Source organism: Symsagittifera roscoffensis, chromosome 8, assembly GCF_963678635.1.
Source record: "Symsagittifera roscoffensis chromosome 8, txSymRosc1.1, whole genome shotgun sequence".
NCBI lineage: Eukaryota > Metazoa > Xenacoelomorpha > Acoela > Convolutidae > Symsagittifera > Symsagittifera roscoffensis.
Genome location: NC_087069.1, coordinates 50,653,377 through 50,725,465, shown reverse-complemented (window position 1 = coordinate 50,725,465; position 72,089 = coordinate 50,653,377). Strand labels below are relative to the sequence as shown.

Genomic DNA, 72,089 nt, shown 5'->3' with positions numbered 1-72,089 from the left:
TTGCAGACGGTGTACCAGTATCCCCGTAGGCTAACTTAAGTGAGTTCCAAGCTCGCTTCTTCACAAAACTTATGACTGGTTTTAAGTTCCTGTCCTCACGGGTTGCTGTTGCTATGAATCCAATCCCCATTACCTTCTAGAGACTGCTCCGGTAAAATTGTCTGTCTAATAGCTCTAAGGTTGTTGTGGCCTGACGCATTGTTTAACTAAACTTGACACAATCAATTCATGGCTTGCCTCTAGTTGTTGAGTTTTACTGGTCAGTGTCCGCTTTGGTTCATTTAAAGATAATTCGTTAGATTTCCCTGGGAAATTTCCCTTGCTCTTGGTTGAATATTATGACTTCATCTTGAACCCAAACCTCGCCTACAATTGCTGATTGAATACATGCCTGGAGCTGCTCTTCCGCGTTGTTGTATGAATCCCATGGGTTCTTGCTTAAATCTCGGTGAGCTTGGTGGACGAATATATTGGTCTTCATGGTCCTATCATGTTCTATCCCTTTTGCTTTTCATATCCCATTCGTAGGCCCTTTGTTGCGACCTTGTTTCTGTTAGCAGTTCTTCGAAGATTTTCGCATTAGTTATATGGGCCGTGAACATGTCGCAAGCCCATTCTTCTTCTCTGTCACCGCAGTCGCCCGGCGCCGCTAACTCTGTTAAATCCGCTTGGAAAAAATTCATTTTTCCGGGGTTATCTGCTGATGATGTTGTATCTTTCGAAAGCGATTATCCGCGTTGTGACAAAAAATGTCTTTCAATGTCTGGATAAACTCTTTGTATGTATCTCAAGTCCTGGTCGTTTTTGTTGAAGCTGCATTTGGCCTTCCACCCCTAAACACAAGAAGATATAACTTCTCACCTTTGCATCTGCTTCTTCCCATAGGAAATTGTTGCAAAGTTGTCCTCTTTCTCAAACTATTTCTTGTTTGATTTTCGCAGTTGACCTTTTCTCCAGGTTTCTCATGTCTAGTTTCCGTTTTTCCGCCTCGATTTTACCGGTTATTTCCAGTTCATTAATTGATTCCGTTAGTTCTTTGATTGGAGTTTTTGCACAAAGTCGAGTTCAAACTTCTATACCGTCTTTAGCCAGGACGACCATATCCATCGTGGCTGTCCATTTTGTCCATTCCATAGACGGTTCCGCCATTACCTTCTGCCAGAATGGTGGGATGCTCAGCCCTTTTTTGTATCCTTCTGAATGCGCCAAGTCATACCGTGTTGGATGATTTATACTGAATCCGTACGGATTGGCGACTTAGGTGATAACTCAATAAAAATTAGAAGGTGATTGAAACATAATCTTTTTTCTTAATTTTGCACATGTTGGGCTCTTAGCAATATGGACTGACCGCAGTTTTCAAGGTCAGTTGACCTGTGGTATAAAGTATTTAAGCTTATTTTGTGGCTTCGTGCAAGCTGCAAAAACTAGTTAACGAATTTCCACAAAATGGAACTCTTGTGCAGCGACGCTTCTAGTATATGGACTTGAAACTCGGACAACCATAAATTGTTTTGGGTGTTCAACTATAAAATTTTTCGAAGAGACTTCCGAAAGCTGCTCCACGTTTAGTTTGTAAAATGAAAGCAAAAAATAGTTATGAGTACAACGTACAATGCATTTTGGACGACTCATGGAAAAGATAAACACCAAAAAGTTTGTAACATTGCAGGATGTTATCAATAACTCTTGGAACAAGCCTTTATCAAATCTCGCTAGGTGATCTAGTTGAGGTGATCGTCCATAAAAGTTATTCACAGCTTTTGCGGCTCAGAAATTTTTTTTCGTGGTTAACGACATTGTTCGTGGAAGAGCGTGACTACCACAACAATGTCCATACTTAGTACTTTTTCCTAATTTTTTCAAATCAAAACAAAATGTTTTGGTGCAAGTTGCGATTTCAAATATTAGGAAAAAATGCTAAGTATGGTCATTGTTGAGGTACAAAAAAAACACATGAAAGATACACCAAATTTTGCTAGTCACGCTTTTCCACAAGCAGTCGTAGTTAACTAGAGCCGCAAATGCTGTTTAGAGCCGCAAAAAAATTTTTTGAACGATCACCTCAGCTACCTTAAAAATTTGGAAAATGACTTAAAGCTGAGTCAAAGTTTTGTTGAGCTTCCTGAAATCTGATATTTTAACGTTACAAAATTGGTTTTTATTACTCCAGAGTTTGTCGTTAAAACAAATTCTAATTAAAGAAGTCCTATAACACTACAAAACTTCTTACCGCTCCAAAAATTCTGGAAACGCTTCGCGTTTTAAATGTCTCAAATGGGATCTTTTTACCGACACGTTAGTTACATTGCGATCGGTTAGCAGGCTTTTGCCCTCCGTGTTTGACCCAGTATGTCTTGTTGCTACTAAAAGGGCTGGACCGAAAATTGAATCAAATTTGCAGTCAGTCTAGTACGTCTACGAACTCGATGCCACTTGACGAACAAACTTGGTTCCCTATTGCGCATGGCATTTGAACTGCCAGGCATTTGTCGATTTTATTATTTATCCTAATAACCCACAGCAGTCATTTTCTACGTTCCCTCTTCCATATACAACGCATCCCTCGAAAATTCTAGCGGAGGAACAATATGAAATTCCAGCCCTGTACACGCCTCCAACGAATCAAGACCGTTGAAAGCGGGTTTGATTACAAACAAGGTAGGCCGACCGCGTCTCCTGGCAGTAAGCGAACCTCTAGTCAAGATCTATCGACAATCCATTGCAGTAGTCTGAAAGATTGGGTTAGCTCAAGAGAGCAACCGATTCAAAGTCCCTGAGAGATGATGTCATAATTTTTGTCTCATGCAAGGCGCAAAAAGCAGTTGCCGAACTTCCATACAATGGAACGCGTGTACAGGGATGTTTCTAGAATATGGAGAGGAAACTCCACAAACTACTATGGGTGTTCATCCATAAAATCTTTTGCAGACATCACCGAAAGCAGTTACACGTTTAGGTTGTCATATGAAAGCAAACAACAATTATGATTACATTTACAATGTATTTTGGATGACTCCTGGAAAAGATTAAAAATCAAAATTTTGATATATAGTAGGATGTAATCGATAACTCTTTGAACAAGCATGCATTGAATCTCGCCACCCCCTTACACCAACGCAATTTGTTGCGATTTCAAAAATTTTATGAAAAAGTACCAATAGACATTGCTTACGTACAACGCAAAAAAATCCACATGGAAGGTTCTCCAAATTGTGTTAATTACGCTCTATGAAGAACAGTCTTCCTTAACCAGGAAAAATTTTCCTGAGCCGCTAAGGCCGTGAAGTGTTTTTTTAGACGATCACCTCAGCTACATTTAAAATCCGGAAACGAATTAAATCTGAGTCGAAGTTTTTTTGAGCTTCTTGAAATTGGATGTTTTAACCTTACGACATTGGTTGGTATTACTCCAGATTTGTTCAACTAAATCTAATATAATCAGTGCTTCTAACACTTCAAACCTTGTTACCGCTCCAATTATTCTTGAAACCGCTTCGCAGTTTAACAGTTTCAAACGGAATCTTTTTACCGATACGTTAGTTACGTTGCGGTCGGTTTTTAATTTTTTAACTTCAGTATTTGACCCAACAATTCTTGTTGCTTCTTATCTGTTCGTTCACGTTTGTTTTATAGGGACATCTGACGACTGAGTAGTCCGCATTGAGCTTGTCCACCAGAAAAAACGGACCGCAAATTCAGTGAAGTTTTCAGGCAATCTAGTATCTCTGCGAGCTTGATGCCAATTGATCAACAAACTCCGTTCCCTATTAACCACGGCATTTCAGTTGCCAGGCGCTTGTAAACACTATCATTGGTCCTCAACATTCATGTTCCACCTCCCCCCTTTATATAGAACACATCAAAAGACCGTTGAAAGCGGGTTTGAACACAAACAAACTAGGCCGACCAAACCTGCTGGCAGTAAGCCAACCACTAATCATGATATATCGGCAAGGCGTTGCACTGGCCTGATTTTGTAGTTAGTTCATGAGCGCAATCGATTCAAAGTCCCTCAGAGATGATGTCAATTTGATATATATCACAACTTTAGAAAAAGCTGGTGCCGAAGTTGCAAACGATGGAACTCTTACATTGACGCTTTTAGAACAATGAAGAAAAAAAATGTATGGATGCTTCTCCAAACTGTGCTAATCATGCTCTCGAAAAACCAGTCGCAGTTAACCAGGAAACATATTCATGCGCCGCTAAGGCCGTGAAATTTTTTAATGAATGGATGGTTTTCTCAGCTATGTTACAAGCCTGGAAATCAGTTTAAAGCTAATTCGAAGGTTAATGAATTGGATTGTTGTTGTAGATTTTGTCACTGAAACTAAATCTAACTCGCGCGCACAATTTCACCGAAATACGGCAAAGAAACGTCTACCCCCTTACACAAATCTCATCTATCCCATTCTAATCTAAGTCCTTTGGTTTAAAAAAATTTTTTGAGCTGATCAAGATGGAACATACAAAACGCGTCTCCATTTACCGCTCTTTAGTTAATTATTGCCCCTACACTAAAAAAAAGTCTGAGGTAATTTTGTTGAATTCTTTTTTGAATTCTGTGAAAAGTCTGAGGTAATTTTTGATTAGGTAGTTATTCTGTAGCATGAACTATAAACTTTTTGAGGCTATGTAATAATGTTGAGGGTCTGATCAATTTGCTACTGATTGTCGTAGAGGATAAATTTTTCATTTTTTCCACATTTTCTGTGAAGTGTTCTCAAGAATGGCTGTGAATCAGTTTCCTTCCTAGTAAAAAAAAACAAAGTAGTTTGCTATAAAGTTGTTTCTTGGCATTTTGCATGTAAGAAAAGAGAACGACCCGGTTTCATCTTCTTACACACAAATGGAATCTTCGACATTTTAGCTCCTGCAGTAATTAAGGCTCTCTTTCCTTTTCCCTCACCTGCAAAAACTTACAAGTAAAAATTTTGTTCACAAAATTTTAGTTTTTCTTGAGAAAATGCCGTTCGATTGATATGAAAACTGACATACGAACTGATTGGTATATGATAAACATTATTATGATTAACTTTGTAAAAGCACTTGTTACACCATAAAATCATGAACCTGTGAAGTGGGGGAACGGAAAAATAGCCGTAATTTATATCCCCTTCAGTATATTATATCCCAGATAATGAATTATAACCTCTCCACAAAACAAACAAACCTGCATAGCTAAATAGCTTGCACATCGTTTTTTAACTTATACATAGCTAATTACTCTATGCTGCCCTAAGTTCAGTACTAACAAAATATGGATGCACCTTTCTATGTTGCGACTTAGTGTATCTTTTTTAGATACTAGTCAAAAATACTCATGGAAGGCTGAACAATTGTTTGATTGAAACTAGGTTTTCAATTCAGCTACTCTCAAGTGAACCGCAAGTTTGAAAAAAAAACTCTGTTTTGTAAAACTTTCATTGTAAAAAATCACATGTCAACGGTTGATTAACCCCCCTTTCTAAACATATTCCAAAAATGAGCTCGTGTTCCTGATGCTAAATTTTTGGTTGTTTTCTGAAACTTGATTTTATAGAGTCTTTATGTAGTCTTTTTTTTCGGTTTGAGAATGTTTGACCTTCATAAAAATTTTCAAGAAGAAGAGTTTAAGGAATTTTTTAAAATAATTTGAACAATCAGAAAGCAGCAAAGCTCTCAATAGAAATCTCTGATAGTAATTTTTGTATTTATCCAGAGAATTAGATCTTTTTTACTAGATAACTTAGCGATAGGAGGATAGTGGATTAGGGAATGTTTGAATTAAATGCGTTTTCGATCAGAATGCAGCAAAGTTACAGTTTTAAAAAGAAAGCTCCAGAGAATGATTACACTAGTTTTTCAGAGGTGTGGAGGCTCTTTCCTTTTTCCCCCAGCTGCGGTTTTTAAAAAGTAATTTTTGTTCGCATCTTCTGATTGATAAAAAATTTGGCATGCGGACTGATGAGGCCATGACTAACACCCAGGATCCAAAAGTATCCAAAAAAATCTCAAGCCATTTAAAATCAATTATAAGGGTTTAAAACTATTTTTTTTCGGGCGCTACTTTCATTTTTTCAAAATTTTTTTGAAAAGTTATGTTAGATATTTTCTTATATCACTAAATTTCAATTTTTTGTTATGGTTTTTATTCATCAATTCATTTTTTTTGACAATCTCGCAATCTAGTTAAAAAAACGGACTATAATCGATTCTAAATGATTTTTTGGGTTTTTTTATTTTTTAAACAAATAGCTTATAAGGGAATTAAAATATATTAACTTAGCTAAACTTGTCACGACAATCGATTATGTAGACAAATTTTTTCAGAAAAAATTCATTATAATAGATTTATCCATAAAACTTCAGTGCGGGCCTTATTAATATTCTGGTAAACTGTGTTTAGAAGGTCGAAAATGTGATAAAATGTCGGAAACAAAAAAGATTTGTAAAAGTTTTGAAAAACTGGGAAAGAGCCTAAACTTGTTGAACACTAGCTACTAAAGCATACGAATACTCAAAAATCAAAAAAGTTCAAAAAATCGTAAAAAGGTTTAAAAAATCATTAGGCATGGGAGTCACAAAAGTACGCGATGGTACTAGCTATCCAAAGTGGCCACAAGAGAAGAAGGTCAAGGAAGTTAAAGATGATCAGTGTCCCAAAATTATTGACAAGAAAATGTTTCTTTGCTTGTATCCTCCTGACAATAGCGGAGCTGGTGACTCAGGTAAAATTGAACTAATTGTCTGGCTATACGGCTCTTTTTTCTTTTCAATAGATTAACACCTTCATTTCATTTTATCTCATGCTTGGAATAAAGCGTAACAAGTGTAATTGGTGATGTATTTTTGGAGGTTTGAGGTTTTTCTTACAAACTCCACTCTTTGACGCACCTCTTTTTGAGATTTGATCTCCTGGCCGTCTAAAGGGTGTCACGAAAAAACCTTTTATTATATAATTAAACGTAAGTTCTGCAGGCAAATTTTTTGAGCTTGTGCGTTTTTCAACTAATGATGTTTCTTTTGCTGTTGTGAAGTTTTGCTTTTAACAAAAACCTGAGAAACCAAATGAAGAAAATTGTTTATAATTCATTATTACGCGAGCCATCTTAACAAAATACCTTCTTTCTGGCTCAAAAACTCTAGGAGAACTTAAGAAATTATTTTTGTTTTACTCTAAAATCATCCCTTAAGTTTTATTTCTTAATTTTTAAAAGCTAGCGTAATAATTTTTCTAGCGTAACAGTTTACTTGCTTGTTTTTATGATGAGAAGATTTTTCCCGGAGGGGCCGGTTTCTCTAAAACAGAAAGAGATTTTCTGAGAGGATAGATTTGCAAAAAAAAGTTGGCGAAAAATATTTCAAATCAGTAAGGTTAAAGAGGGAAAAAATCAATTTGGCTTTTTTCAAGTTCCCCTCCCCTTAATTTCTTCTGAAAGTCAAATTTTATTTGATATAAAAATATTAGATCTATTTGAAATACTTTTTCACGATACAAACTGTATTAAAACGTTTCAGAGGGTACAGGTGAACAAATTTTACTACATTCTTACATGCAACATGTCGTTGAGAAATTCTTGAACAGTTTTGTTGCTTAACTTTTCGGCTCTTTTCCAGTTTCCCTCCTTTCAAAATACCGAGTTTTATGTATGTTTTACGTGTTACTATGGCTAAATGCGTGATGTTACGCTGTAAAGTATGAAGAACAAATCTGTTCACAGTTGTCGGTTCATTCATCACGCCAAATTTCATTGCAATATGACAACGTTAAATAAGTTTTTCAAAATTGAATTTGAGAGGGGGGAACTGGAAAAGAGCCAATTTTTTGAGGGGGGAGAAGGGGGGACTGGAAAAGAGCCACTAAAATTTACTTCAATTAAAATCACAGGTATTTTGTTTCTGAATAAGAGCGCTTTGGGCAAAACTTTTAAGCAACCTTGAGCAAATGGAAGAAATCACTTGACAAAATTTCAATTGCATTTCGTTTTTTTGTTATTATTATTTCAATTTTCAATGCTATTTTCTATGCTAATTCAAAAATATGTCAAAAAACTGTAAAATTGTAAACCATTTTCAAGAAGAATGAAAAACTTAATTTTCAGGCTCTTTTCCACTTTCCCGCAACATTTGATTTCAAGTTAAAACTGTTTTCACGTTGTCATAATGTAATGAAGTTTTGCGTGGTGAACAAAATAGCTATTATGAACACATTTGATCTTCATAGCTTACGTCGGTTCTTTTCCAGCCCCCCTTCCGCCCTTAAAACTCAATTTTGATAAGCTGAATTAAAGTTGTCATAATGCAATGCAATTTGGCGTGGTGAACAAATCGACAACTGTGACCAGATTTGTTCTTCATACTTTACAGCGTAACATCACGCATTTAGCCGTAATAACACGTAATAAAAAACATAAAACATGTATTTTGAAAGGGGGAAATGAAAAGAGCCCCTACTTTGTAAGATCAACCACATTTAAATGTGAAGTAAGCAAGAAATTTGGAAGTTTGAAATGCAAGGACAACTGTGGTAGAGAGTCGCTGCTTTTGTCAAGGCGTCAAAATCGACAACCGCAGAATCTCGTAAATTTCAGAATTAGATTTTTTCACTATCGAAGCCGGGCTCTTTCTCCTTTTTCCCCCACCTCACATAATTATCAATTTCTTAGTGTAACGAGTGGTTTTACATTTAGAGTATGAAAACCAAATATGTTTGTAGTGGCCCAATTAGTCAGAGTGCAAAATTTTGTAACAACCCCACAATGTGAACAGAAACATTACTCTAAAAATTTTGCGGCTCTTTTCCAGTATCCCAACCCCCTCGAAAAATTACGAAATAAAACTGCTCAAGAATTGTTCACATGACATTTTGCATGTGAAAAATGCTGTACAAATTTGTTCACCTGAAAAAATAGTTTAAGATAGACTTTCATATATTGAATTTCACAAAATATGAAAGGAGGGACTGGACAAGAGCCAATTTTGCAGATGGGTGGAGGCAAATGAAAAAGAGCCCGAAACACTTATTATTTAAGTCTAGGTTAATTTTAGTTTTTAAGACTTTTTCGAAATTTGTTGGGCAGAATATATGCGAAAGGATTAATTTTTCATATAGACGTTTTTCAACCGCTTATAGGTGGTCCAATATTTCGAACTAAAACGCAGGCAGTGAACGGAAAAATCGAAGAGGACAAAGCAGAGTGCCTTGTGGCGGTTGATACATCAACATATCATGCAGTTCGATTAGAGTCGAATCAAATTAGAGAATGGATTGACATCACGAAAGAAGAATACGAGCACCTCAATTATGACATTACAAAAGTAAACAGAATTGACGATCCTTTCAGACGATTTGTTGTTTTCAAAGAAAACTAATTTAATTCTTGAAAAACAGTTTTTGAAGATTATTCATACAGGCAAAATGGTTATAATGGTGTCAGCTGATAAATCAATCAGCATAGTGGTAGCTCTCAAATTTTTCTTTGGCCCATGTGAACAATCTCTTCCCTGAACATACAAAGAAAACAATTTTCGGCTCTTTTCCACCCCCCCCCCCCCCCCCCCCCACATTTCAAAATTTCCTTTTTTTTTATAGTTGTGTTACGTTTTATTGTGGCTGATTGCGTGGTTTTAAGATGTAAACTTGGACAAACAAACTTGTTCAGAATAGTTTAGTTGTTCACCATGTGCAAAATTGCTTTACAATATCAAAACATGAAAATAGTTTTTGCGAAACCGAAATTCAAAAGTGAGGGGAATTGGAAAAGAGCCCAATTTTACCCGGAAACTGATTGGCAAGCTCAAACAGCAAAGAGTGAAGAGCTCTAGTCTGATGGGCTGAAAAATCTATCACCAAGTGATCATTTTCCTCCTGTATTTGATTTAAGGGGAGATTGCTCCATTGGTCCAAGTCTTTGTCCCCCCGTGCTCCCACACACAAGCATAGATAACTTCCCGGCTCTTTTCCAGTTCCCCCCCCCCCTTTCAAGTTACCGAGTTTTATGTTTGTTTTACGTGTTATTACGGCTAAATGCGTGATGTTACGCTGTTAAGTATGAAGAACAAATCTGTTCAGAATTGTTGATTTGTTCACCACGCCAAATTTCATTTCATTATGACAACGTTAAATAAGCTTTTCAAAATTGAATTTGAAAGGTGGGGGGGAAACTGGGGCTCTTTTTCCTTCCCCCCCCCCACCTCACACGAGCTTCAATATATTAGTGTAACGAGTGGTTTTACGAGGTTGAGTATGAAGACCAAATATTTTTGTCGTGGCCTTATTAGTCTGTATGTAAATTTTCAGAACAATCGAACAATGTGGTCAACAAATTTACATGAAAAAATTTGCACATGGGGGGGGGGGAAAGGAAAAAGAGCCGAAACTGGAAAAGAGCCAACTTCCCAAATGTTGCTATCTGAGAACTTTTCTAATAAATATCTTACAGCTTCATGAAAATTAGTCTCTAAGATTGCTAAGAGAAAGCACTTTTTTCCCGGGTTGACCTCCATACACCGAAAATGCCTATCATACAATTCCATACATCAAGTGTATGGAAAAAAGCTTGTCATACAATTTTCGTACAAATTCCAAAAAATGGTGGAAAAAAAAGATATAAAATAAATTCTGCGGCTGTTCCATTCTAATACAACAGTCTGGTGATAAAAAACCGAGGTTTTTTTGAAAAAAGCTTATCATATAATTTCTTATCACACATATTTTTCCGAGTAAATCTGAAGTTTTTTTCTACTTTTTCTTAATCGCAAACCGAATTTTGGGCTCTTTTCCAGTATCGTTTCTTTGATTTTTCGGAAATTTATTTATGAAATTTTTTTTTCAATGACTTTTCATTTTATAAATTGCATTAAAACGTGTCAGCCTGAACAGGTGAACAAGATTTCACAATTTTTTACATGCAAAACGCCGTGTGAACATGTTTTTGAGCAGCTTTATTGTGAAACTTAACGAGGATGGTGGGAAAGTGGAAAACAGTCGAATTTTGTACTGACTCAAACTTTTTTCAAATTTTTTTTGCATGCAAAATTTAATTTTTTGTGTGCATAACGTGGTCCTGAATATACTAATATTGGAATTTTTTTTCCTTTTCATATAATAACTTTTTTCAAAAACGCCGGAAGCTCCTATTTTTTTTTCTATGGCACGTATATGTATACATCGATCAAGGTCGGATAATTTAAAAAATTAAATTAATATAATACTCACTGTTAAAAAACTTTGCCAAAATTTAAAAAATTGTTACTTTCCTTATATCATTAGTGAAAAAGAGCTCCAAGACAATTAAGGTAGTTTTCTATGCATTATAATTGGAAAACCAGTCCAACCATTGGTACTTTGAGTAAACCAAAGTGTTTTACTTACGAACACAGCCCAAACTGTTGCAGAAATTATATTTAAAAGAATCAATTTTTTCGTTTATGATATACTTATCATATAATTTATCATATAATTTTTATATATGGAAAAATGCTTATCATAGTGATTTCATACATTTTTCTGTACATATGGAATTCTATGAATTTGTATGATAAGAAATTTTTCATACATGGAAATTGTATGATAAGACTTTTGGTGAACCTGGGTTATAAGAAAGACAAAAGATATTGACTTTTTTTCTGAAAGTTTGCAAGATATGAGCTTTTCCTACAATAAATGCTTCAAATTATTTTTCGTTACTTTGAAAAACATTTACTCATATTAAGTTTTACGGATCTCTGCTGCAGTAGATTACAATTACGGAACGTGAAAAGGTAACTCAACGGTATGTAAAAAAAATTGGATTAAATACTCTTGAGGATCACATGTCAATAAAACATGCCAGCGCAAACAGTGAACAAACTTTCCCGGCTTGTCTAAAAATGCTTATAAAACAATTTTTATTAGGGAAAAATGTTTTTCATACACCTTATTACAATTCCATACGTACAGAAAATTGTATGAAAACTTGAAGATAATCCTTTTTCTCATGTGAAAACTGTGTGATATTTGTTTTGCCATTAAACGAGAAACTGTTTTTTTTTGTTTGAAAACACAACACCAAGGTTTTCCCTCTATTAACTAGATTCGTAACTTTCATTTAAAAGTTAAGTCCAGTATAATCATTGCGGTAAAGATAACTTTCAGCAAAATAATCACTTCCATTGAAATCTTTAAAATATAAAGATTTCAAAAAAGTGCGCAGAAATCAGTGATCAACTCGGAAAATCAGCCTAAATTTTTTAATTGTTACAAAAGCTCAAAAAAAATTATTTTGTCTCACAGATACTCTTCTTACATTCTTTGAAACCATTTTCAAACTTTGAAACCGTGTTCAATAATGAAAAATGAAAAGTTTTGATTAGTTGATTAGTTCTGTTTTCTCGAAGTTTAAACGCAAAGTTGACCCGGAAATTAGCATATTTTCTACGTATTGTATCTTTTTGCAGTGATTCTCTAGCTGTTGGTCAATATCATTGAAATGAATAAGGAATTGGAATGGTCTAAATACAATGCCTTGGGTTACTCTTTGTTTGATTTCGATTATACCCTAGAAACAATCGTTTACAAAATCTTTGAAATGTGTCAAGAAGCTTTGAAATACTTTTAAAGCTTGTGCTTCGAAGTTAATGATTCTAGTTTGTTTCTCAGTAGTACGTAATGTAAAACTGAATCAAATCCGTTTGACAGATCAAGGAAAGCAGTTGATGTGTATAGATTTTTTGTAATAAATAACATTTTTAAACAAAAACATAAGCTAAAGAAGAGCGCTGAAGGAATCCGATTTGATTCACTGAAAAAAGATTAGTTTCGCATCGAAAAAACCATCCGTTTTTTAATAAATATCTTGATTGATACTTTTAAGAGAATTGGAGCTAAAAAAATAGTAGTGTATAATTTTCTTGGTTACCATTTTTAAGCACGGTAGTTCATGGGCGGCTTTCAGTAATGATTGAAACTGTTCATGACAAGTGCATTTATTTATAATAGAAGTTAGAAATGGAACTAAATTTCAGCTTTTTTAGGGACCATGCTGTTTTTTTACAGCCCCGAAGAGTTACTACAGTTGATTGACTTGATTTCATCGTGAACTTCTTCTTGGGTAATTAAGCGAAACTTTTTTATATTATATGGTGTCTACCAGAAATTGAGCTAGCCGAAAATGGTGTGTTTCACCATGGCAGTTTAACAAAGAAGAACAATTGTAATTGAAAATGATTGCCGCAAGTTTTGTCTAACATCAAATCGCCAAAAAATTTCAAGAAAACCAACAAGCGAATAAAGAAAACATCGGTGTGTCTAGTGTTTGGTCAATTAGCAAGGTTCGGAAGCCCTCGCTTTTTTCGAGGAGCACATAAGCATAACAAATCATAATCAAACACACTTTGGACAAGTCTAGCGTCAGGAGTAGCTATACAAACTCATGGGAATCTGATAGAACTCTGATGATTAATACGATAATTTTGTGTGTTTTAGCTAGATTTTGGCCTTTTGCAGCCTTCGGCATACGATACTGACTTGTTTCTGAAGTTGATTTTCCGTTGAGAAATTGACCTATAAATGAAAGCAAATGATAGCTTTTTAAATGTCTCGAAACTGAGCCATGTGATTTAAGCTTATTGATGAAGTAATCTGAGAGCAAAATTAAAACATGACAGAGTAAGAAATTGAATCAAAAATTATGTGAAAGTGAATGAATGCTGCAATGTTCTTTCTTAAACACGCATTTGATGAGGCGGTCATTGTGTACGTTTATTCAAGTAATATGTTTATTTTCACACTGTTTACTTCCGACGGGTGTTTATTTTTGACGGGACATTCGGGATAACTGATTCATTTCCCTAGCTCAAACGTCTGAAAAAACATAGGAAATAAAATTTTTCAAGAGCAGACAGACCTTTTTGATAGGTTTATTGCAAAACTTAGGCTATTTTTTTTCAACGAAACAATTCGTTCGTTTCAAAAAATTTTCAAATTGAGAACTGTAAAACAGTATAAAGGTGATATTACAGCAGAACTCCCAATTTAAATCTGTTTTTTGCGCTCAGTTACGTCCTAAAAACAGGCATGTTTTTTCTGAATACAAGCTTCCATACTAGGTTTTCATAATGATCATAAAAAAACTGATTCGCAGACTGTGAACTATATTGAAAAAAAAATTAATTTTATTACAAACACGTTTTTCGGAGAATGTTTGTTTGATCATGGAAGTGATTTTGAAACAAGAAAAGCGTTTTCCCTAAAGTTTGTAATGTTCTTTTGGAATACTTTTGTAACCAGTTAACGAAAGCGTGTTGAACAATTTTAAAATTTAAAAGTTCTATGGTAAGCCCTTTTTCTATCCATTTAATGGTCGCTTTTGCAGTTTTCAAGCCCTCTCGTAAAGATACAAAAAGAAACTATTATTGTAGAAATGTTCACATTGTAGAATTGTTCGAACGGCATTTTGCACGGAGTAAAAAAAAAAAATTTAAAAAAGTTGTTCACTTTTCTATGCCGACACTTTTTACTGCAATTTAAAACGTGAAACAATCATTTCAGAAACAATCAAATTGGGGAACTGGAAAAGAGCAATTAAGTGTAATGATTTGTTTAAAATGCAACCTAATCGTACTAATGGGTGACAGGCATTAGATGGGATCTTTTCCATTGCATTCCTTCCATTATCCCGGGTTGACCCAAACTTCTTATCATACAATTTCCATATATGAGAAACTTCTTGTCATACTATTTCATACAATTCCATACGTACAGAAAATTGTATGAAAACTCTATGATAAGCATTTTTCCATATATGAAAATTGTATGATAGGTGTTTTCCCATAAACCAAAAATTTTGATTTTTTCTTTCTAAATTTAGTTTCTGAAAAATTTTCGGTTGTAGTTGCAACCGAACACAAGTGACAAAGACCTTGGTTACTCAAAACACCAAAGGTTGGACGGTCTTGCATTTACAATGCATAGGTAACGACCTGAGTTTCGCTGTCTTTCACAATTGATATAACAAAAGTAACAAACTTTTATTTTTTGGCAAAATTTTTTAATGATGATTATATTAAATTTTTGAATTTTCAAAATATCAGACATTGATCAAGGCGTACATTAACACGCCATACATAAGAAAGAGGAATTTTCAGCGTTTTTGACAGAAAAAATTAAGTGAAAAGAAAATAAAAGCCAAATTTATCGTATCCAGGACTACGTTATGCACACAAAATATTAAATTTTGCATGCAAAAATTTTTTTTTCGAAAAATGTTTGTTTGCGTACGAAAATCGATTTGCGGTTGAAAAAAAAACAAAAAAATTTTTGGGCTAAATTTTCAAAATTACTTTCAACATTTCAAATTTTTTGTGTCGCCACCAAAAAAATGCCAGTCATACAATTTCCATATATGGGAATTGTATGATAAGCATTTTTTTTCAAAAAACGAAAACCTCAGTTTTTTATCACCAGATTGTTTTATTAGAATCAAACAGCCACAGAAATGAGTTTATACCAGTTTTCAACCATTTTTAAAAATTGTATGAAAATTGTATGACAAGCATTTTCTCACACACTTGATGTATGGAATTGTATGATAAGCATTTTCGGTGTATGGAGGTCAACCCGGGATAGTAGCGCAAAAACATAGCTCCTCCAATTTGTCTTTTTTCAATTGACTTTAAATCTATTAATTTTTTTGCTTTTATTCGCACATGATTTCATACAAAAGTGCATTCATGGTTCTTTCAGTACTGAACTAAGCACTGCAGACATTTAGAGATCATTTTAGGTATATGAAGATGCACAAGCAGTTTCTGTGTGAATGCCTAATTGCTTTGTCTGAGTTAAATAATGGAGGCGCTATAATTTACTAGAAGGGCCATTGTCGGAAAAACGCCTTTTTTATGAATGGAGTTTGGCCCGAGTTTATTATCTTTTGTTACATGCAAAATGTCGTGTGTACCATCTTCATATCAAATATGTTAACATTTCATAAGGTTGAAACTGAGTCAGCGCAACTTTTGGAAACAATTCGCAGAACTTCAAAAACTTTTCTGTTAATAATTTCGCTCCGAGCTGATCAGCCTCTTACGATCAAAACTTGGACATTACATACACTCACAATTTTGATAATTTATACAATAAAAAAACCAGCTTAACAAATAAAATGACATCAGCACCAAAAAAAAGCTTAAAACAAGCGACCGAAGAAAATGAATTGAAGTTCGAAAGAATTCAATTGATGCTAATTTGTCTCTTTTATTGGTGTTGTGGTTTTCTTTTGAGTGTAGGAAATTTGAAACCAGCTTTTGAAAAGATCACAATCTGAAACTAATATTAGTTCACTCTATACACATTTGAGGTTAATAGAGATAGGCTTTATATCCATTGGCTCAAGGGTCAGTGCTTTTCCACCTTTCGGATGCTGCCGAAAAGCGGTTCACTTAGACATGGAGCTTCGGATTGTTACAGCTTAAAGGCCAATACCAAAATACCCATTCTAGATAGGAGATTCAATGTTCTCAAGAGCAGGTTTCAGGCTACTTTAAGCACGCGAACACCTTTTGAAACAACACTGAAACTCTATGATTAAGGCTTGTTAAACAAAGCGTGCTTGATCAATTATAGACTCGTCTCATATCATCTCAACAACATAATCAGATTCAAGCAGTCAGAGTTAAACAAAATCAGGAGCTCACAAAATAACAAATACACTGGGTTTAATTTCAGCAGAGTATTCGATCTGAAATTGATGTGATTAAGTATAATTACTAATTTTATTCAGATTTGGTAAGTTTTTGGACTTTCTCAACCTAGCTGCACAATCAAGTTGCTCAAGCTTCCCCAATCTACCTGCACACTGGTCAACCAAAATGAAACTTACAAACTGTGTACCTGAACTACTCTTCCAGATTTTTGTCAAGAAAATGACAAATCTTCTTTATTATATTCATTAGGCAAATTGCGAAAAATCAAACTCGGCTGTTCTAATTCTTATTTATAGATTTTTGGCCTTGGCATCAAAATTGAGTTCAAATCAAATTTTTGATATGTACAAACGTATTATATCATTGCTTCATTGAGCTTCAAGAAAACCAAGAAATCGATAATACAGCGGTGTTTATTATACGTTTGCAGAAATCTTTTTTATCTACATTAGTTAAAACTTTATGAAAATTCATCTCCTCGAAAAGTTTCATAGCGAGCCTAAAAATTTCTCTTGATCACCAGTCAGAACTTTTTCTTATTTTTTAAATTTTTATTATATCTCTCCTAAGCGTTTTAATGCTTATTAAAGTCCGGTAGAATTTCATCCATTTTTTGAAAGTTCATGCGAATATTTTGTATTGCATATAAAAAGAAAATTAGTTTAACTGTTTGCTCAGGGACACTTTGAGTGTTCGGGTTTTTAGCCTAGCGCAGCACCGCTCGGTGTTGAAATCTCTAAGTTACTCAAAAAAATCAAGAACTAATTGGATGTCAAGGCTACCTTTGTAGCTCATAATGATAGTCTCCCAACTTTCTTTTGATCGAGGCATGCATCCACCCAATCTGTTCTCGCAATCACACAGGGTGATTTTTCGGCTTTATTTTTGTCACTCATGTGTGGCAGTAAAAGGTATGCAAAATTAGGTTTCCAATTCTGGTTTCTTCTTTCGCCAGAAAGGTTACTCGTGAGAACAGTGAGAATAATGATTGTTGACTCTTGAGTCGAGATTTTTCACCTAATTTGAAGCAAGATTTGAGCGGTTTGAGCGGTTTTTTTAGACGATTCCGCGCAAAATCTTGCTTCTTCCGCTCGAAAACCGTTTAAATTTTAAGACCTTATGGGCTTTTTTTAGATAAACCGCTCAAAAACCGCTCAAACCGTTCATTATGAAGCTAGATTTTGAGCGCAATAGTAAAAAAGACCGTTCAAACCACTCAAATCTTGCATCAAATTAGGTGAAAAGTCTCGACTCAGGAGTCAACATCAATCATTATTCTCACTCTTCGTAAGATGTGGTCACACCAATTTGATGTGTGAACAGAGTCTTTTTCGAAATGTTTGGTCCAAGTTCAGCCTGAAGCGGTCGGTTTTTCAACTTTGCCAAAGTAAAACAACCAAGAAAACAGTGTAGACCGAAAGCAAAGAAAGACTCAAATGCGGCTCCAGATGCGTTTCTGAGTCACGGCTATGGAGGCCTCTTAGAATGCATTTTCAATTCGATCCAGTCTCCTCGACAGTCATTAGCATGGATACTTTTGTGAGGGCTGTAGATTCCCTCAAAACAATTTCATCATTAAATGACAGTGCAAAAATTGATCTCAGCTGAAGATGGTCAATTTTTGTTCCTGGCCGACCAAGTGTATCGACACTAACTATTTAACAACGCAGATCAAGCACAAGTTACTCTTCTCCATGATTTTGCTTTGCTTGAACTTGAATTCATTTATGTGATAATTGAAATTTTGTGAAAAGAAATATAATTTCGTTTACATTTCAATGGCACCAAGGACATACAAAAAGCTGTTCAGCTTGTCCAGGCATGCCCTGAAAAACTTTTACAAAACCTTCACAATGATGAAACTATCAGACCAGGCTACTGTATTTTGGGCAAAAATCTTCGCCCATTCGCGCTCTGAAAGCCCTGTTCTTTCTATTTAATCACTGGGCCATCCAGAAAGCTAATCAAGCCTACGTACAGCACTGAGTGCCCGTTATTGGTGACTTTTCGTAACTGAACTGGAATCGATCTTTCTTATTCGGTTCAAACTGAAAGATCACTTCCCGAACTTTCTTAAAATTAGCTGGTGAAACATGACCTTTAGTCTTTGGTTCGAGCAACTTTGTGCGGGTGATTTACCATATATGTTTGACCTGAAATACTACTGGAACTATCACTCAAATCTCATTAATTCACTCCTTATTAATCAACCGTTTGTCGCTGTAATAACCTTGATATGTTATGGGCGGAGATGCCCAATCACGAGTGAGAAGTCAGGAGTCAAGATTGACTGTTGTTCAAACGAGTAAGAAAAACTGAGATTTGCAGTGGAGCTATGACAGTGAAAAAAAAAACAACTCGAATAATACAACTGATCAGATAGAGAACTGCGAGAATAGAAGCAGGCCAACACTACTTGGAGATAGACGATTGATCAGATAGAGAAGTGCAATGATAGAATCAGGGCAACACAATTAGTAGAGATAGACAAATCTGACGAAAAAAGCAGGACAGGGCAACACAACTTCCAGAGATAGACAACTCTGACGATATGGGCAGGGAAACACAACAAGAAGAGAAGACAAACAAAAGCTAGACGAAGGGGGCTTTGAGTGAGCACAGCAGTGGAAGAAGCACTACACGAAGATTGATACTAAAAGAAAACTGAAACAAATGATAAATTACGTGTTTTATTTGTAAACGTTGCTGATTTAAATTTTAGATTTTGCGGAAGGATAAATCGTTCGTAGGCTAAAGCTCGAATCTGACACAAAATCAATCCAAAGAAAACATTGCTTTAATAAAGAAAAGAAACTGATACCCCACGATATAAAGACGAACATCTATTTCTATATTGCTTATGTATATATATGTATATATATAAATATATATATATTTATATATATATATATATATATATATATATATATATATATATATTACCAGTATGAAATTTGCGGAGGGGCTTAGCTTTGCTAATTTGCCGATGTGTTATTTGGTACGTTAGATTCCGAATCAGCTTTAGGTAACCAAAAGGTTTGCATAGTTTTATAAGCGGGCGATATTGATCTTCATAAAACATGATTTTGATGTAAGAGGAATCGGATACATTGAATTTCCCCCAGGGCAATACTTAGCTTTTTGAACTTTGATTGGAGCCTAGTCTTTGTTTAAGCCTTAAGTGAGAAATAAAAACTTAGATGAGGAAAGAACTGTCGAAAACCGATAGGATAATATTTTTGGAAAAAGAAGAGGATTTTTTCTTTTTTGAAGAGCAATTCGAGGCACGAATTTTTTAATGAAATTAAACAAGATTTTGGATGAGACATTTAATCATAGAAAATTTATTCCAAGCTTAAGACCGAATGCGAGCAGTGATCAAAAACAAGCTGCAATAGATAAAGGAAAAAAATTGAGAAAAAGGATATTCATACCTGGTACGAACTTTTGAAGGCTTTAGATAAAAAATCGTTTTTTTAAGACCTTACAAAGGCAATGGTAGCAAAGCTTGGGGTATTTTACGTAAAGCTTCAAGAGTTATGAAAGACCCAGGCTGCAAAAACTTATCTCCGAACTCACAACTATGAAAAAGAATAGCAATGTAACAGTGATAAAATATTTGACTAGGGCACAGGAGATTCAGTATAACTTAGATTAAAAGAATAAAAGAGTGAGTGAAAAAATGTTAAAGTCAATTACTTTCAAAGGGCTTCCAAAACAATTTGAAACTTTTTCTACTATAGCCAAGTTTAGTAGAGATGAGAAAAACTTAGATGAGTTGAAAAACGAATTAGCGAAATTTGATAGCGAAAGACAAGTCATTGAAAAGGAGCATACTTTTAATAGCGAGTATAGAGATTGTTTCAACTGTCATAAAATAGGGCAAGTGTAGAAACACTGCAAAGAAAACATAGGCAGCAGACGAGGTAGTGAAGAAAAAGCACGAAAAATTCAGTGATATGAGTGCAAGGCGTTTGGACATATTGCAAACTATTGTCCAGCGAAGAATATGTTCATTTGTAAACGATAACAACACAACGTAGCAGCTGAAACAGAGGCTTATTTTAATTATCTGAGTGGAGTGTCTCCAGGCGAGGACTCAGTCGTAGACTCTGGAGCGACCAGTAATATAATTAAAGATCGAGAAATGTTTGTTAGTTTAGATGAGAACTTCATTGGATCGGTTAGAAATGCAAAATTCTCTGAGGCAAAACTCTTAGGGAAAGGTGAACTTAGATTCAGAGCAAAAAATGAAAAAGGCGAGGTTACGATTATTGAGCTGAAGGATTTTTTGTACGTTCCTGAAAAATCAAGAAATTTGCCAATTTTATCAAAAATGAAAAAAGCAGGAGCAGAAGTTGTTTTTGGTATGAGGGTCGTTTGCTTGTCAGGGAAATGGTTCAGTTTACCCATTACGAGAGAAAAATGGTCTTTTTAATGGGACATTTTTTTGTCGCTAAAGACGAGTGTTATGTAGCTAGAACATTGAAGGGTGGGTCATTATAACTACAAAGACTTAAGTCATTTAGAGCAACATGTTGAAGGCATGAAAATAAGTGATGTTAAAATTGAGAGTTGTGAAAATTGTGAGTTGAAAATAGCAAAAATGAAGCCAGCTCCGAAAGATTGATACACCAGGGCAACCCGGACACTAGCTATTGTTCGCACAGACATTTTAGGTCCTATCGACCCGATAGCAGAGGATGGACATAAATATGCTATAGGTTTTCTGGACAGTTTTTCTTGATAGCAAAAAATTTGTTTCAGGAAGACAAAAGAAATGTTGGAGGGTTCACAGCAGACATAGGAGTCCCTCAGACTTTAGTTTTAGATGGCGCAGGAGAGTACATTGGTCAAGATTTTGGGCGAGTTTGTAGGAAACAGAAAAAAAGACTGGAAACATCGGCTCCTTATAACCCTCAAGAAAACGGAAAGATAGAAAAGATGTGGGGACCAATTGGCCCAATGGCTCGCTGCATGATTTTTGATGCGAATTTATTGAAAAAATTTTGGCCTTATGCTCTTAAAATCGCTACCAATCTCAAAAACGTTTCTTTTTATTCTGATTTAGGCAAAACAACCTACGAGTGTAAGTATGGAGAAATACTCAACTTTATTTTGTGAAAACTTTTGGATATGTAGCGTATAATTTTGTGAAAAACAGATATGCAAAAAACTAGACAAAAATTCTAAATTGAGAATTTTCTTGTGGACATAAAGGAAAAGAAAGAAGCATATCTGATAGGAGTTGAGGATGTAGGAAAACTCAAAATGCAAAAGCCTAGAAACGTTAGTTTTGACAAATCTAAGTTCTATTTTGAGAAAAAAATAGAAAGTGACCAAGGAGAAAAATTGGGTGATCTAGTATTTTTGGAGAAGTTTTCAAAAACAGACCAAAAGATGCTGAAGAAGCTTTAGCAGAACCTAACTAGCATGAAACAATGAAAAAAGCATCGATCTATTAGAGAAAAACCAAGTTCGGGAGCTAGTTAGAAATAGAGGAGAAAAGCCTATAGGTAACAGGTGGCATTTTGTTTTGAAGTGCGGATCTAATGGTGGAATTTTTTAGGTTTAAGGCTAGGTTTAAGGCTAGGTTTATTGCTAAAGGCTTTAGCCAAGTTGAGCGAGGCAATTTTCACAGCACGTATTCGCCTACAACCAAGATGACGATCATAAGAAAATTCCTGAGCTTAGCAGTTCAAAATAGGTATGAGTTGAGACAGTCAGACATTAAAACGGCATACTTGAATGCCAAACTAAATGAAGATATTTTTATGAAGCAACCTGAAGTGTTCGAGAAGTTTGATGAAGAAGCAAAACTTGTAGTTCGTCTTCTGAAAAAAGTCTTTATGGACTAAAGCAGTCCGGTAGAAACTGGCATAGGACTCTAAAAGGCTATCTTGAGGTTATAGGCTTTGAAAAATCAGTTTTTGATGAGTGCTTGTTTATTAGGAGGATTAAGAGAGAGATAGAAGGTTTAATTTGCTTGTGGGTTGATGATATAGTGTTTTATGGAGCGGACAAAAATTTCTGTAGCTGGTTTGAAAACAAAATCTGTAAAAAAAATGAAGTAAGCGCGATTAGTGATCTTTAATAGTTTTTAAGAATGAAACTGATTACTCAGGAAATGAATTCAAGATAATTCAGCAGAAATGTGTTGAAAAATTGTTATCAAGATTTAAGATGACCGAAGCAAAACCGATAACAACCCCTCTTGTTGAAAACAAAAAACTGGCACAAGAAGATTGTCCTTTAGAAGGTAGCATAGAACAAAAAAATATATGAAAAAAGGTGACTATCGAGGACTTGTTGGTTGTCTAAATTACTTAGCTTTATCAAGTAAACCCGACATTTACTTTGGAGGAAACCCTTTTAGTTCTTTTATGAAAAACACAGGTGAAAAGCATTGGAAAACCGGAAAAAATTGTCTAAGATATCTGCTAGGAACAACAAAAATTTCACCTTTAGTATAAAGGAGGGATAAGGCGTTGAATCGTGTTAGCTATTCGGATGCGGACTGGGCTCGAAATGCAGACAAAATGAAAAGTACCTCAGGATATTGTTTTAAGCTCAGTGACATTTCAAGTGTAATAAGTTGGTCTAGCAGACTTCAGCGTTGTGTATCAACTTCAACAGCCAAAGCAGAACACAATGCTGTGGTCGAAACAGTAAAGAAAGGAATTCTTTTACAGGGCATACTTAGCGACTTAGGCATAAAGTGTAATAGGCCTTTGGAAGTTTTCGTAAACAACCAAGCTTGTATTGCCCTTAGTAAACATTCAATGAATCACGGAAAGACGAAACATTTTGCCATAAAACTACACTTCCTTCGAGAGTTAGTTGAACAGAAGAAGGCGACAGTAACCTTTTTTACCAACAGCAAACATGCCTGCAGACGCTTTGAAGAAAAATTTGAGAAAAAGCTAAACATCATTTTTCCGAGATATTCTACTAGGAACCACCTAATTTGAAAGGCAGGGTATTGGTGGCTTTTCGTAACTGAACTGGAATTGATCTATCTTATTTGGTTCAAACTGAAAGATCACTTCCCGAATTTTGTTAAAATTAGCTGGTGAAACATGACCTTTAGTCTTTGGTTCGAGCAACTTTGTGCGGGTGATTTACCATATTTATTTGATCTGAATTACTAGTGGAACTATTACTCAAATCTTATTAATTCACTCCTTTATAATCAGCCGGTTGTCGCTGTAAAAACCTTGATAACAGTAGGTTGTTATCACCGGTCTGGGAAAGCAAACGATTAATTACACAGATAATGAGTTCTCCGAGCTACATCCTAAGTCCAAAACGATGAGTTTGCATTGTCAATTACACATCGTTGAGCTATGGTATGGCTGCAGAAATATTCTGTAAATCTGCTCGAGATTAAGGGATGTTTTATCTTCGCCTTGCGCCAATAGATCCACATATTTGCGCAGTCTCTGGAATACTGAGAGGTCGTCGTTAGTCATAGTGGTCAAAGTCAAACAGACATCGATGCTAAACGTTTTAACCGCCCTACTGAAAAAAAATGCTGGTCACAGGTCGAGTATCTCTCTATAAATAGCAAAAAAAAATGCTCAGAGATAGTTGATGGATATGCTTAACTCATCCAGAGTTCTTCCAGTCTAGAGCACTTTTTCTTTCAGAGGTGAACAAGTTCTCAAAATATGTTTTTCACTAAAAGGACTCAAGCGTCCAAGCGTTCCTAGAGTTGTGTTTGCCTTCAGATTTTCCTTGTCGTGATCTTCCGAGAAAAATTCATGACTAAAATCGTTTGCTTTAGGCCCAAACTTGTCCACTGTAATTTGAATCTCGTCGGCTTTTTTCAACAGTTCCTGCAAGAACTTCCAGATCTTGACGATCTTCAGGGGTGCCTATTTTTTGGCTGAGTTCCCTCTATATCCTTCTTTGAAGTAAAAAAGGGCCATTGATCCTTGTCACTGGCATGTCAGCAGAACGTCGCCTCTAGAAACTCCCTTGCTTCGAATGCATTTAAAAGTTCGTTTTCCTCTTTTTGGTCTAGAACCTTCATGTTTGGTCCGGACTCTTCACGGGTAAAGTTCAAAATGGTGATCTCAATTTTTCAGAACCACAAACCCATCGATAAACTTCTCACCTTTCGATGATTATCTTCAGCTTCAGATATGAACTTGTAATGTAAACTGAAAGAAAGTTTTTAAAAAGTGAGAAAAATTCTAAACCAATAAATTGAAGGCTCGATAAGTATTTTCTCAAACCAATCAAATCTTGTTTTATCCGATGTAGTATGTACAAAGCCGAAAACAACTTTGTAGAGACTGACAATGAAATTCAAAAAAAAACTATTATCCATGAAACTCCCTTGCTGGATTCTTATCAAGCACGTTATGACATTTAATCAGAAAGACGACCACAGAAAAGAAATTGAAGATAGTGTTTTATCAGGCTTCTCGGTCTTTTTATTCGCCCAGAGACAATCAGTTTCGTCTATTGAATTTTTGCGCTTCATTGGAGATCCTCTAACTCAGTCAGTAGTATGGTTTTTTGGAAAAAAATCAAAGAAAAAAAGCTAGGAATTTTTTTTCGCAAGATAAACTTTTTCAGAAACAATTTTTTTCAGAAACTAATTTTTTAAACAATCAAAATAAGAATTTTTAAAAACTTTTTACAACATATTTTTATTTACAAATTGTATTTACAATTATACAGTTGTTAGCAATAAAATTCAGAAACAGTTTTTGTATTTATCTCTCCAATTCTAAATCTACCATCTGTACAGGTTCAACGTGGTTGCCTCTACTTATGCCCCTAACTATCATCTCCAACATACTCTCAATCTTCTGACATCGCTCGTTCACTTCTGAGATCTGATTGGTCAGTGTTTGTTCAGTCGACTCCAGTCTCGTCTCCAAGTGATCAATTTGATCTGAAATATCAATAAGTTATGACGCTATATTCTATTCAGAGTTTTCTTGGGCAAAATTTTAAAAATTAATTTCATGAAATCTCAAAGTTTGAGCTGTTATTACAATAAAACGCCAAAAAATTCCAAGCGTATTTTTTGCAATGATCTTGTCAATGATTTTCGTTCCAGTGCACATATTAGTTAGTATCAGGCTACAGTCTCATAGTTTCTAATTCAGTATTATAATTCAAAAGAAAGGAGCAATTTTTTCCTCTAAAATAACCAAAAAAAAATTGCATGTAGTTCTTAAGCAAGGGCACAGCAGCGGTTCGTCGTGATAAGCTGTACAGATCGTAAGTTGTTCCTTCCCCTCGTGGAAAATTGATCTTATTTAATATGGTTTATACTTACCCTTAAGGTCTGCGTTTTTGTCTCGGATATTTGTGAGCTCTCGCTCGAAAGCGAACTTGCTGTCGTCCAATTCTTCTTTCGGCTTAGAAGAATGTTCTTTGACGGCTTCTTGAATTGATTTCTGTATTTCCTGCAGCTCACCTGAATAATTATGGAAACATCAAAAAACTATCATACAACATATTGTTTCATAATTTGACATTGAATTGACGCGAAATTGGCAAAAACTTTTCTTTGATTAAAAGTCACGCTTTTTTCCGAAAACTTGGCAACCAGTATTACGAAGGTCAAAACCAAGTTGTTTTGTGGAAAATGTTTTGATGAACCAATTTTTTTTACATTGCTAAATCTAAAGTTTTGAGGAGTAAAAACATAATTATGTTTGAAAAACATCTGAAAAACATGTTTAGGTCTGCCGATGTTGAGTTCTGAGATTTGAACTGATTGACAATGGTGCAAAAAAACTCAGAGAGACTTTTTGAGAAAAACCGCGGAAAAATGTCGTGAAACGAGAAATTGGAAGTTTGTATTTGATTTGATCTTGCCTTTGATAGTGTTGGTCGCTTTGTCGATGATTATTGACCTGTTCTCTATCTTTCTCACCCTCTCTTCTATGTTTTCCTGCTGTCTCTTCTCAGTCAGAGAAGCAAACTCTTTCGCGCTGAAAGTTCAAGAATCAATTAAAAGAATTCAGAGAAACCAATGAAAAGTTCGAAAAATATATATATATACCTAATCCAATAATCGTTCAAAAAAATATTCAAAAAAACAACATTATATAAGACTCCAAAATTCTGTCCTTCATTTTTTCTAAAAATCTTCATTAAGTTAGATCAAATTATTTTCTCAAGACACAAAAATGTAGTCGCTTTATTCGGGGCTTCGCCTTCCAACGAGGATTTTTAGTTCACTGTGAAATTCGCTCAATAAATTCGCTTTATTCGGGCTTCGCCTTCCAACGAGGATTTTTAGTTCACTCTGAAAGTTTGCTTAATTGTTTCTCCCAAACGATTCTAATTTGTATTTATAAACTTTTTATAAATAACTTTGTAACTAGATATCGTTTGGAAACCATTTATTATATTATTATTTGTCTGTGGTTTTTGTACCGTATATCTTCCCATTTCTCCAGCTTCTTCGGGTCTCTTGGCTTCTCTGTCAGTCTCTTCATCTTGGGTTTTGACATGTTCTTCACACTCACAATCACAGTGTACACGTGTGACACTATGATGAACGGCGGGGGCAGCCAGGGACTGAAGAAAACAGAAACAATTCATTCAAATTGATGACCTTAAATAGGTCACAATTGAACAGTCTCAATAGAATTGTTCTATTGGCAGAACTTTGCGAAATTAGAATAAAATTAGAAGAAAATGGGCGAAATTAGAGGAAAATAGCAATACTGACTGGGACTGTAGAAAAAAAATGGAGTTTTCATTCAAAAAGCTGAATTCAAATGGGTCCAAATCAGTCTCAGTTGAATTCTGCGATAAGCAAAGTTTATCAGAGCTAGAAGAAATGTCTTAGATAGCAAAAAAAGTTCAGAGAGCAGCCATAAAAGTAGAAGGTTGATGTATGGAGCATAAACTAGCAGTTTCTGATTAATTTATCAGAAAAAAAATAGAAAACTCCAAAATAAATCACAAAATTTGTATGAGTTCAACATAACTTGAAAATGATAAGTTGCGACAAGTTGAAAATGCATTTTCCCATAAAAAAATCAAATGAATTCTGATATGAAATTTTTTTATGTTGTGCAACAACAAAAACACCAAAAATTTTTTCTATTATTTCAGATTTTTTCTGCAATACTTTCAAGTGATAGCTCATAGACTCCATTCCAACTAACTGAAGGGGAAAAAAGTTATTGAAAAACATCTGATTATGACTCACCGGTTGTAGTGCTCCTTGATGACCTCAAACACCTGGAACTTCCAGTACACATTGCTCTCTTTGTTCACATCTTCGTATCTAAGTTTTGTTTTAGATATCAATACCTTTCCAATTTTTCAATCCAAATCACTGTATTTTGCTCAAAATTAATTTTTTTTCTGTACGTAGCATTTTAAGGTTTAACTAAGGTTGAGTATAATACGTTTGTCAAAGCCTGGTTAATTCTCATATAATTTGACGTTTAATTTTTGTAAGTATCGGACATGGTAAAGAAACAAACGTGAAAAATTTACGCAGGATAAGTCATGAAAAAGAGCGATAATTAAGTGATTAGTTTTTCTAGAAAGTAAATTTAACTTCAAAACTTAAACCTCAACAACGCAAACATTTTTTAATGAGTATGTATCACAAATTTGTTGTGTGCATTAAAATTACCAGATTTTACCTTTTCTGCTTTTTTCCCGACCTATCCTCCTCAATTTATTGTTTTCAAAAAAAAAATTAAAAAAAGTTCATCCAAAAATCAAAATTGCAGAAAAACCTATCACCGGTTTTAAATTTGATTAGTTGGTCAAATCATTGCTCAAGTTTTTGTTTTTAATCAGAAAAGACAGCAGTTTTGAAAAGCGCTAACTATATGGTTTTTCTTGCAATTAAGACTAACTGAAAAATCTTAGTTAGCTGTTCTGTTTTGAGGAATTTTTTAAGACTGTGTGCGTTGCACTTTTGCCAATTTTTAAGCCTACGCAGCCTCTGATATTCTACAGGAAAAACAATTATCGAATCAAGATATGAGAAAACTTTGTGGTGTTTACAGAATTTTTTTCCGAGACTGTTGCTAGGTTACCTGTTGTTGAAAATAGCAATCAGAAGGTTGAGAAGCAACACATTAGTGAATAACATGTAGAGTGCCTTCAACACTATGGCGAATACCGTTTTCCTCTCATCTGGACAATCTTCCATCGGCCACAAGGCTTCAGATCCTGGAAACCAGAAAAAAAATCATTTTTCTCGATAAAGTTTGCGTTATATTAAACTGTTTCGCTTAGGTTCAATGTTTATTAATTTTCCATGGTTCAAAACTTGGAGAAAAAGTATGCTATTCAGCGAAAAACTGCGTTGGTTTTTTTTCTATATTCTGAAACGAGATAATAACAAATGCTATTTAAAGAAGAGGAGGTAATATTCAAATGAAGAAGAGGACCTTCGAGTTTACCAAATTGATTGTTTTTCTTACCTTCAGTGCAGTTCTCGAAATGTGTAGCGCCTATCTCTTCGAAGTTGGGCTCGCCCAGCATCTCAAAGTATGATCGGAAAAAGACCCCCCAAGGTATACTGAATGCAGGTTGAGTGATACCAGGGTAGATCAGTGATTGAACTGCAACTCCATAGGCCACGACGTAAACTGGAATATATTGCAGCGATTGTTATTGACTAAATTGTTTTGGACCAACCTCCAACTCAATATCCTATATTTTGTTCAAATTATAACCATCAGTTGTTTTTTTTTGAGGATTTCACATGTTTCGTATTTTTTCCTCTGTTTTCGAAGTTTCGTAATTTGGACAACCAAAAAGTAATTATTAGGTTGTACTTGTTCATTTTTTTCACGCAAATACAACGTTATCAGAGAAGTGATATCATATTAAAGCTTTCAGCGTTGACTTCATAACCTTCGATATCAATTCCTGTATTCAAAACTGCTCGTAACAGGAGAAAAGACAAAACCCTTGAGGTTCAAACTGCCCTCTCGCGTCTGTGAAATACTTTTTTAGTTTTGAAAACACATTGATGCCTCTAAAATGAAAAAATATATATAAGCAATTTGTTCAGATTTTACAAAACGTTCCAACCATGTGAAAAACTTATGGTGATATAGTTAGTGTTATTTTCTTATAGAAAAACCGATTGATTTTCCCTATTGAATGAACAAGGACTTTGAGCCTGATTAAGCAGCCGCTTACGCAATACTATATGCTTATAATTTTGCGGTTACTGTCCCAAAACAGTTTCGCTCAAGTTGTCAATACGTTTCAGACCAGCAAAAGTTCTAATTGAAAATGGCTATTTAAATTTTGGTTTGATGAAATGCCTCAAAGATGAACTCATCAAAAGTTTTAACATTTAAAGAAACTTCACAGTTTTTTACTAACCCAGAGCAATGCAGAAGAAGAATCCAAGATCAGTGAGCATTTTGGAAATCATCACTATTTTAGGTCCCAAATAGTTGTGCATTGAAAACACACTGGTGAATCGAATGAAGTACAGAATTAAAGTAACCACGTAGAAACCATGTGCAACATTCAAGAGGTCTAAACAAAATTGAAGAATTCCCTACATGAGCAAATATACAAAGTTGAAAAAAAACAGTATCGAAAAGTTTTGGGTTAATAGTTTTGATATACTGAACTTTATCAAACTTGGATTCATTTCTATTTAAAAATATACGTTGTTTTGTCTCATTGTGAGCAGATTTTCTATTCTTTTTAAAATTAAATTTGTGTACAAGAAGTTAAAAACTTTCGAGTATACAGATTTCGTAGTAAAAGGCAAATTTTCAATTTCAGCAGATTGCTTTTGCATGCAAACGCTGGTTTTTCAGGCAAAATGAAGGTCTCAAATTCCAGTGAGACTGCTAATTTCAATCAAGATTGGACTACAGCTCTATATTTTATACATTTTGTCGGTTCGAACTTATGGCTATCGAGATTGTAAGCAATAACAGTCTTTAAAATTAAATTAGAAAGCAGTTTGCTAATTATGGTCCAGGCTGACATGCGATCTTAAATTCCAGACTTCAAAATTTTGAGACCGATTACCTCATCAAAAAAATAAAATGAGAGCTTGCCGAGCATACGATGTCAATGCAAGCCAAATTTTTATTTTTTTCCATCAGAGAAAAATCCATCAGATGTTGCAGTAAGTTGGTTGGCAAAATTGCCAAAATACCGATTTAACGTTCTTTTTGTAATTCTTAAAAAAGATGTAACAATATTGCCTAAATAACGTACGCTTATAGAAGAAAACCTTTCGAGAAAGTTCTTAAGCCACGCTAAAAGTTGACTTCTAGTTCTCATATGGTTCATTTACGATTCGAAAAGCTGGAAGTTGTTATCAGAGAGATTCTTATTGTTTTTGGCGGCAAACAAAAACAAAAAAAGAGCTTCCAATGGAGCCATTTTTACGTTTTGACTCTAACCCTGTTACCTGGTAAATACGTTGGAAAAATAAGGCTGCGAAACAGCAAGAAAAAACGATTTCAAGTCATGAAATAGGTTTTTGGACACGATGATGAAAATAATTTGACTACCGACTTTCGCTCGATACCTAATTTTACAAGTTTTTACGCACTGGGGTTTTTAGGTTTCATTTTAACTCTACCGATGATTTTCATCGAGTGGCGAGCTTTTTACTAGATTTACTGTTCATTTAAATATGCCAAATTGCTACATTATGCTTCGTCTCATTGTTTTTTCCGTTTTCAACAAGTTCTTATTGACAATTGTAGTTTTCACGCGGTGTCTAAATTTGCTCACCCCAGTCCTCGTTCATGCGCATGACTAACCCAGGAACGAATGACGTCAGAGCCACTAAATCCACTGCATTCCATCTAAACAAAGAAAAGTTGATCGAAAACATTTTAGAAAAAAGGCAGCTCGTATCTGAGGAAAAAATGCTGATTCTTCCGACTGCTTATTAAATGTTCTCAAAAATTTTATGATTAATAGAATTTTGACAAATTATAATGTTACACTAAGGCTGACAAAATGAGATTTTAAGTCCTAAAGTTTGAGTGATGTATTGATTTAAAACGACCAGTTAACTTGGCTCAATTCAATTTGGAGTGATTTGTAGAGCGGGATGAATCAATACGCGTAAATAATGCGCGGTACAATTTCAGCATCAAATTATAGAACGAACAACTTGGCTACACTCGAGAAACAAGTTAATATAGTAGTGTGTGAATTTTGTGGGGCCCATGAAGATCCATGGATCGATAGCCGAGATAAATTTCTTTCAACACTGATGCAAATAGAAAACCACGCCAATCAAATATATTCTTCATTTTTTTCGCAAGTCGAAACAAGGAAATATTGTAAAAGTGATCTTTTTCACAAAATTTATTGTTCATTTTCTTCGCAACTCGGAACAATCAAATTTTGTAAATGTGATCTTTTTCGCAAAATTTCAATATGGTTTTTTTTGGGACTACTTTGACGACTACAATTAATAATTGGTTAATCAGAGCGCAATTTATTTTGTTCTATTAAAGCGTAAACGGCAAATCCTTTAAATTTAATTGAGGCAAGCAACGTAATTTTACACAAAAAGTTACCACGCACAAAATATATCAATTGGTAGTTTACAGATTTTTTCGCTTCAAAAAGTGGATGAAATTTTAAAACAAGAAAAAACTCAAACCTGTTTTTTGGAGTTTTTTTTAGAAAATCATCCTCCCAGATGCTTGCTATGCAAAATACAAAGTGGTCGAATTTGCAGTTCGCAAAATTTAAATCAACCTTATCGCATGCCCCCATTCAATTTGAAAGAATCTCTATGACGGATTAAAATTCCGCTTACGCCTTAATTGCACCAAATATATGGCTCATCAATTGTCCTAAACTGGGTAATTTGCAATTTTTAAGCACCCATAAGTTTCTAAAAAATCACAAGTGAAATATCTTTATAATTTTTAGCTTAACACAACAATATTTTTTGGAAGAAATAAAAAAAAATGTCAAAAACTGCTGTGCTCAAAATTTTGGAGATGCAGGAAATAATGGAGAAAAAACCCAAAAGACACGTTTCCTCACATGAATGCAAAAATTGGCGGCTTTGCTTTCTTTACTGATATTGATAAGAGTTCGATGAAACTTTTAGAGAAAAAATTTGAGTTATTTAGAATTATGTTTAAACTTGCACAAAAACCAGTTTAAATCGTTGACCTATTTAATGATTTTTTTTGTCTTTGTCATACTTGTTTTCGAAGAAAACGTCAATCCTTTTCATCAGAGTGGATTCTGATATGATGACGAACTGTCTCAATTCCTCCAGGGCTAAGTTGAGCATCCAGAATATGATCACGTACTCTTCCACTCTCGGCGTTTTCTTCAGCCCTAATTGATAATTATGTGAGATAAGAAGACAAAAAAGAAAAGTCGAATGTCAAAAAAGAAAATCTACAGAAAAATCAAAAAATAAAAATAGTCAAAAAATAATTAAAAGAACAAACGATCAATTTCAAAAAATTTTAAAGCAGAACAAACAAAATTTTTCAGAGCAGGAGCGGAGAACTTTCTCTTTCTCGATGGGGAGATTGAGGGAGAGGGTGGGGGGTGCACGGACTTTCAAAAAGAATACTCTCACAAATTTTGTCGATTTTTTTAGGTCGACCAAAATGATTTTCGTGATGGGGTCCAATATGTTGGCGAAGAAAGAAAATTCAGTAAGCAACTTTAATGTTAATCAAAAAATACTCCCAAAAGTTCTTTTTGCAACTAATATTTCTAATTTTTAATAAATTATACCAAATGTTACACTTTGCTTTGTCCATTTTTTTAATGAAACTTTTTTTCTACCACGTTTTATAACTAATTTGATTTTTTTTTCGAAATTAGAAATGAATATACGTACCATCCAAAGTGACGATACTGAATAGGACCAAGAATGCGACAGTAGCGATCAGATTGAGGATGAAGGTGACAATTGGTGCGGTGTAGAAATATTTGTATCTGTAGAACATGTTCAACTCCCCGTTCTTCATCTTGGAAGAGGAGAGAAGAGAATCTTCGCTCTCCAGGACCTGGAGAAGAAAAAAAAAGAAAGAAAAATAATTAACCAGGGGTACATCAGCGGTTCTTCGTGAAGAACTGAACAGCTCGTATGTTGGTCCTTTCCCTTGTGGATAAATCGTCTTAACTAACAGAAATTACATGGCTGTTAATGTCAAAATTTCAAAAAATTGCTGTTCGAGTCAAAAATCCAAAAAACATTTACTGAGTTTATCACACGAAAAACTGAGAAATTACGTTATGAGAATGTTTTATAAAGCTAAAAAAATATTTTTTCTTTCCCTTGAAGCTTAACCCGGTTCTACTAACAAAACAATTTTATCCCATTATAGGGTAGTTTTACTATTTAGCTGGACGCTAGATGGGCAAAAGACCAAATTTTTTTATTAAATGAACTTAATTATTAGCCCCTATTAAGTCTGTAGCTTGTTTTTTAAATATACATGTAATTCAGGGGCGGATCTAGGATTTTCTCCTAGATTTTTTTATGTCAACGGTGGGCGGATTTTTTTATGTCAACCAAAATGCTTTTCTCCCAAATCATACAGGCGTTTTTAGGCATTTTTTGGAATTTTTTGACCAAAAAGTTACGTTTTTTGGCGCGCTTCCCCTGCACAAAATAAGTGTTTTTTAGCACCCACGGCGCCTTCAGAAAAATTTTTTAGGTTCCGCCAGCCATTAAAAGCATTTTTTTTGCAAAATTAGCGTATTGGTTTGACGTACTTAATAAATTTGGGGAGGGTATTTGCCTGTTCATGAAGGACAAGAAAGAGGATTCCAGAAACCCAGACCAAGTTGCCAAAACGCAGTTTCTTGTGTTTTAGTAGCTCTTTTTTACCAAAAAGTTGTGTTGTTTTTTGATTATGCACTCATGGAAACTAGAATGAATTGTTATTGAATGTCGGGGAATGGCGAAGGGGGAATGTGGAGGGGGATTGGGGGAGGGTAATGGGAAGGGGTGGGTGCAATTGTTAATGAAAAACGAACTGGGGATAAATGTTAATAAACGTAGGGGGGAGGGGGGTGTTAACGTTGCAAAAATCTGAAAATTGAGAAGGCAAAACTAGGTCAAGCCGCATCCAAGTTTAGGCGTAAGTAACCGATTATAACGGATTATTAGGATGATTTTTTGACATTTAAAAATGAATATAATTACCAAAATTAGGTGATTGAAGGATTTATAAATGATTATAATCGTGATATTTTCCAAGGGATTATAATATCTTTTAATTGATTATAATTTATCATAGCCCATACAAAAAACTGCTTAAGCTAATTAAAATCGACTATAATCTATTGTAATTTTTTATTTTGCTAAAATTTAGTGACATAAATGTTTTACTTTAAATATATTCTACGGGTTATTATATTTCTGTCAACAACAAAATCTACAAAGTGATAGTTGTCACAGTTTGGTTCATCTGAGCACAAAGTTTTATCACAAAAAAAGTTTCATGGATATCCCTTCTTTTTAGTTGAGAGGCTCCCGCGGTAGATGAAAAATGATTCTTCCTAATAAGTCATGAAGCTAAAGAAATATGCTGACATTTTGGTGTGAAAAAATGAGCATTGTGAAAGAAGAAACGAAAAAACAAAAAATCAAAAGTTTGAGTTGATTTGAAAACTTTTAAATTAATTCTTAAAATTTTCATGTAAGTCAATGTCTACGAAAAGCTTAAAATAAGGCAATTCAGATGCATGGGCGATGACAGAATGGGCAAACAATTGAAAGAAATTGTAATCAATTATCATCGATTATAATGAATTTTTTGTGCAAAACAAATGAATTAGAGGTTGGGATGAAAAAATTGACTATTATTGATGATAGTCTATACAATTTTTTTTTCGAAAATTAGATCGATTAAAATTGATTGTAATCGACTAAAATGAACCATAATTGATTTTATTTTGATTTCAAAAAGAGAGATTACAACCAATTATTATTTGAATAAAATGGATTTTTTTTCTCTAAATTTCAGTTGGAGTGGCACTGAAACAATAATATAGTCGATTACTAGCGCTTGAAACTGGTTGGGCAAACTGGTTAGATGCGTTAAGTTTTCTGTCAAGAAAATCCACTAAAATCGATTATTCTTCATGAAAATCGAGTGCGGTAAGATGGGAACAATTTTGCAATTTATATTTTAGTCTATAAAATTCAAATTTCTACCTGCAATTCCGCTGTTTCTGGTCTGGTTGGCGAATCTTTCTGAATTGCAATGTCTCCTTTATTGTTATTTTTCAGTATTCCATTTGTTTCACTATCGTCTTGATTCAATCGTTTTCTGTCTTGTTCCAGTTCGGCTTGCTCGATTGAAACGTCAACTTTAAACCACAGTGCGTATATAAAAAACGGTATCAAAGCTGCGCCCACAATTCTCCAATACGGGTTTCGATCGCTTAGTTTTCCCAGCCAAACTTCGCGAACTAATGTTTGGCAGCCACTTTGAGCAATGAAATCCTTGCAATCAGCCCGAATAGCTAAATCGAGGCAAGTTTTTGATCCCCATGGTTCGTGTTCGGCTTTCAACACTGTTTGACACCTTTTGGCGTCTGAATCGTAACAGGTATTTAAGATTCCTTTGGCTCGGAATTCATAAAGGTCGTGCATATTTTCGACTTTAATTTGCAAATTTATGTCAACACGAACGCCAGATGAATTCAAAATGGTCTTTGAAACTAGAATCGCAAAAAGCGCAGCCGATGTTTTGCATAGCATATCTTCCCAGAAATATTCACTTGCTTCGGGTCGAATGAACAAAAGTGAATAAACGAACAATTCGCGTTCTGGATGTCTGAAAGTTTGCAGGTAACTTTGATTTGAGCTTAATTCTTGAGCGTGATGAATCTTGTTGTTATTGTTCCGTCGTTTTTTCTTGCTGAGGATGTTGTTTACCGCATCTTTCGAAGGATCAGTTCGTTCTATCATCGAATATTGAGGATCATACTCAATATTTGAAACTTTTAGCAGCGCAGATTGGATATCTTCCAAAGTTCGTCGGGGAATATGCTTTTTTCCTTCTTTCGTTTCCAACGTTTCCAGAAGGAATTTCTCTGTCGAAAACTTCAATGTGTCATTGTAGAGCTCTTCAAGTTTGCCTTTTGTCAGAAAATTTGGAAGTGTTACGATTTCAGCAAAGATTTTGACAAATTCTAGTTTGTTTTCGATTAAAGATTTGGTTAGGAATTCTTCGATGTCGCGCATGTCGATTTGATCCTTGTTTTTCCTCAAAACTTGATCAGCCATGTCATGTCTGTTCCAAAGAAGGGATAGCTCGAGCTGGGTTCGAACGTCCAACCCTCCCATTTCGAGGAGCGTTTGAAGAATTGCTTTGTCCAGGTCACCTAATAGCAGGAAAAAATTAGGTAAAAAGTACAATTCAAATGACTTTTTGTTTTCTAACGTAATGACATCTAACTGACTAAATGGGAATCCAGAAATAAATTATTTCACGCAAAGTTTTTCAAATAATGTTTCAAGATTGTATCAATCATCGATAAGACGACATAAAAGATTGAACTAATTATTGCTAATTAGAAAAGTCTTTTTTGTTCTTGAGTTTAATTCCAAGTTTAATGAATTAGTGAGTTTAATGGTATTTTTGGCTAAATTTGGCTAAAAAAAGTCCTAAATTTGGCTGAAATAATAATTACCCGCCGATTCGCCGTCATCTTCATCAAATTCGAACACTCTGATTTTGTCCTTGAATACGAGACATTCCATCAACCAGTTTACTATTTTGTCCAGATTGTCCCCCTGGAGTTTGAGATCTTTTCTTGTCTTCTCTCGAACTAATTCTTCTATTTTGTCTTTCGGCTTATCGGGATACTGAGCGTAGGGTTTTAATTACATTTAGGCTCATTATATCAACGATTAAAAGCAAAAACTGATTTTTTAAGTGATAAAAATACGAAAAATTCATAAACAAAATTGTAAATGAAAATACAATTTGATGTATGCTTTTAAACTGTTGCGTTTGGTAGAAAGTTTTTTTTGTATATTTTCTCAAAAAATATATTCGCAAAGTTTAAACTGACTGAAATTTTTGAAAATTATTTAATTATTTTTTCTGTTCAAATATTTGTTTATAAGGGCCTAAAGTAAGTATAATTGTTTCCCTTTCTCTCAACTTTCACAGCAAATGCCAGCACATCAGCCCCCCTCCCTGACCCATCAATCACGACACAGGGCGTGCCGTTTATCAGAGCATTACGAGCAGTGTCGATTGTGCCGGGTCCCCCCTCGACCATCACGCACACTATCGGAACCTTGGTTCCTGGAACAAACAACGTGTTTTTTCAAAATTTTTAATATCATGTCGAAAATAGCACATTACGAGGCCAAACTGTGCGCTGAATAGGCGAACAATTTGGTGTCTGTAAGACCTGGATTCCGGAGACAAGAGTTCAAACATGTTCCAAAATGTAAGTGGATTCCGCTGACAAAATTTCTGTCGATTCCGCGTACAAATATCTCCAATGAAAGCTTTGTCGATGCATTAGTTTTGCTAGGGATTCTGCGACGAGCGAATATAGCTAGCTGTTCAGGATTCGGAAAATGTAAACAGTTTCCACAAAATCAAGTAGATTCCGCAAGTTTATGCGGATTCAGATTAAAATTTGCAGACTCCGCATACAAACTAGATTTTGGCCTGTTGCGAAATCCGCTTATTATTAATCAAATGCTCTGTTTGGCCTCGTAAAAAAAGCGACAATTTATTTTTTCATTTAACTTTATAATAACTCGTTTTCAAGATGGGTTCAAGTTTTACTTTTTTTACACAACTCATGAAAACGAAAACTCCCATCATGGAAGAACACCAAAAATTCAGACGCTGCCTATCGAGTAAGATCTTTTCAAAATGTCTATGAAATATCTAAGCTCTGAACAGTTCAATGTTTAAAAACGATCGGAAAATATCCTTCAAAAACGCTGAGAACTGAAAAAAAGACGGAAGAGAAAAAACGGTGACATTTCAGATTTTTCCAGGGAAAATTTTGAGGAAGGTTTGAGTAGTAAGAACAAACACGTGAAACTAGCAAAAAAATTCTGCCTCTATCATCTATAACTTTAAACTGAAAAACTTCAATTTTTCGATGTCCACTTTTTCTACTCGTACTCAATCATATTTCATCATTGAATAATTTTGACTTTATTAATACCTCCTCGTAACTTGAAATTTTCACTCATATGAACATATGAAGTATGAACAAATATGAACAAAACTTGCGTAAAAATTCCGCTTTTCAATTTTTCCAACAATTCTTTTTCCGAAAATTGTGTACTTCAGATAATTCCTACTTATCTCTTAAATCTTCTCCATTTTTTACTCCAAAGTTTTCCTGAGATGAATAGCTGGATAGAGCAAAAAATCATATTTAAAGAAACTGAAAACTTTTGGACCGAAAAACAATTGGCAACAAAAAGTTAAATATGAAAACTTATCACTATTAACACGAAAAAAAGTCAATGAAAAATCTTAACCACATATTGAATTTTCTGAATAATGGCTTGGAATCATTTTTAAAAATAATTTCTGCGAAAAGTCACGAAAATCAGAATTTGTTCGTGGAAAACGCACTAAAAACAGAATGGCAAGAAATAAAGGAGCTGAAAAATTAATCTTGGCACGAGTAATTTTGAGCAAAAATTTGAATGAGTTGAACTTATTGGCCAAGTTGGCTAAAAAGTTGAAAACGTGGAAAAGTCTGCCAATTCCACGTACGAAAAAGAGCCGAAAAACAGATTTTTTTGCAGATATTTTTGCCAAACATTCCAGCTAACCTCAAATAATTTTGTGTAAATCGACGTTTAAAAAATCAACCGAAAAAGACGTTTCGTTTTTCGCACATTTCATGCCAAAATATTTTCAACCAATCAGAGCTCAATGTTGAAAAAATTGGAAGAAATGAGCCATAACATTTGTCAATTTTCGACGCCTTAAAGGGCGCTGATTGGTTGAAAAGTTTTGTGCAATCGATCCTACGCGCATGAGAATAGCCCCGCCCGCATTATATCTGGATCAAGATAGAGATGGACCTGCCTTTTTTGCCAACTCCGTTGTTGCAGACTATCCTCTCGAAGTTGCCCCTCAGCCCCTGTTCCTTCCCAAACTGCCCCCTGCTCCCATCATCACACAGAATGAAGTGGGTGTGATTCGGATCCAGTCCGGTGCCCTGGAATATATAGAGATCTTAAATTAAACTCTTAATACATTTTAGCCAGTGGCCATTTTTTGTAGCCATTTTTTTCACCTTTTAGAGCACGTGGGTCTTATGCACAAACGGCCCAAAATCAAAATTTTTATATCTTTACCTAAACTTTATGCGGTAGAATTTGATTGGCTAATATGAGCCAATCAAGTTCAAGCAACATGGTTAGGCTTTTCAATCAACTGTTCCAGCAGAAAAAATATTAGCCGAATTTACCGAGAATGTGAATCGTAGTCAAATAAAAAGTTTATTTCCTGTTCTAGTGAAGTTTTGCCAAGACGGGAAAAGTTCAGTAAAATGGTTTCAATAAATTTTTGGTCATTTTGGCCAATCATTTTATCTGCTTTGGAATTTAATGCAAATGTGGCACCATGTTGTTTGCTTTGATTGACTAATTAATCAATCAGATGGATCAACATTGACATATGATCAAAATGTAGAAATAATTAATTTGGGCCGTTTAGTGCATATAAGACCCGAGCACTTGAAATCAATGTTAGTAAACATATAAATTTAAACAGCTCCGTTAACTAAGTTTAGCAGCTCGGTTTTGACCGGCTAAATTGTTGAACGTTTGCCGATAGTCCAGTTAAAACTTTGACAGTAACCATAAAACATTGGAAATTTGAACAGATACACTTTGAGTCATTACTTTGACGGGCTTTTGGTAGTTTGCCTCATAATCCTTTTTGACGTCGTGATTCTGAGGGGGGGTTAGGTACTCCCCGTGACCCGGAACCGCCCCCCAAGTTGCAATGCCAATCGCCACCACTTCATTCCTAAAAACAAGACATTTTTTTCTTTCGAGCTAGTTGGCCTTTTTACAGAACAGAACTTCAGTTAACAACTCGTAGTGAAACAAAAAGAATTAAAACGCCATAGTGGATTTAAGATCCTAGGACAATATTGAAAGTTTTTTCAAAGTCAATCTTTTGTCTCTAGTTCAATTTTAATTCATTGTTTAATTTGAGAAGCACAAAAAAAAATTTAACGGCACTTTGAGAGTTTAATTTTTAATGTATTTGAAATCTTAGAACAGTTCAGAGCAGACTAGTGTCCGAGACAAAACATGAGAAGACCTTTCAGTCTATGTGCACAATCTTTGAAACCCTGACAACAAAATTTAAAAAAAAATAGATCACTTGAAGTACTGGACTATTTTACGCTGTTTTTGGTATTCCCGCACTGAAGTTTCTCGGATAAAAATAGATTATATTGAGAAAATGTTGCGGAAAAGGTTGCCATTATAATCGATTATGTGTAACCAGTTTAAGCAACATTTTCTCTTATAATAGAAAGAAAATTGATTACTTTCATGAAGATTATATTGCCTTATAATTCCACTAAAATGTTTTTTATCTCCACGTAATCTCAACAAAATTTATTTTTTTTTCGCCCTGAAATCGCCATAAAATCGCAATAAAATCTATTGTATTCGCCATAAAACTGCCAGAAAATCGCAACAAAAACTATTGCTATCCCTTCGGCCCCTCAAGCTTTTACCACTGAAGGGGTAGGGTAAACTGGGGGGGTGCAAACTGGGGGGGGGGGGCATAACCGGGGGATGGGTAAATAAACCGGGGGGGGGGATGCTTATTCGCATTCTTCCCAGAAATAGTCAATGAAGTAGAAAAATATGGTTTGTTAGGATCTTTTAAAAATCTAATTAATATACAAAACTTTTTGAACGTGCAACAAAAAATCAACTAAAAGGTTCTATTAGACTAATGAACTGCGTGCGGCAAAGTTAAATAAACAATTTTCATAAAAAGTTTATAGGGATCTCTTAGTCAAATAAACGATTAGGAAGAAGAAACAAAATCTGGGTTCTGCCCTAACAGAAATAAACTCTCAACAAGAATTCCTAAAAGCAATAATTCCACTATACTGCCATGCTAAGGGATTAAAATTTCATTGGAAAAGGAAAGATCAAGTTTTGATCTTGATTAAGAGCCTAGAAAAATAAACCTAACAAACTTTTGAATAGTTTTACATAAATAATAAAAAGACAAGGAAAAAAACTTAAATATAAAAAATTTTTAAAAAATATTAAATGTTAAATTACAATAAAATTTTAAAAAATTAAAATTTTGACCCGGTAATTTTTGAGAAAAATTACATCACTAAATATGTCGTCGATCATCTAGATAAACAAAAATTTTAAAATAAAGTTAAAATAAAAAATGATGTGACCTGGTATCAGAAGCGGACACACTGCTCAGCACGTGATCTCTTACAGCTTCCCCACATATCTTCATGATGCCCGCATTTGTCCCCCCAGTTATGACCCAAGCACCCTTAGTGGCGACAACTCGTTGCAGCCCTTGTCTCAGTTTGTCGTGGTCCTGCACAGAGATAAACACGGTGTTGTGAATTATTAAAAATTTAAACACTGGAAAATGCATTTTGAGTTTATACAATCTGAAACATCGAAAAACCAGCATTGAAGTTTGACAACTTCCAACATGTGGAAAAAGCACGATGGATCTTACTTTTAAAAATACTAACATTTTTGTAACAATTTTGACAATTTTAAAGGTGCTAGCCATTTTAAACACTAGAAAAAAATAAAGGCAGACAGGTTTTTTGTCTTTACATGCCCGGGTTGACCTCCATAAACCGAAAATGTTTATCTTACATTTCCCCACACCGAAAATGCTTATCATACAATTGCCTACATCTGCCTACGTATGGAAAAATGCTAATACAATTTTCAAACAATTTTTAAAAAATTTCCAAGTAAAATCGAAATTGCCCCAAAAAATGTTTCATTTTTTTCAACCTCAAATCGAATTTTGTACTCAAACAAACAATTTCAAAAAAAATTTGCATGTAAATTTAAATTTTTTGTCTGCATAACTTAGTCCACGATGCACAAAAATTGGAGTTTTTTCCGTTTTTCTGGATAACTTTTTTAAACAGGCTAAGAACTCCTGTTTTTCGTTTGTATGGCAGGTTTATATATGCCTTGATCAATGTCTGATAAGCTGAAAAATCAATTTAAAAAAATCATCTTTGAAAAACTTTGCCAAAATTTAAAAGTTTGATGCTTTCACTATATCATTTGTGAAGTAATCCCTTGTACAATTCAGATCGTTTCCATTGCATTGTCAATGACAGACGATCAACCTTTTTGGAATTCTAGTGCTGAGTACACCATGGGTGTATTCACTTGGGATCGGTCACGAACACACCCCAAAAAAATTCAAAAATAAAATTTAGAAAAAATCAGTTTTCTGGTTTATGAAAAAATGCTTATCCTACACTTTTCATTTATGAAAAAATGCTTATCCTAAAGTTTTTCTTACAATTTTCTGAGTCCATGAAACTGCAGGAAATTGTAGGACAAGCATTTTTGGTCAACCCTGGTGGTCCTAGCGATATTGTATATCACAGTCCATATAGTTTTACTTTGAGCGCTCTTCGATAAACATCCTCTTCTCATTTCGGATCTACTTAAGAACCCCCCCTATTGTATCTACTAAAGACAGCAATTGAATCTAATAAAAACAGTTAATTCGCTCTAAAGCAATGTATCTAAATTCGAATTTTGCTGCGTTCTGATTTGTCGAAATTTTGCTGCAAGTAATCTACTTAACAATCCCCCCTTCTTGTTCAATAGATCCCTCATTTCATTGAAATTATTGAAAATAACAGAACGAGTTAAATCGAACCGTTTGCTGGAAATTTTTTATCAACCCGAAGAGACATCGCACCATAAAAGTAAGTGCTTATTTAACAGTTCATTGTGAATTGCTACATTTTTTGAGTGTTAATTTAAGCTCAAAACCCGAGTGATGGTTCAGATCAGGGTTGGTAAATATTGTATGGATGGAATCCTTATGGGCCATACCATACATACCCATATGGATGGCATCCATTTACTTTATGGCCATATGGAGAGACGGCGATTGCCATATGTAACTGGCAAGGCAATGCAAACAGCGAATGACGTTACGAAAGTAAATGACTAAAAGTAAATGTAATTTGGCACGCTAGATGGCGTCATTGACGTAATCTAGCGTGCCAAATTACATTTACTTTCAGATTGTTTGTGTACGCTTTGGAAGAGCCTACAACTTCGTCATTTGCCGACCAAGTCTTGAGCAAACAGCGAAAACTCACATCTGGCACAAATGTCGCATGGCTGACTGGTACCTCAAATCGTTTGGAACTTCTCTTTAGCCATGTCAAACACATTTTCCCGGACAGCCGAAAAGCAACACTTCCCCCGAAACGTGGAGATGCAGATATTTTTAAAGACAAACTCCGAATTTTGGTCTCAACATACGGTGCAGCAGATTGTTTAAGTTTAGTTCAGTGCTTAGCATTACCTATTGTTATGTTTAAACATTTTAGCGACTTTCTAGTCATTTTTCTAGTCATTTCTTTTTTTCTTCTCCATATATGGCCATAATGGCCATATAGAAGGCGACATAAATATTTAAGGCCATAATGGAAGGCCGGGCCCCCATCGGTATGGCCATACCATATTTACCAACCCTGGTTCAGAGCACATTAGTGCTGCTTTAAGTTTACTACACCAATCTCTGTGTTGTTTAAATGCATGAGATTGTGTTGCAGAAGCAAGAAATGGTTAGCTTGGAAATGAAAAATACCATATTCGAAACTGGTTTTGTTCGATACTTATTTTGCTCAGTTTGTTCGGTAAAACTGAAACTGATTTGCAAAAAAAACTGATCAACCAGTTACTTAAAAAACTGTATCTCTGCTCAAAACGTTGTTTTCTTGCATTCGTTGCTTATAAAACAGTTTTGCTGAAGAAATTTGTTGCAACTTATAAAACTCGATAAAACCTTCAACTTATAAACCTAATCGAATTTTTAGTTTCTTATACGTGCAAATTCTTAATCACAGCTCGTCGGACAGTTGTTTTAGGTAACTCAAAACCTCGTATACGAACAAAACATTTGACTGTTTAAAACTCAATGGAAGTTCAAAAATCTTAGCCAATCTCTTTTTCAAATTTTCCTGAACAAAAAAATTGCAAAAACTAAAACTCTGTTACAAAATGAAACTAAGCTCAGCAATTAGTAAATTCTTAAATTAGTTCATGAAATTTCTGACAAATTTTGTCTAAAGTTCTAAAATGATTTTTTTTCTTTGAGATTTTTTGTGAAAACCATTCCCCCACACGCCACATAAAAATCAAAGTGATAAATTTTGCTCCTTGCAACAAATCAATTATGGCAAATAAGCTCCGTTCAACCAATTCCAAACAATTTCTAAGACGGATTAAAACTTCGCTTACGAGTTAATAGCGCGAAATATATTACCGAAATGTATTGAAATATTTATTCCATTTTAGGCTCAAGACAACAGTACTTTCTGAATGATATCTAAAATAATCCGTTAAAAAAGGCTAGTTAAAAAGTCGAAATTTGTTTGAAGAAAAAAAATCCACACCGAGCACAAGTTTTCCGCTATTTTGGTTATTTTAGTCAGAACAATAACACGCAACTCTATGCAAAATTGCTGGTCACACAAATTTCAAACATTTTGCAAAATTGGTGAAGTATAATTTTCAATATGTTTTATGTTGAAGCGCAAGTGCATACATCTTACGTTTAATAACTCAAGTGCTTAAAAAGTAAAAATTACAATTTTGAGAAGAGACTTTCTTAACGATAAAAGGAAGTTCCGATTGAAAATACAAACCTTTTTCTTCATTTTGAAATCTGCAGCGCCCCCCGTCACAGAAATAATCAAAGACGGCTTCGACACTTTCCAGTTGGCATGGACATGTTTTATCAATTTATCGACATCCACGTCGTCGGCTATTCGCATGTAAGGTGAACCACTATGCAATGTATCTTGATTTTTGAACCGCACAGTTCCTGCACAGCGCCACTCTGTCGTCTTAGTGCAAGTGGCCGAATCCCATTTTGAGCCGAAAGGTTTCTCGAGGACTTCATTATCATGTTTTATGTTCAACAAACCACACTGGCATTCTTTCGAATCCTTTTTTGGACAGAAAATGTTGCATTCTTTTTCTTTGAAGTATTGCTCGTTTAGTTTGGCGCCGGCGATCGCCGCGAATTTACGGGTGTTCGCTGCGACGCTCCGTCGGCCGCGTCCGACATTTTGAAGTCGCTGGCTTGGCCTTCGTTCTCTTGATTCATTTGGATCGAGTAAAATTGGGTTGTCCATTTTTGAAGCAGTCCAAATATAAAGTTATGTAACAAGTTAGGTAGAAAACCTGTAACAAAGTGTCTAAATTCTGGTTTTAGTAGAATTTTGAAGGTTTTTATTAACCCGACCTTTTTTACGCACGGATTAACGTGACGTTAGTTAAGCACAACATGCGTTTCTTAACTTGATAAATTGACAAAAAATTCAAAAACACGCACGAGCTTTCAATGTTGAACAACTGCTTTATTTTTCAATGCTATACGTTTAACAAACAATAAAACCGCACGTTTTTCGTCACAATCTGCTAAGCAGATTTTCATTTGGCGTACAGATTTGAAGCTTCGAAACAATAAATTTTTAATATCACCTGTAAATAATCAGCTGCCAGTATAACTACAACTTTGAGAAACTCAACAAGAGGCTTTTGTCTCATTGCTTGTGGTGGACGTGGCTTTCGTATTAAATATAACATCATATTAGTTTGTTTTCAATCAATTTCTTCTTGGTATCAATCGTAATCCATTTTGTTTCAGCCGAGATTTCAGCAAAAAAAATGAAATCTAGGCATGGAAGAACTCTCAACTAAAATTTTCGGTCATTATTCATGTCTTGAAAAAATAATAACATGGGTCGTCAATTGAGATTTTACTTCGTTTTTTTGTAAGTTTTTGAAAAATCCATGAAATTGGGCTTCCCGGACCAGGGCGCTCAACTCACTAGGTATTGTATTTGTCTGACACATTCCGGACGGCTCGACAGACTTATAGAGAGGACATGCTGACAATTATTTTATTACAAAGCTGTAAGTGTTGTAATATGGTGACTTTTCTCACAAGAACTTTGAAAAATAAGAACTTAGGAACGAGTTCAAAACAAGAATTTATTATATCCAATTGTTTTATTGTATCATTTTATAATGTTTTATTTTATTGTTCCGACTTTCGATACGAAAGTAACGGAATATTTGTGCTCGGGGTGAGTTTTTTTTTTCTTCAGACAAATTTCGACTTTTTAACTAGCCTTTTTTGACGGAAATTTACTATATCATTCGAAAAGTATAGTTGTCCTGAGCTCAAATTTGAAAAGATATTTCACCTGTGATCAATTTTCGCAAAGTTGTGGGGGCTTAAAGATTGCCATTTTGGCCAATTTGGGACAATTAACGCGCGATATATTTCGCGCTATTGACGCGTAAGCGGAGAGTTAATCCGTCTTAGCAATCGTTCCGAAGTGGTTTAACGAAGCTTATTGGCCATAATTCATTTGTTACAAGTAGCGAAATCTATCCTTTTGTACTTTATATGGCGTGTGGGGAAATGATTTTTATTTAAAAAAATTCAAATTTTTGAAAAAAAAAATTTTCATTTTGTTTTATTATTTTTAATTTTTTAATGTTATTACTGCTCCATAAACCTTAATAGGCAGTCGGAACATTCAGGGCTTCGCCCTGATACGAGCAGTCTTGTTCTTGTTAATTATCACTGTAAAATACTTAGAATTAACCAATCAAGATCCATGACTAAAACTTACAATACTTATAGTTTCAGCCAGAGAAGAAAAGATCAATTTAGAATACAGTTGCCTTATTCTTGATTCTAACCTCGCAACAATACCAATAAATATTAGATCTACTGAAACTAGGAAATGTATGAGTAAGATTAGTATCGGTATTAAACTAAGAAGATGCACGAGTCTATTTGGCCAAAAATAAGATAGCGTGACGAACAGACGGTATACCCTATCCGAGATTACTCTACGAGAAAGCCACCTCGGACTTAAACTCAACTTTTCTTACTTTCTTGACGAGCATTGTTTCTAATTTTTTCTTTTACGAAGAAAGTTCTCCGCATGTCGCAGAATACAATAATGGCACCTCACAGGTTTAATTTTGCTATCGCCCACGTGAGTTAGCCGGAAGAAATGCATTGAGAACAGTTAGTTATAAGTGGCCGACTAACAGAGGTTTCTTATGAAATGTATCTAAACCTTCCGAAGCTATTTGACATTAAATGACAAAATTGATGTATTAGTCTTCCCGAAATTGTATGTAACCGCAAATTTTGCATAACTAAGAAAACAACTTTATTAAAAATTTGCGAAATAATTGGTGGCATTGTTTATTCGAAAGGCATGTTTTATAAGTACAACCTAAGAAACACTTTTTGAATTTGAAAATAAAATCAAAAGTTTCCAAAATTGATTTTTGCTGTTGTTTTTATGCGCAATCTTGATATGAGACACATTAGAAAGGTAATGGCGAAGATTTAAAATATAATTTTCTCCAGACGTTTTGCAAGCATTAATTTTTTCTGCGAAAAATTTAAACTAGAGAAATTTACCAAAAACTTTATGCAAAGTCTTCAAATAGGACAATTAGTTTAAAGATGTTCAATCTGAGCATATTCGGTTTTTGGCAATGGTTTTTTCTTAACACAGAGATTTCATCCACTTTCCGTAAAAATTGAAACGGAATCCACACACGATTGCTTAATTGCAAGCGAAAGACAAATGCTTAAAAACCAAGGCGGCTTTTAATTAGCGGAAAAAAATCTTGAATCGAAACACGATATGGTGTTTCTGACATGCTTATTTTTGACGAACACATTTTTTCATTTGGGATGGTTTCTCCATAAGTTCAGTGGATGATCCTCTGTGTAATTTTTTGGCGCTGGACTGCAGGTCTTATCAGTCATTCAACTGATTCCAGAAATGGTCAATGGTTTTCAAAACCTGTCAATGGATTCCAAAAATTTTACTAATTTCAGTGGATTTCGGTATCGTATTGTGTTGTTTTTGTCCCTGGACTCCAGAATTTGTCACTCTGTCAGCTGACTCCAGAATTGATTATTGCGCTTTTTAAAACTTGTCAACGGGTTCCGAAAACGATAATCATAATATTGGATGATAAAACATTTTCTAATTAAAAAAAAAAAAAAAAAAAACTTGAATCCCCCTCAGTTAATACTATGTTCATCGGCACCGAAGAAGTGTTTATATCGCATTTAAGACACGTGTGAAACTCCTCCATTAACCTGCCCCTTCCTCCCGCAAGCTTTTAAGACAACTGCATCGGCAATTCAGTGATGAAGCCAATTAATCCCACAATCGATTTATAAATTTCAAGACTTTAAGTTGCAGACTTGTCCATAGATTTCGCAGAAAACTGTAAAGTACCTGTCTCAAAGAGCCGAACCAATTATTTGAGAACTGAAACTTTTCAAATTAGTTTCAATGCGAACAACCGAAAAAGGCGAACTCACACAATCCTTTGATCTTTCATATGTACTGGGATCGACACCGGCGGCAAAAATTGACATGTATTAGGTGCATGAAGGCTACCCGCACCGAGCGCCCATGAATAAAAATCGATTATATTGTCATAATAAGGCCAGTATCTATAAAATGACAAAATACTCGATTCTAATCCATTAAAAATGGATTATAATCCTAATATTTTTTGTCAATATAATCCATTAGAATCGATTATAATCCATTAAAAGTGGATTATAATTCTTTTATTTTTTTTTGTCAATAAAATCCATTATAATCGATTATAATGGATTTTTCGAGGGGTTTTTCATGAAATTTACAATTTTGTTCAAAGTTTTCTCATTACATGTTTAGTGCAGTTGCTACGTATTACGTTTCATGAAATGTTACTTTTCACAAGGAACTTTAAATTTAAAATATTGTTGTTTTCATTTTCTAATTTATCGTAGTTTAACACTTCATTTTACTGTTTTTTTCCACAACCACCCCCCCCCCCGCCCCAGTTTACCAGTCCCCCCCAGTTTATTTACCACCCCCTTCTCCGGTTTATTAAATACCCCCACCCCCCCCCCCTTGCCCCAGTTTATTTACTCCCCCCTCAAGCCCCCCCCCCCCCCCCCACGGTTTATTTACCGCACCTCCCCCCCCCGGTGTTATTTACCCATTTACCCATCCCCCAGGTTATGCCCCCCAGTTTACACCCCCCAACTTACCCCCAGTTTACCCTACCCCTTTAGCTGTGGGGAGGGGCGGGGGTAAAAACCTTGAGGGGCGAGTAGATGACGTTGAGACATGGCATTTATTTTGCAAATTTCGCGCAAAATTTGCAAAATTTCGCGCAAAATTTTGAGTTAGGACTGGAGTGTATAACTCATAGAGTAATTTCGGATAGGGTACACCGTCTGCTCGTCACGCTATCTTATTTTCGGCCGGATAGATTCGTGCAACTTCTTAGTCTAATACCGATCCTAATCTTACTCTTATACTATCTAGTCTCAGGTTGTTTAACTAGTCTCTGCTAGGCTCAATAGATCTAGGGTATACTGGTTTATTGCGGCTGCTGAAGTGCTCGGGAGAGTCCAACTAATTTCTAAGTTAAATTCAAATCTCTCTGGTGCTGAAATTACAAGTAATTTCAGCACTTACAAATAAGTGGGTTGTTAGTTAGATGGATCATGATTGGTTAATATTAAATACTTTACATTGGTAAAATATCTAATTTATCCAATCATAAAATGTAGTTTAGATCAGGTTCCACCCATCCGGGTTTTACAGAGTTTTTTAGAATAGTTCTTCTGCAATTTGAAGGATGGATGATGGACGTTGGTTTTTGGCGAACATCATTTTCTTCCGTTTCCTCTTTGTTAAAGAAGTTCCAGGAAGCTGGAGTTAGAGACATAAGACGTTGTGTCTTCTAGTGACAACGACTAAGTCTTTGCAACAAACTCAAATCTGATTTCAGAATGGTTGGCTATGTCAGGTTTTTCTGTTCTGCGTGGAGAACTTCTTTTGTGTCTGATCTAGTTTGGGAATGGCGTGGAGATTGTGCGTGGAGGGGATGCCTGGTTACTCGGATCTGTACGTATACTTGAACATCGAGGTGGTCATTGGTCTAGTTCAATGAAGTCCTTTTCTGCGAAGTCAAGTCGTACTCTAAATCCTTTGAGTTGTGATTGTGAGTGGCATATCGATTGTGGTTGGTCATTCTCTCTCGAGTGTAGTGGGGTCGTTTTGTCTTTAGATGTTCGTCCTTGGTGTTGTATTCTGATCTATGTATTGCATAATGTAATTTACATTTTATAAAACATTTATTAGTTTAATATTTTTTAATTATGATTTTAGTTAGTTGTTTTCACAAAAGCTTTTTGTTTTAGTTCGGTTATTTTGAAGAGTTACTCACCCTTGAGTAGCTCTTATTAAAAATAGAGGTGTGGTCACAAAGCGTGGATGTAGCGCGGTGGGTTAGGCCGGCTATAGAGCATGCTCAGGACGTCCTTCCTGGTGGGTTAGGCCAGGAGTGGGAGTATGATTTCATGCGGTTTTTATGAGGGGTCCTGTTATGTGACAACGTTTTATGTTGGGTTTGTTGTGGTTTTTCTTATGTCTTGTTGGTTATGTCCTTTTTCCTAAAAGCAAATTGTTCGTGGTATGGGTTTGTCTTTCGACTTTTTTGTGTTTTATTATTTCTTTTTTAGACTTTATAATAGTCTTCAAAAGAATAAATTATCCAGTTTTAAACTGGGTTAATCCGGTTTGGGTACCGTTGGTTTCCTTTTCTTAGTCATGCTGTTATTCTATGATTTGTGGTATTTAGTAAGCTGCGTTGGTTAGTTTTGTTTAGTATATGATTCCTTTCCAATCGGGTTAAAGGAAGGTTTGAAACATGTTATTATATGTTAGAGTTGTTGAGTGTGAAAACTTGAAACTGAAATTCATTATTTTAAACAATTCTTCGTGGGCGAGCTGTGCGAGTGTGGATAGAATTTCTGTGCGAATGAATGAAAATATCAAAAGGTTAGTACTGCATTTGCATTTTATTAATTTACTGCATAGAATTTGGAAATTTACTGCTAGTTATGGGGGAATTTTAAGTTACAAATTTTCATCATAATTAGATTTACTGCTTGTGGGGAAAATTTTAGAAATGAATTTATTGCATTGGTATTAAATATTCTAAGTGTAAGAGATTAATAGAATTTTTGAAATCTGTTTGATGAAATTTGCGATTTTTATTTGTCTTTTGTGGTTTTTGTAGGTGATTGTCGGATGAAGGCTAAAAATCTAAAGAAAACATGGATAAAGTATGGTGAGTTTTTTAATATTTTAATTAGTTAGTAATATTCATTTAATTCATACTTACCTGTTAGTCGTCGGGGAAAAAACCGTGGGGGAAGATGTCGTGGATGAGATCGGAATTTGTTAGTAGTTTAGCTAAGATGCGGATGATATTTTTAGTCTGAAGCAGTGGCCAAAGCAATTGAAGTGCCTTAATAGTGGTTAGTTCTTCAGTGCCAACTGCAAACTCATAAGGTGTGTTTTGGATTAGATTATATAATTTGTGATTGAATTTAGTGTTGTGGATGAATTCTAAAATTGGGATTTCTATAGGTTGTACAAACTCGTGCGGGATAAGGAAGGGTCGGGATTCTTCGGCGTTGAAGGTCTTGGTGATGGGACAGAAGATGTACATTTGGGTTATGGGATCATAATTGCGAAGAATACCATGAAGGTTAGTATCTTTAATGCAATATGTGAAATTTAGGAAAAATGGTGAAGTGTATTTGGAATTAATGAATTGAAAACGATGGTGTGGTTGTCTAGAGGGTGTGTGTAGGTCAAAGTGATTTTGGATGAAGCGATAATAACTATATGTGTGGGTTTGTTTAGTGCGCAACATAATATCGTGTGAGCAGTGTAAATCTCTTTCGTGTGGTGCAAGGAAATGAAAGGTTAGTGAAAATATTTGGAAGCGTTCTTTAAAACTTTCGTATGCTTGTGTGTCTGTTAGTGCTTCTGAAATAATGTGATCAAACTTTCGGTCGAAGATGTTTAGTGTAAATATATATGGTGTCTTGATGAAAAATTTCTCGGTAATTTGTGGATTGGCGAAGCGATCGTCGTCTAAGAATTGATCTTGGTTAGCTCTGATGATGTTGTGATCATAGTATTCGAGTGTATATTCGTTAGCTCTAGGTGCAGTGTGTGTTTTTAGTGATTTTTTATATCCAACGTAAGTAAATTGTCTAGCGGTTAGTGGTGTAGTGAGTCGATATAGCATGTCCGTATTTCGCTCTATATCGATGTGAGTGTTAGATAAAGGTAAGCAAAGAGGGTTAGTAAAATGATAATATGAGGTCCAAGAGAGAGTGGGCATTAAAACGTATTCATCTACAAAGTTGCGTGTTTCGTTAGTGTCGTGGGGGGTGTTTAAGGTGTATTGTGGGAATGAGGGTAAGGTGATGGCTAAAAATTCTTTTGTGTTAGTATGCTTGGGGTGGTTGATGTATTCACGGGCTGTTCCTGGTTTTGCTGGGAAAGGATGGTTGGGGAACTTTCTTTTAAAAGTGCGGTAAGCTCTATTAGTGTTGAGTGAAGATTCAGTTGATGTGGATGATGGTGCTAATGATTCAGTATAATTTGAAGAGGGTGTAGGGGTAGGGGGGTTGGATGAATTTATTGTGGAGGAGATTTGGTTTATTGTTGGGGTATGGAGGTGGTAGGGTTGTTGTTGAAGGGTAATAAAATTATCTAGCTCTGGGGAGATTCGGGGGGTGTCTGGAGAATGAGATGATTGGTCAGAATGAAGTGAGGAGTAGGTTGGGGTAACTTGGGAAGCATAAGAGGGTGTGGAAGTGATTGGGTCAGGGTTATTGGATAATATGGGTTGAAAAGGGGGTTGAGAAAAATTAGAAGAGTTATGAAAATTATTGGATGGGGATGGTTCTGAGTCGGCAAATTCATCGGGGGTTTCAATATTCGGGTTATTGAGTTGTGAGATGGAATATAAAACTGAGATGTGTGAATTAGTGTCGGAATTCATGCCTGATGTTACATTACTAGATGGAAAATCGGGTGGCGGAAAAGCAAAAAGTGGTATTATTGGGATTGGAGAGGTAAGATTGGTTGGGTGGGAATTTGATCGGTGTAGTGATCCAAGTTGGCGGCTCATCGTGGGCTAAAAAAATGATTATTTTGAGACTGAAAAGCGGTGGTATGGGGTTGTTCAATAATTTGTTCATAAGTATTATGATCTTGTGACTGGTGTGTCATTATATGTTGGATGGGACTTTGTGATGTGGTGAGTCGAAAATTTGGATTATGTGGGACTAGGGATAGTGGATGGTTATTTGGTAGGGGTGGTAATTGTGGTGCCGTTGGCGTTATGTCTACATTGTTATGTTCTTCGTCGTATGTATTTTGTCGTGTTGCTATTTTTGTGTTATATTCTTTTATTTGTGCGTCTAAAAGAATTTTGTTTATAGATGTAGAAAAGATTCCAAAAAATCCTGCAAAGAGTATGCGTGCTACGCTTGCTTGTCTGTTTACTTGTGTGTGTATAGCACATGTGTTGTAGATTCCTTTTAAAAGTGAGAAAAGAAATCCAATAAAGTTAAACATTGCGTATAAAATAGTCAATTTTTCTAAGATGTAGTAGGGCCATCCTAGAAAATCGAGGATCTCATTTTTGAGTGTAACAAAGCTAAAAATGTTAATTGGTGATATATCTTGGGGACGGTATTTTTCACCGTTTAGATATATATAATCTTTAATGTCTTTAAAATATCCGCTATAGTCTTGCGTGTAGATATCGGCAAATCCTGCGGTTTCTGCAAGTTTGCGTAAATTTTGATCTATTGATTGTCTTTGTATAGTGTCCATTTGTGTTAATAATTCTTGGAATTGTTGTGTTCTAATGTGATGTTGAATATCTGATTTTGAATAGATTCCTATTGATTGTAAGTCTATATTTGGGTTTCGAGCAATAGCGCGAATGCTTTCTGGTGAAAATTTTTTGAGTGATTGCATTAATGTGGGATATGGAGTGAGAAGATAATATTTATTTTCATCAGGGTTTAGTTGTACTACATTGTGGCTGTTTTCTGATCCACATGGGACTGCGGTATCCCAGAAATAGGTTCTTCGTGAAAGTGTATCCACGAAATGTACTTTATTCTTATAAAAGATAGGGATTCTTTTATAACATCGTTTATCTTCAAAAACGTATAGTGGTGATACTTTTTTAGTACAAGTATAAAACCATAAGATGTTTCCTTCATAGTCTAAAAAATTTGATCTATTTCCAGATAATAAGTATCCTGCATAGGGTATTTTTAATACTGCTAGTGCAAGTGATTGTAATATTTGTGTTCGTTCTAATTCGCATAGTTGGTGTAGTGTTTCTAATTCGGAGAGTGACATTTCTTGAAAAATTCGGCTAATTGTATAATCTAGTTTCATATCTAAATGAATATCATAGTGGATATTACCGAAATATGTAGTATTCATTAGTGATAATTCTTGTAAGCGTGTGCTTCTGGTGTCATGGGGTTTTAGATGTCCACCAGGTTGTCCGTTGCTTTTTTCAAAATTAACTGGTATATAGGATGTTCCTTCGTTTGGAGGATGACCTGTGGCATATGGGTCAAGTTTTATTTTTCCAGTGGTCATGTCGAATCCTTTTTCGTATTCAACTAATATTTCAGAGTATTGTGTTCTGTGAAGTGGATTCCTGTATTTACATGCAAGTTCTGTTTCTTGATATATTTGAAAACGTGTCAATTTATTTTCTATATTGTGTATGTTTCTAAAATTAGTACTTTGTTTTCGTGATGGATGTACTTGTTCATATGGAATTGATTGTATAAAGTATTTTTCGTGAAATTTTATCATACGAGCGTGTATTCTTGCTACTTGAAATGTTGTACATGTATCTTCGGGGAACCAAACAATTGTTGCTTGTGTTCTCGTTGTAGGGTCGCAATAACCTTGATCATTTTTACAAGGTAATCGGATTCCTTGATAGATCATTGTATTATCTGATAAATCTCGTGTTAGTTGTATTTTTTCGAGTTGTATTTTCCAATCGAAAAACATTATTTCTTGGTATCCTTTATTTTTTGTGTCTGCTTTGCAGTTTGATGGGTTATTTATACCAATGTGTGGTATCCAATGTTTATCGTGTAGGTCATAGGTTAATCGTCCGTGTGCGCCGTTATACGGGTATTTTTCGTCAAGTTTTATATGTCCTTGGTGTCTTTCAAGTTGTGATTGATGTACAGAGTCTGAAAAAACTTGAAAGTTAACTAACTTTCTTTCGGAGTTTTTATTTTGTGTGATGTTTAGTCTAAGTAATTCATTTTTACAATCGTCGGGATTGAGATGTAAAAGACGTTCTATATTACTCTGATAGAATGATTCATGGTCAAGTCGGTTTTTGTTTCCGTTCGAGACTTGTGAACAATGTACTTTCTTTTCGGAAAATGTTGCTGTGAATTTATAACCTGTAACTGTTGTTGCTCGGGCTTTTGAATAGAGTGTTGCTATTACAATTGTGATTTCTATAGCTTGTGGTTCTGTTTCACATTGTGATACTTGATTTATTGCATATTTGTGTAGTGTTTTTTGTTCATTTTCTTCACAATCGTAATGTGTTACTAATAAATCTTGTGGTCCTGTACGAGGGGAAGGGTTTATGTTTTGATTTGAGATTACTAGAAAAAGGAGTTGGAGAAAAATTAATAATTTTAGAATATACATGTGTATGATAATCCTGAGTATGGATTATAAAATGTAATGTAGCCAATTGTGTTTTTGGTATATCTGTCGTATTTGTATATTACTTCAGTAGTTATAAACGGTGGTGGTAGTGATTGAGCTGTTATGTTAGGTGGGTTTAATGGGTAGGGATGTTGGGTAATATTGTTTAACTTAACTGTGATTTCATACTTTAATTGTAAACTGTTTTGTTGGAGTATTTGAATATTGTGATCACGGATATCGTTGTGAATATCTTGGCGATATTGTAATCTATTAAGTGCCCAGTTATGAAGGCGGTTACTTTCTTGATGTTGTCCAAATAATGGTGGAGGTGCTGTAAATGTATTCCAATCTAATCTTAAAGGAATATTTATTGATGATTGTTCTCGATATCTGGCGTCGAGATTATTTGGAAAATTTAAGTTAAAAGGTGGTGGTGAAATCTGGCTTATTGATGGTGTTGATGGTAGTGATAATGTTTCTGGTAGTGATGAGGATGTTGTTGTATCCGTAGAAATATCTATTGGATTATTGACTAAATTTAATTCACCTTGTGTAAATGAATGTGTTGTCCAATATGGTAGTCGTGATGCCTGGTTTGGGGGGTTAAAGGGATTTTCACGTATTTGTTCAGATGTTGGTGTTGAACCTAAGTAATCTGATGGTAGGCTTGAGGTGCTACGTTGTGAAAGAAGCGTAGGGGTTTCTGGTAATATACCAATGGGGTTTTCTGGAGTGTTTTGTGATGGGGATTGAGGTATATCAAAATGAACTCGGGGAGTTTGAAAATTTCTGTTTCGTCGAGGATGTATAATTTGTCTATTTATTTCGACTGTATTTTGGTTTTGACTAGGATTTCTTATTCTACTTAGTTCTTGTGGTAGTGTTGGGTATAGGTTATATGTTGGTTCGCTTAGAGGTGCTTGTCGTTGAACTGGTTCTAGTGGTTCTGATAAACGAGCATGTCGTTCTTCAAAAGTGTATGGATTGTCTTGAAAAGAAATTCGTGTAGATGTTTGAGGATTTTGAGTAGTTGAAGGTGGTGTTGGGTTATCTTGGGATGATGTCGGTGAAGACTGATTCTGTGACTGTTGGGTAGCAATTTTTGATGGATTTTTGAATTGTTACTTTAGTGGGAAGGTTTATGTTTATTATAATATTCTTCCAAAAAAATAATTAGAAAAATTGTTGCTAGGGCAAATGTGATGATTGCTTTCTTTATACATTTGCATATTGTCAAAATGAGGGATGATAAAAATGTTATGAAAATTACAAACAATAAAAAAATATCAGTTCTACTGAAAATTGTTCGTATCATTTAGACAAGTTATATGAATCGTACCTGTGGATATAATCAAGGGTTTTGGAAAGTTGGAGAAATAGTTCGAATATAGTGTAGAAAATTAAAAAAATGTTACAAAAAATGATTAGGATTATTAGAAAAGATTCAAGTATATCAAAAAGAAATATTATAAAGGTTTCAAGTATTGTAAAAAAATGTTTAAGATTTATGAGTATTTGAGTAACTGATTGAGAGAAGAGCATTTAAGAAATGATCTCTTGGTCGAATATTTTTTGCTGTTTGAGGCGATTTTCAAGTGTGGTCGGATTATTTATTAGTTTTTTGACAAGTGGGTTGAGTTTTGTAAAAAATTGTTGGGGGCAATTTTCATGGTGATCGGGAGGTCGTCTTTTTCTTTATTTTTGTTTGTCAAATGATCCGGGGTATGGTGAGATTTTTATACTTTAGGCTAATTGAAATGTTCATTTTGTTACTTTAGGCTAAGTTAACAAATTTGTTTTGGGGGTATTCGTGGTCTGAGTTGGGGAAATATTGTTGATCTTTGGGTTATTAGATAAGGGAGGGGTACGGTATTATGGTGATATTTATTTTAGTTGTCAAGTTGGAGTGGTTTGCTTATTTTTGACCTGGAGGTCGTAAAGTTATAGTTATAGATGTGCCTGGAGTTCTATATGATTCGTCTAATTGGTCTTAGTTTGAGTTAGAGAAAGTGACGGATTGGATGAATCCTATTGGTCTATTTTGAACTAGAATTATTGCGTACTTGTCAGCATGTTATTTTGAAAAATGTAAATGGAAAATGTTTCGGAGGTTTCAAGATTGTGAAGTATAATGTTAAAATTACTTTTGAAATTCCACTTTCTTTAAAATTTTAGATTGGGGGATGAATATTTTATAGTTTTTACGTGGTTGATTTCGGAGTCTTGTTGTTTTTCTATTTTCTGATTTGTCGATTTGTTCTTGGGGTATTATTTGTTCGGTCATTTTTTTATTTTTTCTTTGTTTTGGGGATTCTTTATGGTTTTGTGTATTGTTTTTGGTGGCGGTTGGTTTTGTGTTTTGATTTTCGGTGGGGTTATCATTTTGTTCTGTGTTTTTCAGATGTGGTTCATTTTGAATGATTTTTAATCCTGTGAAAGAATATAATTGAGTTAATTCGCGGAGTGCGTATTCTTTTGGGTAATAAGGTAATAGGTTGTTTCGATGTTGAACGATTTCTTTTTTGTTTGAGTCGGTAATTATATATGTGACATCAGTGGGTTTTGCAATTATTTGGTATGGTCCTTTTCGAAGGGGTTGTAATTTTTTAGAAATTCCTTTTTGAGTATTAAAATTAGGTATTAAAACAAATGTTCCAATTTTTAATTCGGAGGCTGGTGTAAAACGTGAATTGATTTGTTCATTAATGTTTTGTCTTTGTAATAACTTTTTTGTTATTTTTTGATAAATTTCATTGTGTTTTTTATCTCTATTTAGAATCCATTCGGTGTGTGTACCGGAGGCTAGTTTAAGAATTTGTGGGTGATGAAAATGATCTTCATCGTGTGTATGTAAAGGTAGGTTATAACAAATTGAGTCTTTATTTGGTTGACAATAACCTTGTGCGTTTTTATGAGAATTTGCTGTAAACATTATTGGTTTGCGTGGCTTTTGGTTAAAAACCATTTCGTATGGTGACATTCCTAAAGTTGTCGTAATTTGTGAATTATATGCTAAGGGAAATAATTTTACATCTGCTGACCATTCGGTATATTTTGTATCATTTCCGTTGATGATACATCTGAGATATTCTTGTAATGAACGGTTCATACCTTCGACTAAGCCGTTTGTCCAAGGTGCATGAGATGTACGTGGTTTGTGTTTAATGTTGTATAAATGACATAGTGTGATAATTTCATTATTTATGAATTCTGTACCGTTGTCTGTAACTAAAATTTCTGGTAGTCCGAATTTTGCTATCCAGTGTTCATAGAGTGTTGTGTAAGCGTAATAAGCGTTACAATGTGGTACTGGGTTAATTGCTACATAATGTGTAAATGCGTCAACAATTACCATAATGTAGGAGTTTCCTTCGGATGAGGGTGAAATTGGTCCTTTGGTATCAAATGAGATACGATGATTAAAGTACAAACTTTGTCCTTTAAAATCTTGTTTTTGTGCTATTTGTTTTTGATTTGGGTAAGGTTTATTTAGTTGACATACTATACAATCATTGCATAGTACTTTTATCCAAATTGGTGCATTTGGGAAGTAAAAATTTTGTATAAAATTTGAATATGTTTTTTCTGATCCAGAGTGTCCTTTAATATTTTGTGTATGTGAAATATTAAAAGCTATAAGAATCATACTTAAAGGGAGACAGGGAACTGTAGATTCATTCAGGTTATACTCTAAAAGGTCTGTATTTTCGTTAATTGTTGTGTTGTTAAATTTGCGAAAGTATCGGAGGAGTGTTTTGTTTCCTAGAATGGTTGAATCTGCCTTGACAGGTTTAGTTTTATATTTGTGCCATGATTTTAGTTGTCTAATTATCGGGTCAAGGTTTTGATATTGTTTCAGTGTTGAAATTGTAATTGTTTCTGTTGGAGGGAGAAAAATGTTTTCAATTTCGAATTTAGATAAGGGTATTGTATCAAGTGGGTCGTGGAGGTCAAAAACTTGATTTATTGTGTATTTTGAATCATTTGTTTGTGGTCCTGATAAATTTATTTTATCAGTTAAATTTTCTTTTTCAATTAGTGGAAAATGGTCTTTCTTAAGTGGGTGTTGTTTTGTTCGTTTTTGTTGGGTGTTATTTTTTATCCATTGAGAATATGGGATTGGTTTGAAAGTTGATGTTCCAAGTAGATCAACTTCATAATGATTATTTTGACAATCTAAATAAAGTGGGAAATGTTGTAAACTATTTATTTGTGATTGTTCAATATCAGTTTTTACTGCATATTTGCATTCCAATCGGGGTGATGTTTCGTTTTCTGCAAGGTAGAATTTTATGTTTTTGGGTATTTCAACTGTTGTTTTTCGTGTAAGTAATTCAGGTGGTGTATTTCGACTTAAGGTGTCTGGTAATGCAAGATTTTTTCCTGCAGTCCAAACTATATGTAAGTTTGGAAATTTCATTAGAATTAGTTGAAATCTGTAAACTCGGTGGTTTGGGTTAGATTTTTGTGTAAAGAGAAAGATGATTGGTTTATGGTCTGTGAATAAAACTGTGGGGTGTTTTGATCCAAGTATCAGAAATTCATATTCTGTCAGTGTATATATTATAGCTGTACATTCTCTCATTAGAGTTGAGAGTCGTAGCTCTGCTTGAGTGAATAATCGAGAATTTGCTGATATGAGGTTCATTTTATTTGTACCATTATGTGATTGTAATAGTGCTGCACCGATGCCAAAGTTCGAAGCATCGCACATTGCATAAAATGGTTGATTTGAATCTGGAATTGTGTTTGAAATTTGTTCAGTTAAAAGTTTCTTTATTTCTTCAAATCGTGTTTGATGTTCTGTGTTCCATTCAAAATTATTTTGTTGTCTAAGGATGTTATAAAATGGTCGTAGATATAATTGCATTTTATAAACATATTTACTTAAAAAGTTTAACATTCCAAGAAATTCTTGGATTTTCTTTTTATTTGTTGGTGGTTGAAGTTTTTGAATAGCGTCAATGCGTGATTTCAATGGAGTGATTGTTTTTCTTTCTATATTATGTCCTAAGAATTTAACTCTTCTCAAAAAGAAGTGTGATTTATCGGGGGCGGCCTTCAGATTTTCGTTCTGAAGTATTTGGTGATATTTTTCTAAAACATTGAACATCTCGTCTTTTGTTTGTGATTGCATAAAAACATCGTCTAGATAGGTGATTGCGTTTTTCTTGAGTATTAGTGGTCTAAAAATTTTGCTCATAAAAGCTGAAAATGCTGCTGGTCCTATGGATATTCCATAGAATAAGCGGTTGAATTCATATTGTTGGTTTCCGATAACAAATTGAGTTAAACGTCGTGATTGTTCATCTAGTGGCATTTGATTGTATGCACTATTCATATCGGCGGTTGTAAAGTATTTGCCGTTTATTTTTGTTAAAATAACTTGTATTGGTTCAATGGGCCAATTACATTTTGATTCATCTATAAGTGAATTGAGGTATCTAGCATCGAGAACGATTTTTAATGATTCTCCTTTAGCTAGAATGATAACGGGGTTGATAAATGTGTTCCCTTTTGGTTGTTCTTCTTTATTAACTGGTGATATAATGTTGTATTGTTCTAAAATATCGAGTAATCTGTTCACTTTATCATGTAAGTGAATTGGTACTTTACTTGCTCTCTGTTTTTTGAAAACTGCGTCTGGTTTTAACGGGAGATGTAGTGATGAACTGATTTTTCCAACATCGAATTTTGATGTTGCATAGACTGATGAATATTTAATTAGCTGTTTGGCTAACTTTTCGAATTCGTCTTGTGTTATTTGTGAATGTTGGAAATTAAACATTGTTAAAAATTTCTGTTGGTCCTCTGTGTAGTTACTTATGTTGAATGTAGGTTTGAAATATGGAGTTTTTGTGAAATAATCCGTATTTCTGTTTTCGTTACTTATTATATTATTAATAGATAATTCTTCATTAAGAATTGTAGATTGGCAAATATCTAGTAATTGGAGTATATTATTTACGCCATAAGCTTTTTCGTGTATTGGTGATATTGTAGCGTTGGTTTCACAATATCCTAGAAGTCCTAAAGGTAATGTTACTTGGTAAGGTGTGTTGTTATAGACATGTAAGGAAATGATATCTGAATTCGAATTTTTCAAATATTTTATGGATGAGATTGTGATTTTGAAAAATTTGTGAATAGGTTTGAATTCAAAATCTGACATATAAAATTTTTGTTTGTTTTGTTCTTTATCATATTGGTGAACTTGTTTGATTGAAAAATTATAAATATTTCCTGATAGTGGTTTTAGGTGTTTTCTTTGTTGGTTAAATATCGGGTAGAATTTTGAAAAGAATGGTGGTTGTTTATTTAATCTTTGAAAAAATGTTAAGGATGTTTCTTTTGTTTTTGTATATTTATCTTTGATTAATATTTTACTATTTAGTATGTTAATTGTTGGTATATACTTCGAAATAAATGGTATTCCAATGATATTATATTTAATATCAGTGATATGGAATATTTGTTTAAATGGCTTATTTAAAATTTTGCTTTGCTCCATTGTTCTGGTGGGGAGGAGAAATAATTGGATTTTTCCGTAGTTTATCAATGTTGATCCTTGTGCTGTTGCTAACTTACTGGAGGTTTCAAGAGGTGTTAGCTTTGGGTGTAAAGTTTTTATTTCATTCCATGTGGGGATGTTTATTATGTTTGATTCTGCTCCTGAATCAATTAAAAAATCTATTTCAAGGTCTGGTGGTTGAAATTCTTTATTTCTTGGGCTTTCTAAGAGAAATGGTATTGTCCAAATTTTTTCTTTGGGTTGTTCTTTTTGTATATTTTGATAAATGTGGTTTGTATTCAAGCATTTTGTTTTGATATTTTTATTGGTTTGATTTGTAGTGTTAATCTCATTTGTTTCTTGCGTCGTTGGTGTGGAATTTATGGGTGTAGTGTAATAATTTTGAAGAAATTCTGATTGATTTTCATATATGTGTGATGAAAAAGGTTGTTCATATATGACAGATTCATAGTCATTTTCGACTTTTATCATATTGATAGAAAGAGTGTTTTCAGTATCACTTTCTGAATCTGATGATGTACAGTTTATTTGATTGAGTTGTAACGTATCAGTTACTGTGTCATCAATACCTGGAGGGTCTGATGTTGTTTCTGGATTAGATTGTACTTGATTAATATGTCTTTGATGTTTAGGTGTACTACTGCTGTGGCGATTATTAGAATTATTATAGTTATTATTATTCCGGTGTGGTGATTGGGAATAATTTCTATAACGATTATTATAACTTGAGTGTCGATTTTGTGAATTATTTCGCGATCTATTTTGATAATTGTTGTTTGGTCTGTTATAGTTCGATCTATTATATGAGTTATTCCTTGATCGATTGTTCGGGTATTTCTGGTTTCGGTTGTTTGAATAACTTCTATTTCGATTATAGGAGTAGTTTCTATTCCTATCGTATGATGAATTTCGTGATTGGTTGTTTGGATAGTAGTTATTTCTTGATTGGGAATTAGATCTAGAAACAAATCGTTGTGTATTTGAATGTGATCTGGAGTAGTTATTTCGACTATTTGGTCTATTGTAGTGATTTTGTGATGAATTATGCGTGTTTCTTCGTTCTGGTGATCTTCCTCTATAACTTGAGTTATATGGTGATTGATTTCTTGTATAATTTGTATTGTTCGGGAGTGGTTTTCCTGAACTGTTGTTGCTGTAGACTGTTTTGTTCGGTAGGTTTTGATCTTTTTTCATGTATTGATGGAATGATTTATTTGGTTCTTTATATTTTTGAGGTTTATTTTGATTGTCTTGCTGTTTTTGTCTACATTCGGAAATACTATGTCCGTATCGTCGGCAATAATTACACCATTTTTTGAAAGATGGTTTGCCTTTAAAGTTTGGGTTCTTTTCGTAAATATTGAGTATTTCAGTGATTTTTTCAACGAGGTCTGTCTCTGATTCCTGTATATTATTAATATTAGTGGGAGTCGTTTCAATTCTGTTAACGTATTGTAATTTCAGATTTTCCGTTTCTTCTAGTTTCATCGTGATTTCTGCTTGTTCTAATTTGTCTACTAGTTTTCGAAAATCTAAATCGGGTTCTCGAATTGAAGAAGGATGGGATGCTCTCTTTTTTATTGCTATTTTCCTTAATTGTGGTGTTAAGGTCATCATTAAGATTTCTGTCATCTTTGTGTTTTTGTAGTCATGTGTATTTAATGAATATGCTTTTCGAACTAGTGTTTCGATTCGTACTGCTATTTGCTTGATGGTTTCGTTTGGTAATCTGCGAATTTCATTACATAAAACTCTTTGTTGTTGTTTGTTTCTTTCGGAGTCAAACATTTTTGAAAATTCCTTGGTAAACCTTTTCCAGTTTGATTTTATTTCTAGAGGTAGTACTGAAAACCACTTTTGGGCTGCGCCATCTAAGGTTGTTTGTATTAACGCTGTGCGTCGATGTATCCAGTTTTGATGTAGTGGCGTATTAATTGGTTCAGGTCCAATATTTAAAATCAGGTTTGCTGTTACTGCATTTAAATAATCTTCTACAGAGTATTCAGGGTCTGTTCCTGTGAAAACCATTAAAGTTTTGTTTGATGTTATTGATGATCCACCCATAAGGTATGGATTCATTGTCATTTGTAATGATTCTGCTGCATTTGGCATTTGAGAAAAATTTGAAAGTTGGTTTCTTGTTATACCATGTTGTTGGAGATAATATGGGAGTGGTATTTCATTTTGCATTTGTGATGGTTGATACGAGTGTGCAGTCATTGGGTTTTGTTGTTGAATTGGTTGAAAAGATTGTGTATTAATTAGATTTTGTTGTTGAATTGGTTGTTGATGTTGTGCATCTATTGGTTGTGGAGAAAAATTTCTATGATTTGTACGTGTTCTCTGTATTCCTTGTCTACGATATTCTTGAGTATTTGGTGCAAATATATCTGGTTGTAAGAAATCATCATCTGAGGATAAATAATCCATTTGATAAGATGTCTGTTTTTTATTTTTATTTTGTTGAAAAAATGGGTAATTTTCACTGTGATCCTGTGGAGGATTTGTTTGGAAATTTATTGAATTAGGTTGGGTCATTGGGTTATCCCAATTTCGAGATCTTGTATATTGGTTAAAATTTCTTTGTGGTTGATTATATGTTTTTGATGGATGTGTATAATTATAATTATGGTCTGTAAAGTTGTTTCTAGTGAATGTTTTGCGTGTTTTTGATGGTATTGTCATGGGTCTGTATGTTTGGTAATCCATATGTGAATATTTAGGGGCAACCGGAGGTTTAACGGTTGATTGTAAGGTTACCTGTGTTTGTGAAGGATTTGTATTTCTTGGTGTTGTTAAATTTGGGCGTATTGGTGAAATACTTTGTTGTGTAGTTGTTGTGTGTACAATTTCTTCATTTATGAAGTGTGATGGTGTCTGGATATCTTGTTGAGTAAGATTCCTAGTTCCATTGAGGTTTTCGTTGTGTATGACTGTAGAGTTTAAACTATTATTTTGTGTATCGGGCAAAAATGTATTATAGTTTAATGGTGTTGCATCAATGGTGAATGGTATTATTTTTACATAATCTCTTATGTAAGATATCGTACTTATTGCTTGACTTGAGATTGATTGTGGGAAGCTTATAAATGCGGGATGAGACCATTCGGGGTCCCAAACATAATCTGATTGTTCTGTGATAGCGGTATCATCGTTCGAGTTTTGGGGTCTAAAATTTTTTCTTGCTTGTGCAATTAAATCAATATTGTGTGTGAAATAATCTATTATGAACCATGCCAAAATTTTTTGTAGATCGTGTTTTGTATGTTGTGAAACGTCGTTTTTCGTGAAATTTTCTTTAATGATGTTTAAATAACTAGAGAGTAGTGTGATTTCATGTCGTACTCTTAAATGTTTAGATGTTTCTGTCGGTGAGACATTTGTTATTGGGATTTCATTTTCTAATATCGAAATATAACTATATATTATTGCGAAAACTTCATTGGTGAATATGGAGTTTGCTCTTTGTGAGTTATGATATTGGATGCTTTTTATATATTCTGAAAAAACTTTTGAAAATTCTAAATCAAGATCGTCTGTTTGAATTGTATATTTTCTATTATTATGGTTTGGTGAGGTGAATTCTATGGAGTAGATTCCATACTGTTGTGTTATGTTGCATATATCTTTTAAGTAGTGGTCTATGATTTGTCTTTTGATTTTTACATCTGGGAACTCTGTTTTACATGGACTGATTCCGGGTTCAAATAAATTTAATAGTAAATTTTTGCAAAATATATGCTGTCCTCTATCAGTGGTTGCATCTATTATAAAAGGAAAGATTTCATCATCATCTGGGCTTTCTTCACCTGGGGTGTGCGTTGAGCTCATTTTTTCGTTCGATGACTGTTAATATGTAATTATTAATGTGTCGAATTGGTTGATTCCAATTGTATAAATGTACTGGTTTGTGTTTATACTGCTTTTTTATTCTTCTTTTTCCTCTTTTTGATGAATTTGAAGTTGTTTCTGAGTCAGAAAAATATAATTGATCGTGAAGTGGGCAATTTTTATCTATTGATTCTTTTAGTTTGTAAAGTTCGTCTAAACTGTTGGTTTCTGATTCTGAAAATGCGTTTCGATTTTTTGAAAATCTTTTTCGTGTTATTTGTCTTTGTTTCGTTATTATTTTTCTTTTTAGTGTTTGTCGTTTTGTTCGAATGTATCCAACTGTTTGTGTATGAGGTGTGATTACAAGGTCGTATTTTTTGTTATCTATTTCACAATTGTGTAAAACGATTGTTTGTTTATTTCCTAGGTTTTTAAATGACATAAGGTTTAGGATGACGGATGCAAAAGGTTGTTAAATGATTTCTATTTTCCTAAACTGTTAGTTCTTACGATTTTTTGGTTAGCTTAACCTGGGTCTATTTGTTCAGGGTTGGAGAGAAAAGTATATCGATTCCGAAGAATGATTTTTTACTTTCTCGTGGCTAGTATAAGTTAAGGTGTTAACTTACTTAATCTTACTTAGGGGTAGTGATTGTGTTCAAGGGTTGGAGAATAGTAAATCGATCCACAAGGTTCAGGTATAATTAGAACGCGAGTAGTTCGTTAGATACTATTTTAAACTTACTAAGTCTAAGATTTATCCTGGGTCTGGTAAGAGGGGGGGTCAAGTGAAGGATGAATAACCGAAGTTCTTCACTGTTTATCCTAATTTGAATGATTAGTTTTGTTTAAAAATTTCTATTAGTCTTAGGTCTTTAGAAAGGGTTGGGTAGTGAATCGACGTTTGAGGTCGTTAGACACTAATTAAGTGGGTGGGGGAGAACAGAGTTGTTCTGTTTGATCCAAGGATAAGCCTTGATGATCAAATTTGAAATTTAATTAAGTAGAAATTGATTTAAGATCCAAGGATAAGCCTTGATGATCTGGTTTTAAAATTAAGTGAATTTAAGTTTTAATAAAATTTTAAATGTGTGTAAAGGAAAGATTTAGTGTTTTGATGATATTAGTGGGTTTATGATTGCTGTTATGTTTTAGGTGATGGAGCTGGAACAACAGGATGATTTATGATTACTAACCATTTATTGTCATGCTACTAATTTTTATTTTTTATTTTTCAATAATTATTTTTCAAACATGTTTTGTATATTACTGCAGAGTTTTAGGAAAACGATCTTAGATCTTTTTATCAATCGTTATTGTATATTAATAATTTTGTTTAGCGCCTGAAATGATTTTGAAGATTAACTTCAAGGTTTTATGTTTGCAAATGAAAATCTAAATTCATTGCCAGTAGTATTCTAAATATAAAAGTTTGTTCTGGTTTTTGCCTAACTATCATATAGCTATATGGCAAGTTTCTACTTTGTCGTATGTCGTCTCTGGTTCGAGGTCTTCTTCCAATTCCGGGTAGTTCTGTTATGGTTCGGAATATTGGCTCTGATCTATTGAGTCGTAGAGACATTTCGATTAAATTATTGTCGTATAACATTTTGTAAATGTTTTTGTCTAATTTCTAATCTATTTTTGTTAATTCTAAGCTATTAAGGTCTTGTTCGAGACTTATGGTCGCACCAGATGAGTTAGGACTGGAGTGTATAACTCATAGAGTAATTTCGGATAGGGTACACCGTCTGCTCGTCACGCTATCTTATTTTCGGCCGGATAGATTCGTGCAACTTCTTAGTCTAATACCGATCCTAATCTTACTCTTATACTATCTAGTCTCAGGTTGTTTAACTAGTCTCTGCTAGGCTCAATAGATCTAGGGTATACTGGTTTATTGCGGCTGCTGAAGTGCTCGGGAGAGTCCAACTAATTTCTAAGTTAAATTCAAATCTCTCTGGTGCTGAAATTACAAGTAATTTCAGCACTTACAAATAAGTGGGTTGTTAGTTAGATGGATCATGATTGGTTAATATTAAATACTTTACATTGGTAAAATATCTAATTTATCCAATCATAAAATGTAGTTTAGATCAGGTTCCAATTTGCAAAATTTTGCAAAATAATTGAAAATAGTTCTAAAAATGAAATGGATTATAATCGATTATAATGGATTATCTTGGCAAAAATAATCGATTTCAGTGACAAAAATAATGGATTACTATTGATTATAATGGATTATAATGGATTATTTTTTTTGAAAATAATCGATTATAATGGCAATATAATCGATTTTGAGGTCTGAGTTTTACATCTGTAATGGATTATAATCGATTATTTTTGTCTCGGGAATCCATTATAATCGATTAGAATCCATGGGCGCGCGGTGCGGGTACAGAGCAATTGACAAGTTGCACAGGCTCAGCGGTCGAGAAAGAAACATTTGGAAAAAGGGAGGGATTTTCCGCTCACTAGGAAGGTTTTAACGTTTTTAGGAATACAAACAGGCCCTCAATTATCGCATGGTAATTATTGAAGAGCTTTCCCTTTGTTTCAATGGGGCAGTACAACAGTGCCGAAGTACAACAAGGCCGAAAATGAAAACTTTGTTCAACAGTGCCGAAAATGAAAACTTTGTTCAAATTTCAACAAATTTTTGAACAAATTTCAACATATTAAGTGCGGCAATCAAAAAATAAGCAGCGATCGTTTACAATCTTAAGTGGCTCTTAAAGATTGTGGGAGAGAATTTTTTTTCTGAAAACATAAAAAGTGGTAGGCGCAAATCAGACTGCACTGTGTACAGAATTGAACTCAAAAAAAAATATTCTGAAACTGAAATAAGCTGAAAAAAAGCAAGTTGAAAATTTACAGCGAAGTTGCGAATTGTTTTGTTAAAAACGTATTCATTTTTCTAGCCGTTGCAGTCTTATCTCCGACAGCAAGCCCAAATTTTTTCCAATCGGACAATCGTTTAGTTTATAATGCGCTTCATCCAACCAAATGATCTCGTGCTTTGTCAATTCGTGCTTGAACTGATTACGATCCAGAAATCATACAAAAAATATTGAAAACAGCAACCAACAATTGAGGCACATTTATCCAGCCTTTGCAGTTATGGCGAATATTCAGACAGTTTTTTTTTTCAAAATTAACAAGTTTTCTTTGAATGGCTTTTCATTTTCAGAAAAGTCCAATTATTAAAAAGTTGTGATATAGGTTCCTTTGCTGCCTGTATGTGCTTCAAGGAGGCGCCACTGGAATCTGGTTGGTCAATAAAGCCACCTTGTGGTGCTGTCGTCGACAGATAGATCCGCTGCACTCTGGTACGGGTTGCAAAATTGACTATCTCGGGACTTCTGAGTTCCAGATGCTGATATTGCCCAGCTATGCGAGCTCTGTTAGTCCGACTACTGGACGACTCGGAGCTAGATCTCTGGCGAGCCGTGCTGCGGGATGAACTGGACTTAGCCCTCATTAGACCATTATTCGCATGATACAACCTTCTTTCAAACCTTTTTCGACCAATAACTTTATCCTTGGCCTTTTTAAATGACGAGTTCAAGAACGGTTTTCCTTGTTTTTTTTTGGCAATGTGCAGCTTATCCTATCTTGCTAATTTAAATTTTGTCCAAAAAATTTTTAAAATGAAAAATTTGAATGTGTTTATCTTCGGCAATTGATAAAATAAAACAATCAGGCAAATTTGATTTTTGTTTAAAAAACTTTTCACTTCATAAACCAATTTTAAATGAATTTTTTGACCATTTTTAAAAGTTCCAATTCATAAAAGTGTAATAATCAAACAAAGTCCACAGTACATTTTAGAGTTTAGAGACAAGATTTTTCGTTGTCGGAGGAATTTACTGTCGAAACAGCTTTCAAGTTGTAAAACGAAGAGCTGCAGAGATAGCAAAGCTCTCCTCGAAATTAGCAGAGGATGTTCGTCTCAGATGTCACCAAGTGCAATAACGGTTGAGCCCAGAGTTCTGAAAACATGCCCAACAGACTTCAAAAAGATCACTTGAAAGTCCACTTCTTGCTAGCTTCGTATGAATTCGACCCTTCACCGATGAAGGCTAGAACTCAATGAGTCACCTCAATGGTAACAATTCCGCTCTTGTCAGACCTATTCCAATATCAGTGGTGGCAGAAAAGGATGCTCCTAGGTTGAATCGATAATGGGAGTTAAGCTGAATTAATGAAAAAAGTGACTGTGATGGTTTCAGAGACGAGGAAGACAAGAGTTTCACCGTTCATAAAACAATCAAAGATTTTCACACATGTTTGGGACGAGCTCTGATCGAATTATGAAAATGAGTTGTCAAAAAAAATTAAGGATAGTCGGTTGCTGTGCAAGTAAGACAGAAGGTTCCGACCATATTCCTAAAAAAGAAACGTACACAATTTTCTTGTGTGTTTTCTCATGAGTGTTGTTTTTTGCTCGTGTGATATTGAAAACATCTAAAAAAAACATAAAATTAAGGTAAATACGACCGTCACTGTAACATTGAGAGATCGGGCAAAACTTTCTCAGTGTCGAGAAAAACCACTTGGAAGTTTTGATCCTAGGTCTAGTTTTGAGCGAATAAAGTGAGTAAAAAATAGCACAATTGAAAAATTTAACCAAAAGTTTACCACAAATAAATAGGTCGAGGGGTCAATCAAATTGAAGCTCTTCAATCATGCATAGAACGATAATAAACATTTTTAATGTCGTTCTAATCAAGATTGAAAGGGCTTTAATCTGATATACAACTCGACTCAATCCAATAATTATTTATGGTATCTTTTTAGGTGACAAACAAAATAGGCCTGCTCGTACACCTTGTTCGCTCGAAACTAAACCTAAAATCAAATATTCTAATGGGGTTTATCCGAAACGGAGAAATTTTTTTTATTTTTTTAGATGTCAATCGAATTCCGACCAAGGCTTCAGTATGAAATATCGCTCAAATCATTCCGATAGTTATTTGTAGAATCAGAAAATAAAACAAAAGAGAACGAAAAAAAAAACACTTGAATACAAAAGTTCTTCTCTATTTTTTAAATTGTTGGAACAATAAGTTAATTGAGTTTTCTTTGCCAAAGTGACGTGTTGGCGGTCAAAAGCTGCAATATTCTTAACCCAACAGAACAAGTCAGAACCAGAAACTTTTGCATTTACTTGCCGGCT

At 34.4% G+C, this 72,089-nt stretch overlaps 1 protein-coding gene across 1 annotated transcript; it reads right to left on the bottom strand.

The window, feature by feature from the left end:
• Positions 1-25,322: 25,322 nt before the first annotated feature.
• Positions 25,323-46,313, bottom strand: LOC134852845 (transient receptor potential cation channel subfamily M member 2-like). Its single transcript, XM_063868678.1, has 18 exons — positions 45,544-46,313; positions 42,058-42,209; positions 40,517-40,643; positions 39,696-39,828; positions 37,773-37,928; positions 37,306-37,482; positions 35,822-36,996; positions 33,494-33,662; positions 32,838-32,976; positions 31,396-31,469; positions 30,013-30,171; positions 29,097-29,264; positions 28,707-28,842; positions 27,860-27,937; positions 27,076-27,219; positions 26,512-26,627; positions 25,967-26,107; positions 25,323-25,576 (listed from the first exon to the last, which is right to left on the bottom strand). Exons 1-18 carry the CDS (start codon positions 46,033-46,035, stop codon positions 25,395-25,397), a joined length of 3,918 nt encoding a protein of 1,305 aa, XP_063724748.1. The 5' UTR covers positions 46,036-46,313; the 3' UTR covers positions 25,323-25,394.
• Between the last annotated feature and the right edge of the window lie 25,776 nt (positions 46,314-72,089).

What these genes read in the sequence shown, in the direction of transcription:
- LOC134852845 (XM_063868678.1), bottom strand. Translation starts at nt 46,035, where the DNA reads ATGGACAACCCAATTTTACTCGATCCAAATGAATCAAGAGAACGAAGG. An exon ending in GACGTTTTCTTCGAAAACAA is followed by an intron (nt 31,470 to 32,837) that starts GTATGACAAAGA and finishes TTCTTTGTTTAG; the next exon opens with ATGGAATGCAGTGGATTTAG. An exon ending in CAAAAACGCAGACCTTAAGG is followed by an intron (nt 25,577 to 25,966) that starts GTAAGTATAAAC and finishes TTGATATTTCAG; the next exon opens with ATCAAATTGATCACTTGGAG.